At 42.4% G+C, this 72,089-nt stretch overlaps 3 protein-coding genes across 4 annotated transcripts; 2 read left to right on the top strand and 1 right to left on the bottom strand.

Moving 5' to 3' along the window:
- The first annotated feature begins 4,056 nt into the window (after positions 1–4,056).
- On the top strand, positions 4,057–13,378 carry LOC115159852 (ankyrin repeat family A protein 2). The gene is made up of 9 exons (XM_029709916.1): positions 4,057–4,186; positions 4,866–5,272; positions 5,419–5,577; positions 5,710–5,775; positions 5,985–6,082; positions 8,780–8,905; positions 9,032–9,098; positions 9,374–9,454; positions 11,858–13,378. The coding sequence occupies exons 2-9, from the start codon at positions 4,990–4,992 to the stop codon at positions 11,911–11,913; spliced, it is 936 nt and encodes a 311-aa protein (XP_029565776.1). The 5' UTR covers positions 4,057–4,186; positions 4,866–4,989; the 3' UTR covers positions 11,914–13,378.
- A 5,693-nt stretch (positions 13,379–19,071) lies between these two features.
- Positions 19,072–26,919, bottom strand: LOC115159853 (transcription factor BTF3). 2 transcript variants are annotated; one of them, XM_029709918.1, is made up of 6 exons: positions 26,832–26,919; positions 22,598–22,666; positions 22,357–22,470; positions 21,899–22,100; positions 21,164–21,220; positions 19,072–19,406 (listed from the first exon to the last, which is right to left on the bottom strand). In XM_029709918.1, the coding sequence occupies exons 2-6, from the start codon at positions 22,664–22,666 to the stop codon at positions 19,360–19,362; spliced, it is 489 nt and encodes a 162-aa protein (XP_029565778.1). In that variant the 5' UTR covers positions 26,832–26,919; the 3' UTR covers positions 19,072–19,359. The 2 variants fall into 2 exon arrangements, with proteins under 2 accessions (XP_029565778.1, XP_029565777.1); XM_029709917.1 differs by having other exon boundaries at positions 26,767–26,900.
- Positions 26,920–33,907: 6,988 nt separating this feature from the next.
- LOC115159855 (forkhead box protein D1-like) lies at positions 33,908–36,397 on the top strand. Its single transcript, XM_029709919.1, has one exon. It carries the CDS (start codon positions 34,829–34,831, stop codon positions 35,846–35,848), a length of 1,020 nt encoding a protein of 339 aa, XP_029565779.1. The 5' UTR covers positions 33,908–34,828; the 3' UTR covers positions 35,849–36,397.
- Positions 36,398–72,089: the final 35,692 nt, after the last annotated feature.

Genomic DNA, 72,089 nt, shown 5'->3' on the forward strand with positions numbered 1-72,089 from the left:
AACAACCAATTAAAATACAAACTATTCACCATGACCATACAAAACAATCTGTATTACTCAGACATAAACAACCAATTAAAATACAAACTATTCACCATGACCAGACAAAACAATCTGTATTACTCAGACATAAACAACCAATTAAAATACAAACTATTCACCATGACCAGACAAAACAATCTGTATTACTCAGACATAAACAACCAATTAAAATACAAACTATTCACCATGACCAGACAAAACAATCTGTATTACTCAGACATAAACAACCAATTAAAATACAAACTATTCACCATGACCAGAAAAAACAATCTGTATTACTCAGACATAAACAACCAATTAAAATACAAACTATTCACCATGACCATACAAAACAATCTGTATTACTCAGACGTAAACAACCAATTAAAATACAAACTATTCACCATGACCATACAAAACAATCTGTATTACTCAGACATAAACAACCAATTAAAATACAAACTATTCACCATGACCATACAAAACAATCTGTATTACTCAGACATAAACAACCAATTAAAATACAAACTATTCACCATGACCAGACAAAACAATCTGTATTACTCAGACATAAACAACCAATTAAAATACAAACTATTCACCATGACCATACAAAACAATCTGTATTACTCAGACATAAACAACCAATTAAAATACAAACTATTCACCATGACCATACAAAACAATCTGTATTACTCAGACATAAACAACCAATTAAAATACAAACTATTCACCATGACCAGACAAAACAATCTGTATTACTCAGACATAAACAACCAATTAAAATACAAACTATTCACCATGACCAGACAAAACAATCTGTATTACTCAGACATAAACAACCCAGAGAAAGAAAGCTGTGATAAGATATATGTTGATAGTTGCTTGATTTAGCTTTTGATCCTTTGTATCAAATCAGATTTCCACAGACAGAGAAATCCAATAATACCTATTGTCTATAGGCCTATTGATCCCTGACCAAAACTAATAACCATGTCCTGCTAAAATTTTATTCAATTATTCATACATTTTATGAGCTAAATGAGCTGTATTGTAAGTGCCCTAGCCATATCAAATCAAGCTTTATTTGTCACATGCGCCGAATACAACAAGTGTAGACCTTACCGTGAAATGCTTACTTACAAGCCCTAACCAACAGTGCAGTTCAAGAAGAGTTCAGAAAATATTTACCAAATAAATGAAAGTAAAAAATTATAAAAAGTAACACAATAAAATAACAATAACAGGGCTATATACAGGGGGTACCGGTACCGAGTCAATGTGCGGGGTACAGGTTAGTTGAGGTAATTTGTATATGTAGGTAGGGGTGAAGTGACTATGCATAGATAACAAACAGCGAGTAGCAGCAGAGTACAAAACAAATGGAAGGGGGAGGGGGGGTCAATGTAAATAGTCCGGTGGCCATTTAGTAAATTGTTCAGCAAAGTTGTTCGGAAAGTATTCTGACCCCTTGACTTTTTCCACAATTTCTTTACGTTAAATCCTTATTTAAAAATGTATTACTTTTTTTCTACATCAATCTACACATAATAGCCCATAATGACAAAGGGAAAACAGTTTTTTAGATATTTTTGCAAATGTATTAAAAACTGAAATATCACATTTACATAAGTATTCAGACCCTTTGCTATGAGACTCTAAATTGAGCTCAGGTGCATCCTGTTTCCATTGATCATCCTTGATATGTTTCAACTTGGTTAAAGCCCACCTGTGGTAAATTCTAATGATTGGACATGATTTGGAAAGGCACACACCTGTCTATATAAGGTCCCACAGTTGACAGTGCAAGTCAGAGCCAAAACCAAGCCATAATGTCGAAGGAATTGGCCGTATAGCTCCAAGACTGCAGCAGATATGGGGAAGGGAACCAACCAATGTCTGCAGCATTGAAGGTCCCCAAGAACACAGTGGCATCCATCATTCTTAAATGGAAGAAGTTTGGAACCACCAAGACTCTTCCTAGAGCTGGCCATCCAGCCAAACTGAGCAATCGGGTGAGAAGGGCCTTGGTAAGGGAGGTGACCAAGAACCTGATGGTCCCACTGACAGAGCTCTAGAGTTGCTCTGTGGAGATGGGAGAACCTTCCAGAAGAACAACCATCTCTGCAGCACTCCACCAATCAGGCCTTTATGGTAGAGTGACCAGATGGTAGTGGCCAGATGGAAGCCACTCCTCGGTAAAAGGCACACAACAGCCTACTCGGAGTTTGCCAAAAGGCACCTAAAGACTCTCAGACCATGAGAAACAAGATTATCTTGTCTGATTAAACCAAGATTTAACTCTTTGGCCTGAATGCCAAGCGTCATGTCTGGAGGAAACCTGGCACCATCCCTAAGGTGAAGCATGGTGGTGGCAGCACCATGCTGTGGGGATGTTTTTCAGGGACTGGGAGATTAGTCAGGATAGAGGCAAAGATGAACGGCGCAAAGTGTAGAGAGATCTTTGATGACAACCTGCTTGAGAGCGTTCAGGACCTCAGACTGGGACGAAGGTTCACCTTCCAACAGGACAAAGACCCTAAACACACAGCCAAGACAACACAGGCGTGGCTTCGGGACAAGTCTCAATGTCTTTGAGTGGCCCAGCCAGAGCCTGGACTTGAACACTGATCGAACATCTCTGGAGAGACCTGAAAATAGCTGTGCAGCAACGCTCCCCATCCAACCTGACAGGGCTTGAGAGGATCTGCAGAAAGAATGGGAGAAACTCTCCAAATACAGGTATGCCAAGCTTCTAGCGCCATACCCAAGAAGACTCAAGGCTGTTATCGCTGCCGAATGCACAGTAAATATTAGCGGTTGGGATAGAGAGGTGTGCCCCAAATTCCCTGATCCGGACAGGGGTCAAGCTGTAAAAACACCTACACAAAAACAAAAGTGAACAGTGCTTAATTTAAGCATACACTCTAAGGCAGGACTTGAAAGATTAGAGATAAATATTTAGTAATGAAATCTATGCAGCCTACTCAATCACTTTTTATAGCTACTGTTTACAGGCCTCCTGGGCCATATACAGCGTTCCTCACTGAGTTTCCTGAATTCCTATCGGACATTGTAGTCATAGCAGATAATATTCACATTTTTGGTGACTTTAATATTCACATGGAAAAGTCCACAGACCCACTCCAAAAGGCTTTCGGAGCCATCATCGACTAAGTGGGTTTTGTCCAACATGTATCCGGACCTACTCACTGCCACAGTCATACTCTGGACCTAGTTTTGTCCCATGGAATAAATGTTGTGGATCTTAATGTTTTTCCTCATAATCCTGGACTATCGGAACACCATTTTATTACGTTTGCAATCGCAACAAATAATCTGCTCAGACCCCAACCAAGGAGCATTAAAAGTCGTGCTATAAATTCTCAGACAACCCAAAGATTCCTTGATGCCCTTCCAGACTCCCTCTGCCTACCCAAGAACATCAGAGGACAGAAATCAGTTAGCCACCTGAGGAACTCAATTTAACCTTGCGCAATACCCTAGATGCAGTTGCACCCCTAAAAACAAAGAACATTTGTCATAAGAAATTAGCTCCCTGGTATACAGAAAATACACGAGCTCTGGAGCAAGTTTCCAGAAAATTGGAACGGAAATGGGGCCACACCAAACTGGAAGTCTTCTGAATAGCTTAGAAAGACAGTACCGTGCAGTATCGAAGAGCCCTCACTGCTGCTCGATCATCCTATTTTTCCAACTTAATTGAGGAAAATAAGAACAATCCGAAATTTATTTTTGATACTGTCGCAAAGCTAACTAAAAAGCAGCATTCCCCAAGAGAGGATGCATAGGCCTACATGGGGCCTTTTAGAAATTTCAATATTCTACATACACAACCAGACTACTGACTTAAAATCGAATTTAGAGGTGTGGTTATTTTAGCGTAATTCATTTAACCAATTCATCCATTAATTACCTTTAATTTAAAATACCAAAATCTGTTTAATAGGTCTTTCACTAGAAAAATATATTTTTTCTGAATCGTATCATTCACTGATACCTTTACGATTAAATCTGTCACATGTGGAGAAAAAAAACATTGATCTGAAGAAACTGCTCATGCGCGAGAAACATCAAAACAAGCACAAAGCCAGCTGTCAAATCGTTGCAACAGCGGTGAACATTACACAAAATGTGTTACTAGGTAAGAAATCATTCTGTATTATTGTGACTCACCTTACTACGGTTTTATTTGTGCTTGTAATCAGTACGTTAGTTTGCTTGTAAGGGATTCTGCTGGGTCTGTTAGCTAGCTAACAATGCTAACTAGCTAACACTAAGCCAGAAAGACTGACGTATTTCTGACTTGGTTAGCTAGTTAGCTCTCGTTCACCCAAGAGGGCATATCTTGGGCTAGTTAACAATAACGTTAGCTAGACAGTTGGGTTTCTTAAGATGGACAGAATTTTGTTGAAGGTCCAAGAATTAGCTAGCTAGCTCTTTTAAAACTAGCAAGTTGCATAGACAATGCTAGTCTCAACTGACGCGGAATACAAGCCTTCGAACTTGTTTTTCCACGCATGTTGTTATTTAGGAATGATCATTGTCTGTTCACTTACAACCCCACTCTCTCCTGTTGGATTTATGCATAGCATCACTAACGTTACCCAGTTTTTTTTTATTTTTTATTGTTGACACTTATTGTTTAAAAGGTGTATATACACAGCACATAGACAGTAGTAATTCATGATTGGTGTAGTATTAAATATATATATATTTTTTACAAAAGACATCAGCTTTGCATTCTTAAATTGATGACATTGGCACACACTAACTTGAACTAACGTTACCACATTCTGATGTTGCTTTTGTATCCATTCTAGGCTTTTAGACTATCTTCTATTGGAGACCGGATGTGGTGATCAAAGCGTTTATTTATTTACCAGATAGATCACATCCACCCGGCGCAGAGTTGACCCTCTGACTCACTGTGTCACTGTCTCGGTCATGGACACAGGTTCAGTAGCAGGTAGGACCAGTTCGGTCTCCAAAGAGATGGAGGGGATATGTGTCATGCCAGATATGAGCAACATCAAGTCGGAACACCCGGGTGGGAGTGTGGACGACACAGGTGCACAGAACGTGGCCATGGGGATCAAGTTCATCCTGCCCAACCGCTTTGATATGAACGTGTGCTCAAGGTTCGTCAAGTCGCTCAACGAGGAGGACAGCAAAAACATCCAGGACCAGGTCAATTCCGACTTGGAGGTGGCGTCTGTTTTATTTAAAGGTACCAACTGACTACCAAGTGTTGATGCACTCCTTATTAGTATTACAATGTGATTTCCATATTCGACCCCAGAAAATCAGGAGATATTTTGCTCCTCAATTGAGCTGAGCTGATGGTTGATGCTATATCTCTTTTGCCTCTTTCAGCCGAGTGTAATATTCAGACGTCGCCCTCACCAGGGATACAAGTGCGTCATGTTTACACCCCATCCACCACCAAACACTTCTCCCCCATCAAACAGTCGACAACACTCACCAACAAGCACCGTGGAAACGAGGTGTCCTCCACTCCTCTTCTGGTCCACTGTAAGTACCTGAGCTCATCCTAAACTAAAAAAGTTTGTCACATGTCACTTACCCTCTTAAACATAGACTACAACCTAAAACGTACTTGACTCTAACATTGAATGATACATGTGACTTATGCCTTCTTTCCAGCCCTGTCCATTCACCAGCTGGCAGCACAGGGAGAAATGGTGTTCTTGGCCAGCAGGATTGAACAAGGTGGCAATGTCCCTCAGGGTGGAGTTGTATTCATGTCTGTTTGTTAATGGTATATTGATGTTGGGCTCGTTACAACCATGAACAGTCACATAATTAACCGTTGGTAAGATAAGAATAACATTAACTCAAATGTCTATAAAGGGCTTCACGGGTTGACCAGAAATATGTGAAACATGTTACTGACCCCTTTGATGTTTGTATCGCTGTAGAGACAGTGATTAACCTGCAGGATGAGGAAGGCTTCACCCCCTTGATGTGGGCCGCAGCACACGGACAGATAGCTGTCGTAGAGTTCCTGCTCCAGAACGTAAGAACAACATGTTGAGACATGCACTATACACTACCGTTCAAAGGTTTGGGGTCACTTAGAAATGTCCTTGTTTTTGAAAGAAAAGCACCTTTTTTTTTCTCTCTCTTTCCATTAAAATAACATCAAATTGATCAGAAATACTGTGTAGACATTGTTACTGTTGTAAATGACTATTGTAGCTGGAAATTGCTTTTTTTAATGGAATATCTACATCGGCGTACAGGGGCCCATTATCAGCAATCATCACTCCTGTGTTCCAATGGCATGTTATGTTAACTAATCAAATTTTATCATTTTAAAAGGCTAATTGATCATTACAAAACCAAAGAGGACAAGTACATTAGTGTCTAGTTTGAGAAACGGACGCCTCACAAGTCCTCAACTGGCAGCTTCATTAAATTGTACCCGTAAAACACCAGTCTCAATGTCAACAGTGAAGAGGCGACTCCGGGATGCTGGCCTTCTAGGCAGAGTTGCAAAGAACAGCTCTAGTTCACCCAAGAGCGGGCCCATCTTGGGCTAGCTAACAATAACATTAACGTTAGCTAGACAGTTGCGTTTCATCTTTATTATTTCCTTAGACGTATTAGCTAACTATCAGTAAACAGAAGTCAGACAGGGATGCTGGCCTTCTAGGCAGAGCTGCAAAGAAAAAGCCATATCTAACTGGCCAATAAAAAGAGAAGATTAAGATGGGCAAAAGAACAGACACAGGACAGAGGAACTCTGCCTAGAAGGCCAGCATCCCGGAGTCGCCTCTTCACTGACGTTGAGACTGATGTTTTGCGGCTACTATTTAATGAAGCTACTCCGTTCACAGTACAGCGCAAATTGGCTCTAACCAGAATAGAAAGAGGAGTCGGGGAGGCTCTGGTGCACAACTGAGCAAGAGGACAAGTACATTAGTGTCTAGTTTGAGAAACAGATGCCTCACAAGTCGTCAACTGGCAGCTTCATTAAATGGTACCCGCAAAACACCAGTCTCTTTGTTTCTGGCCATTTTGAGCCTGTAATCGAACCCACAAATGCAGATGCTCCAGGTACTCAAGTAGTCTAAAGAAGGCCAGTTTTATTGCTTCTTTAATCAGGACAACAGTTTTTAGCTGTGCTAACATAATTGCAAAAGGGTTTTCTAAATATCAATTAGCCTTTTAAAATGATGAACTTGGATTAGCTAACACAACGTGCCATTGGAACACAGGAGTGATGGTTGCTGATAATGGGCCTCTGTACGCCTATGTAGATATTCCATAAAAATATCTGCTGTTTCCAGCTACAATAGTCATTTACAACATTAACAATGTCTACACGGTATTTATGATCAATTTTATATTATTTTAATGGACAAAAAATGTGCTTTTCTTTCAAAAACAAGGACATTTCTAAGTGACCTCCAACTTTTGAACGGTGGTGTATATACAAAAGTATGTGGACACCCCTTCAAATTAGTGGATTCGGCTATTTCAGCCACACCCGTCTTTGATAGGTGTATAAAATGGAGCACACAGCCATGCAATCTCTATTGACAAACATTGGCAGTAGAATGACCTTACTGAACAGCTCAGTGACTTTCACCGTGGCACTGCCATAGGATGCCACCTATACAATAAGTCAGTTCGTAAAATTTCTGCCCTGCTAGATTTGCCCCGGTCAACTAAGTGCTGTTATTGTGAAGTGGAAAGTCTAGGAGTAACAGCTGATAAGCTGCGAAGTGGTAGACCACACAAGCTCACAGAACGGGACCGCCAAGTGCTGAAGCATGTAAAAATTGTCTATCCTCATTTGCAACACTCACTACCGAGTTCCAAACTGCCTCTGGAAGCAACGTCAGCACAAGAACTGTTCGTCGGGAGCTTCATGAAATGGGTTTCCATGGCCGAGCAGCTATACACAAGCCTAAGATCACCATGCGCAATGCCAAGTGTCGGATGGAGTGGTGTAAAGCTTGCCACAATTGGCCTCTGGCGCGGTCATCTGGCAGTCCGGTGGACGAATCTTGTTTTGGCGAATGCTACCTGCCTGAATGCATAGTGCCAACTGTAAAGTTTGGTGGAGGAGGACTAATGGTCTGGGGCTGTTTTTCATGGTTCAGGCTAGGCCCCTTAGTTCCAGTGAAGGGAAATCGTAACGCTACAGCATACAATGACATTCTAGACAATTCTGTGCTTCCAACTTTGTGGCAACAGTTTGTCAAGATTGGTGTGGAAGAACTTGACTGGCATAACCAGAGTCATAACCTCAACCCCATCAAACACCTTTGGGATGAATTGGAACGTCGACTGCGAGCCAGACCTAGTACCCCAACATAAGTGCCTGACCTCACCAATGCTTGTGGTGAATGGAAGCAAGTCTCTGCTGCAATGTTCCAACATCTAGTGGAAAGCCTTCCCAGAAGAGTGGAGGCTGTTATAGCTGCGAAGAGGGGACCAACTCCATATTAATGCCCACGATTTTGGAATGAAATGTTGGGCAAGCAGGTGTCCACATACTTTTGGTGATGTAGTGTAACAACCCAGCAAATGACTATTTCAGAGATATGCAGCATACAGTCAGATACTGTTACCTAAAATGTACATAAGACAGGAAAACACCACAAATAACATTAACATACTGTATACAGTACATGTATTGTTGAATCCATTTAGCCCAGATGCTTTTCTCACCAATGGTCTCTTCCATGTCCTCTTCTTTTAGGGAGCGGACCCCAACCTGTTGGCGAAAGGCAGAGAGAGTGCTCTGTCTCTGGCCTGCAGCAAGGGATACACAGACATCGTGAAGATGCTCATCGACTGTGGGGTGGATGTCAATGAATATGACTGGGTAGGAATGTTACATCAGGATTTTCATCTGTATTCTTGTGTATGGCTTAATTTTAATGTACAGTATGTGAAACCAATCATAGAGCAACATTTGTTCCTGTTGAAGATTTCACTCTTACGGTTTCAGAACGGAGGGGTTCCCGTTCTCTACGCCGTCCATGGAAACCATTTGCGTTGTGTGGAAATTCTCCTAGGTAAGAACTGACTGACTGAGGGGCTGGAGCATGTACAGGAAGAAATGAAGCCCTGACTGACCTTCCATTCAGCAGACTTACTGTACTAACAAACCACATTGGTGGCAACTGTCACTTTCTAGATGAATGATTCTCTGACTTTTATTAACTGAGACAATATGTTGTGTTAAAAGCTTGGTCTGCACTGATGATTTTGATGATATGTTGCTTATATTTAGGCTGTGTTGATCCAGGCAGGTCTGTAATCTGACATTTTCCATCCTTTCCTGTCACAGAAAGTGGCGCCGACCCCACCATTGAGTCTGACTCTGGCTTCAACGCTATGGATATGGCTGTGGCAATGGGCCATAGGAATGGTATACAAATATGCATCTCATACAGATCATATTTAGGCTATATACTTCTCATCAGGAAGAACAAGTTCAAATATCATGACTAAAGAGGTCTTGTAGTCTAGGCATACATACATAAAGCGGAAATATAGCATTTCTTTATTTGTGTTATGCACGGTCTACTTACATAAAGATATTGTGCAGCGATATTATCTTGGACTACAGTGGGGGGAAAAAAGTATTTGATCCCCTGCTGATTTTGTACGTTTGAAATGATCAGTCTATAATTTTAATAGGTTTATTTGAACAGTGTGAGACAGAATAACAACAAAAAAATCCAGAAAAACGCATGTCAAAAAGGTTATAAAATTATTTGCATTTTAATGAGGGAAATAAGTATTTGACCCCTCTGCAAAACATGACTTAGTACTTGGTGGCAAAACCCTTGTTGGCAATCACAGAGGTCAGATGTTTCTTGTAGTTGGCCACCAGGTTTGCACACATCTCAGGAGGGATTTTGTCCCACTCCTCTTTGCAGATCTTCTCCAAGTCATTAAGGTTGAGGCTGACGTTTGGCAGCTCGAACCTTCAGCTCCCTCCACAGATTTTCTATGGGATTAAGGTCTGGAGACTGGCTAGGCCACTCCAGGACCTTAATGTGCTTCTTCTTGAGCCACTCCTTTGTTGCCTTGGCCGTGTGTTTTGGGTCATTGTCATGCTGGAATACCCATCCACGACCCATTTTCAATGCCCTGGCTGAGGGAAGAAGGTTCTCACCCAAGATTTGACGGTACATGGCCCTGTCCATCGTCCCTTTGATGCGGTGAAGTTGTCCTGTCCCCTTAGCAGAAAAACACCCCCAAAGCATAATGCTTCCACCTCCATGTTTGACGGTGGAGATGGTGTTCTTGGGGTCATAGGCAGCATTCCTCCTCCTCCTCCAAACACGGCGAGGTGAGTTGATGTCAAAGAGCTCCATTTTGGTCTCATCTGATCACAACACTTTCACCAGTTGTCCTCTGAATCATTCAGATGTTCATTGGCAAACTTCAGACGGGCATGTATATGTATTCTTAAGCAGGGGGACCTTGCGGGCGCTGCAGGATTTCAGTCCTTTACGGCGTAGTGTGTTACCAATTGTTTTCTTGGTGACTATGGTCCCAGCTGCCTTGAGATCATTGACAAGATCCTCCCATGTAGTTCTAGGCTGATTTCTCACCGTTCTCATTATCATTGCAACTCCACGAGGTGAGATCTTGCATGGAGCCCCAGGCCGAGGGATATTGACAGTTCTTTTGTGTTTCTTCCAATTGCGAATAATCACACCAAATGTTGTCACCTTCTCACCAAGCTGCTTGGCGATGGTCTTGTAGCCCATTCCAGCCTTGTGTAGGTCTACAATCTTGTCCCTGACATCCTTGGAGAACTCTTTGGTCTTGGCCGTGGTGGAGAGCTTGGAATCTGATTGATTGCTTCTGTGTACAGGTGTCTTTTTTACAGGTAACAAGCTACGGTTAGGAGCACTACCTTTTAAGAGTGTGCTCCTAATCTCAGCTCGTTACCTGTATAAAAGACACCTGGGAGACAGAAATCTTTCTGATTGAGAGGGGGTCAAATACTTATTTCCCTCATTAAAATGCAAATCAATTTATAACATTTTTAACATGTGTTTTTCTGGATATCTTTGTTGTTATTCTGTCTCTCACTGTTCAAATAAACCTACTATTAAAATTATAGACTGATCATTTCTTTGTAAGTGGGCAAATGTACAAAATCAGCAGGGGATCAAATACTTTTTTCCCCCCACTGTATGTTTAAAGAAATACAAGGGTATTTGGTGAGTTCCTTCTTGTCCGTGTATAACAGTAATCCCTGCCCTCCCCCCACATCCCCTCTTCTGCAATCAGATTTCTGGGTTTTTATACAATTATGCAAATGAGGCCATCTTAGCGGGATCTCCTCTGATTCTAACAGTCTGGTCCATGGGTTTCACTAGGCCTGACTAGGATCAGAATAAACTTTTTTTTTTTATAGTGCTGTGTATGCCAAGGATAAACATGTCATCTGTTATGGCATCAGATCCCACTTTACAAACCATGCTCAAAATAAGCCCAGTAGCTGTTAAGATTTCATGACTTGGATGTTAGTCCCATGGTATGAACAGGGATTTAACGTTTAAAATGCTGGCATTTTGGAGCTGTGATTCAATTATCTTTTCTCAGTTTGAGGATAGCTTTAACTAACTAGCATTCCTATTTACATTTAATGAACCCTACCAGATACTTGCCTTTTTTGTTTGCTCAATACTCACCAAACTTTCAGACATTTGCTTTTCATTTCTTCTAACTTCTAAAACCTCAAATTTTTGCATATTATCTCTGTGCAGTAGTAGGCTATGGCTGAAACATGTCTCTCTTCTCTGAACAGTTCAACAGGTGATGGAGGCCCACCTACTGAAGCTGCTGATGGGGATCAGAGAGTAACCCACTAACCTGAGGCACAAGAGGAAGGACTGCCTGTGAATGGAAATACAGTGGACACCATAAAGAAAAGAGAAATAAGGCTGAGGACAATTGTGGATCATGTTTGAGACTGTTATCTGTTAGGGTGAAGCACAGGTGGGAATGGTTTTGATGAAGCATGTGAGTGTTTATGGAGACATGCAACTCAAATGTGTCAGTTTCAGGCCACTGTTTTGGGTAGATGCCCTTTTCTTTGAGTTTAGTTTGTTACAATGTAAATAAGTTTCGAGCCAAATGCTAATGTAACAAAGTAGTGCTTAAACCCAAACGTCTGCTCTGATCATGCATTGATATCAATGGAAGATTTTTGTGAAAGTTTAAGTGCACACTTTTCATTTGAGAATTTTGCTCAAGTAACGGGTAAACACTATAAAGTTGGGATGAAATTAAGTAGATCAAATGGATTGCTTTGGGGAAAATGTGTGGATGCTTCTAGTAGGTAGGATGTTTTAATTTGTTTTTGTTTATGACTGACTTACATTGGAGGAAATGGGTTGTTTTCAATCAAAATTGTAAAAAAGAAACAGCTTAACAAGAGCACTTTCTCAAGCAAAAATGTTGCTAAGACTGTCTGGGAGTGGTCTAAGTGGGGAGGGGAAACTAGCTGTTATTGGCAGAGGTTTGGAACGACTTCTTATTGCTCCATTAATGGATTTACCGCCTGGTGATGTCATAGGCAGGCAAAAACTCCATCCCACCAAAACAGGCTGAAGTTTCAGGTAGTCTTTTCAAAGAACTCTTACACTACAATTGCATAATTTTCACAGTATTATTCCAACCTCAATGTGGAAAGACACATTAAACACAGGAAAATCATGTTTTTGCCTGCACTGGGCCTTTAAGCCTTTAACATACCATCCAAGGGTAAATAAGTGTTCAAAATATTGCTGGTGCTGCTTTTTTGGTATTGTAAATAAACGTTTTTTTTTTAATCACTTTTCATTAACATTGTAAACCATCATGAGAGGGATAATCCACCCCTGTCAATTTGGTGAAATCCTATGTTCTATCAATGGATGAAATTACTTTCCCCGTGATTTAATTTCTAACAGGTTTGTGTGAAATCAGGAAATAGTGTGGTAATGCATCATAGCTACAATAAAGACAGTACAGTAAGAAGATGGGCAGAAACTGGTTCTCCGATAAAATCCTTGATACCACTTGGCTAGCTAAGGTCATGCGCAGAAACACGTTATTGGGTTGTGCCTCGCGCAAGTGCATGCCGTCAAGTCAAAGGCACTCAAATAAATTTGTATTGGGTCACATGCACATAATGCTTGTGTTCATAGCTCCAGTGCAGTAGTATCTAACAAAACAAAGTTGCTTAGGAGCTAGAAGCAGAGCTGCCATGTCTGTCGTGATCTCCATCGATATAAAGTTTTTTAAGAAAATGAAAACATGTCAGGTAATAAAATGTTCAAATACTTTGTCTCGATTCTAGGTTGTGCCTTTAAATTGGAAAATGAACTAAGGAAGAATTTGTGATTATCTCATTGACTTCTCAAACCCCGGCCTGGTCTGCTTGTCAAGGGTTCCCGGAAGTCTCGTGATCTTGCGCTCGGTTTATAAACTCGTACTAAATAGGGGATAACACGATTACATGTCATAACATTTAAACTATTACCTGCACTCCAGATCGTCAAATCAGTCAATATATGGTATGGGCATATTTGTCTAGAACACATTCATCCGTTTATATCATGACAAATTATACTGCTCAAAAAACTAAAGGGAACACTAAAATAACACATCCTAGATCTGAATGAATGAAATAATCTTATTAAATACTTTTTTCTTTACATAGTTGAATGTGCTGACAACAAAATCACACAAAAAGAATCAATGGAAATCCAATTTATCAACCCATGGAGGTCTGGATTTGGAGTCACAATCAAAATTAAAGTGGAAAACCACACTACAGGCTGATCCAACTTTGATGTAATGTCCTTAAAACAAGTCAAAATGAGGCTCAGTAGTGTGTGTGGCCTCCACGTGCCTGTATGACCTCCCTACAACGCCTGGGCATGCTCCTGATGAGGTGGCGGATGGTCTCCTGAGGGATCTCCTCCCAGACCTGGACTAAAGCATCCGCCAACTCCTGGACAGTCTGTGGTGCAACGTGGCGTTGGTGGATGGAGCGAGACATGATGTCCCAGATGTGCTCAATTGGATTCAGGTCTGGGGAACGGGCGGGCCAGTCCATAGCATCAATGCCTTCCTCTTGCAGGAACTGCTGACACACTCCAGCCACATGAGGTCTAGCATTGTCTTGCATTAGGAGGAACCCAGGGCCAACCGCACCAGCATATGGTCTCACAAGGGGTCTGAGGATCTCATCTCGGTACCTAATGGCAGTCAGGCTACCTCTGGCGAGCACATGGATGGCTGTGCGGCCCCCCAAAGAAATGCCTCCCCACACCATGACTGACCCACCGCCAAACCGGTCATGCTGGCGGATGTTGCAGGCAGCAGAACGTTCTCCACGGCGTCTCCAGACTCTGTCACGTCTGTCACATGTGCTCAGTGTGAACCTGCTTTCATCTGTGAAGAGCACAGGGCGCCAGTGGCGAATTTGCCAATCTTGGTGTTCTCTGGCAAATGCCAAACGTCCTGCACGGTGTTGGGCTGTAAGCACAACCCCCACCTGTGGACGTCGGGCCCTCATACCACCCTCATGGAGTCTGTTTCTGACCGTTTGAGCAGACACATGCACATTTGTGGCCTGCTGGAGGTCATTTTGCAGGGCTCTGGCAGTGCTCCTCCTACTCCTCCTTGCACAAAGGTGGAGGTAGCGGTCCTGCTGCTGGGTTGTTGCCCTCCTACGGCCTCCTCCACGTCTCCTGATGTACTGGCCTGTCTCCTGGTAGCGCCTCCATGCTCTGGACACTACGCTGACAGACACAGCAAACCTTCTTGCCACAGCTCGCATTGATGTGCCATCCTGGATGAGCTGCACTACCTGAGCCACTTGTGTGGGTTGTAGACTCCGTCTCATGCTACCACTAGAGTGAAAGCACCGCCAGCATTCAAAAGTGACCAAAACATCAGCCAGGAAGCATAGGAACTGAGAAGTGGTCTGTGGTCCCCACCTGCAGAACCACTCCTTTATTGGGGGTGTCTTGCTAATTGCCTATAATTTCCACCTGTTGTCTATTCCATTTGCACAACAACATGTGAAATTTATTGTCAATCAGTGTTGCTTCCTAAGTGGACAGTTTGATTTCACAGAAGTGTGATTGACTTGGAGTTACATTGTGTTGTTTAAGTGTTCCCTTTATTTTTTGAGCAGTGTATATATTACACTTAGATGTGCTCAATCTAAACTGCACCAAATTATTCAATTTAGTTTTTCCTTCAAATACAATCTCAGGTCGTTGTTGCCATACCAACGTACTCTGCACTCACTCGGCAGAGACGAACTGTAAACTGAACTCTTGAGATACTCTTAAAAGTGTTTATGCGATTATACAGCAAGCAAGTTACATAACATAACATAACATAATGATATTGACATACAGTTGAAGTCTGAAGTTTACATACACTTAGGTTGGAGTCATTAAAACTCCTTTTTCAACCATTCCACAAATTTTTTGTAAACAAACTATAGTTTTGGCAAGTCGTTTAGGATATCTACTTTGCGCATGACACAAGTAATTTTTCCAACAATTGTTTACAGACAGATTATTTCACTATATAATAATTCACTGTATCACAATTCCAGTGGGTCAGAAGTTTACATACACTAAGTTGACTGTGCCTTTAAACAGCTTGAAAAATTCCAGAAAATTATGTCATGGCTTTAGAAGCTTCTGATAGGCTAATTGACATCATTTGAGTCAATTGGAGGTGTACCTGTGGATGTATTTCAAGGCCTACCTTCAAACTCAGTGCCTCTTTGCTTGACATAATGGGAAAATCAAAAGAAATCAGTCAAGGTCTCAGAAAAAAATTGTAGACTTCACAAGTCTGGTTCATCCTTGGGAGCAATTTCCAAACACCTGTAGGTACCACGTTCATCTGTACAAACAATAAGTGCGCAAGTATAAACCCCATGAGACCACGCAGCTGTCATGCCGCTCAGGAAGGAGACACGTTCTGTCTCCTAGAGATGAACGTACTTTGGTGCGAAAAGTCCAAATCAATCCCAGAACAACAGCAAAGGACCTTGTGAAGATGCTGGAGGAAACAGGTACAAAAGTAGCTATATCCACAGTAAAACGAGTCCCATCTCGACATAACCTGAAAGGCCGCTAAGCAAGGAAGAAGCCACTGCGCCAAAACCGCCATAAAAAAAGCCAGACTACGGTTTGCAACTGTATATGGGGACAAAGATCATACTTTTTGGAGAAATGTCCTCTGGTCTGATGAAACAAAAATAGAACTTTGGCCATAATGACCATCGTTATGTTTGGAGGAAAAAGGGGGAGGCTTGCAAGCCGAAGAACACCATCCCAAACGTGAAGCACGGGGGTGGCAGCATCAGGTTGTGGGGGTGCTTTGCTGCAGGAGGGCCTGGTGCACTTCACAAAATAGATAGCATCATGAGAAAGGAAAATTATGTGGATATATTGAAGCAACATCTCAAGACATCAGTCAGAAAGTTAAAGCTTGGTCGCAAATGGGTCTTCCAAATGCACAATGACCCCAAGCATACTTCTAAAGTTGTGGCAAAATGGCTTAAGGCCAACAAAGTCAAGGTATTGGAGTGGCCATCACAAAGCCCTGACCTCAATCGTATAGAAAATTTGTGGGCAGAACTGAAAAAGTGTGTGCGAGCAAGGAGGCCTACAAACCTGATTCAGTTACACCAGCTCTGTCAGGAGGAATGGGCCAAAATTCACCCAACTTATTGTGGGAAGCTTGTGGAAGGCTACCTGAAACATTTTACCCAAGTTAAACAATTTAAAGGCAATGCTAACAAATACTAATTGAGTGTATGTAAACTTCTGACCCACTGGGAATGTGATGAAAGAAATAAAAGCTGAAATAAATCATTCTCTCTACTATTATTCTGACATTTCACATTCTTAAAATAAAGTGGTGATGCTAACTGACCTAAAACAATTTTTACTAGGATTAAATGTCAAGAATTGTGAAAAACTGAGTTTAAATGTATTTGGCTAAGGTGTATGTAAACTTCTGACTTCAACTGTAGGTATTATAGTGTGTAGATACATTAGCTAGCCACCCCAGAGAGCAGTGCATTATAGGTTTTGTAGTCGAGTTGAACTGCAATGGATTTCCACAACGACTTTGTTGCTACCAATATTATAACGACAAATTGAAACATTTCACAAAAATTATTGTTTTCACAGTGGTATCTAACACTATTATAGGAATTAGTGGCTTGGTTTATCCCTTCTACCAAGTGTAATGCACAGATGCAAGTAATTTGGACAGTTGACAAAGGGCCTTTTGAAGGTACACTACATGGCCAAATGTGGACACCTGCTTGTCGAACATCTCATTGAAAAGCATGGGCATTAATATGGAGTTGGTCCTCCCTTTGCTGGTCGAAAAGCCTTCAACAATTTCAACAATACATGTACTGTATACAGTATGTTAATGTTATTTGTGGTGTTTTCCTGTCTTATGTACTATGTGCATTTTAGGTAACAGTATCTGACTGTATGTTGCTGCATATCTCTGAAATAAAGTCATTTGCTGGGTTGTTACACTTCATGGCCAAAAGTATGTGGACACCTGCTAGCTGAACATCTCATTTCAAAATCATGGGCATTAATATGGAGTTGGTCCCCCTTTGCTGCTACAACAGCCTCCACTATTCTGGGAAGGCTTTCCACTAGATGTTGGAACATTGCTGCTGCGAAGACTTGCTTCCATTGAGCCACGAACATCAGTGAGGTCAGGCACTGATGTCGGGTGATTAGGCCTGGCTCGCAGTTGACGTTCCAATTCATCCCAAAAGGTGTTTGATGGGGTTGAGGTCAGGGCTCTGTGCAGGCCAGTCAAGTTCTTCCACACCAATCTTGACAAACCATTACTGTATGGACCTCGCTTTGTGCAACGGGGGATTGACATGCTGAAACAGGAAAGGGCCTTCCCCAAACTGTTGCCACAAGGTTGGAAGCACAGAATCATCTATAATGTATTTGTATGCTGTAGCGATAAGATTTCTCTTCAATGGAACTAAGGAGCCCAAACCATGAAAAACTGCCCCAGACCATTATTCCTCCTCAAACTACACAGTTGGCACTAAGCATTCAGGCAGGTAGCATTCTCCTGTCATCCCCCAAATCCAGATTTGTCCGTCGGACTGCCAGTTGGTGAAGCTCAATTCATCATTCCAGAGAACGCGTTTCCACTGCTCGAGTCAATGACGGCGAGCTTTACACCACTCCAGCTGACGCTTGGCATTGCACATGGTGATCTTAGGTTTATGTGTGGCTGCTCGGCCATGGAAACCCATTTCATGAAGCTCCCAACAAACGGTTCTTGTGCTAATTTTGTTTCTATAAGAAGTTTGGAATGCTGTAGTGTTGCAACAGACGGTTTTTGCGTGTTTCAGCACTCAGCGGTCCCGTTCTGTGAACTTGTGTGGTCTATCACTTCGCGGCTGAGCCATTGTTGCTCCTAGACGTTTCCACTTCACAGTAACACCACTTATAGTTGACGGGGGCAGCTCTAGCAGGCCAGGAATTTGACAAACTGACTTGTTGGAAAGGTGGCATCTTATGACAGTGCCACATTTAAAGTCACTGAGCTCTTCAGTACGGGCTATTCTACTGCCAATGTTTGTCTATGGATATTGCATAGCTGTGTGCTTGAGTTTATACACCTGTTTGTAACGGGTGTGGCTGAAATACCCAAATCCACTAATTTGAAGGTGTCCAAATAATTTTTGGTCATACTTACCAACATTAGTCAAGATAGCAGTCACGGTCAACGCTACCACATGTCAGCTCGAGCATAAATGACCTTTAAAACTTCACATCGTCGTCTGTCCAGTGTGCTGCTCTATAGCTTTAGATCAAATCCTGGCTTTAGGGTGCAACTAAGAAGGTAAACAGGCAGATGTTCATTTAAAATACACAACCGATAAGAGGAATCACCTCTGTCCCCTTATTTCAAGTAATCAGATAAAACATCACAATTCTCTTAGTTGACAATAGCAAAATGTTTATTCCAGATATTGTTTCAGCCAGACTGCAAAGAAATAAGGTTCAGTAACATGGAGGAAACTGCTGAAGAGACCTCGAACCTCAGAGAGACAACATACAGTAACGTACATACAATCTCTCACTGACTCTCAAACTGGACACGAACAGCAGTGCACAAAATAGCATTTGGAGAATCGGTTGGCAAGAAAAATAACGCCTTGTGCCCACCCCACCCCACGGCCTAGTCAAGTCCTGTTGAGACTCTCCTGAAGGTCTGTTGTTTCCTTTAGTTTGCCTCATCCTTGGAAGCCTCGTCAAAATTCTCCACCAGATCTGAAACAACAAGCCAACGGTAAGTTACATGTCAATCAGGGAAAGAAACAAGCAGTACTCTCTCCAAACATACATGCCTCCATCAGTCTTTCCACTGGTCTCAGTCCACTTAAGAAAAAATGTGTGTTTTACCTGAAACATGATCCCAGGTATAATTTCTACCCCCCCAAATAATCTGATAAATCTGTCGGGTGCATATTTGGCTCGGTGGGGTCGAGGGTTATAATCGAAACAATTCTAAAGGTCTGAATATAATTTGGGGGTGGGAAACTAAACTCTGGTAATGACATGATGGCATAGACCGCTAACCCCGTGTCATCGGGCTTCAACCGCTCCTCACGCTGAATGAGAGTTATTGTTTGTTACATTTGTGAAAACGTTGGGTTACGAGAAGAGGAGAGCCTTGGGAAAAGCCGTGGGTAACTAATGGCAACCTCATGTGTATGGACCATTTTTCTCCACAAAGAAAAGCAAACGGTGCTTTCAGAACTCATAAACAACATTTCAAACACTAAACCCACCACCCCGACTCCAATCACCATCAAGTGTTCAGTCATTGTTAGATCCCCTTAGCATGACCCCCTTCACTTCCCAAAAGTAAGCAAACCTGCCACGCTTCTATTATCTGCAGGAAAATACAAGTCACACAGACATAGGAGAAAGTATAAATTACCACAATGTGAAATAACACTACATGTGGTTGTTGTGGAGACCCACAGGAGCACGTCACAGAGCAAAAACTCTGATGTGTCTAGAACAAAAAGCCATTGTTGAAGATACCTACACAATCTCTATGGTCACGTTCAAATAAGGAAGGAGGAAAAATAATCAATAACTGGAGATGTGTCTATCCATACCAAGTGGGTGGGAGTGGGATGGCATCAAATCAACTGCAAGAGGCTGGTGTGACATTCTCACACACAATGATGCCACAATTACTGCACTTCCACCTAAGACTAAAGACGCCCGCATGATTCCCAGACAAAACAGTTTGGAAAAGTTTGTGCGTATATTATGACAACATTGTGTGACGTTTTCGTTCATTTTGGACTTAGGTGACTGTTTTTCAGATGTTTGGGCACACTACATTTTTTTCTGGAGGTAAACCGAAATTGGTAGCCGAAGTCTATGCCCCTTCGTCGGTGATTGGTCAACAGTAGGGCTTCTTCTATAAGTCTTGTCATTCAGCGAGAGACAACTCATTTTCATGTAAATTTGTTTGAGAAATACTGCAAACATCTTAGTTACATGTAAAATTCCTGACTAAGATCTTGTCAAAAATGTCCCAAAAAATTACAGATTTATTGAGTTATCTTAGATTGATTCAAGACTATTTTGAGGCCTTTTAAAACGAACAAGTAGTACTATTGCCATTTTTTTCTCATTTTTCAAGCTGAGGTCTTTTCAGGGAGTACGCGAGTACCCTCGTTTGGGCCGCCAGCCGAACTGAAGCATGCCGACGCCTTTACCCCAAACCAGTGTGTCGTCTGTGTTTTATGTTAATGAAAGCTCCAGGGTAATTGTGTTTCCATCAGGAGTGTGACAAGACTTGTGACAAGACTTGTGGTGAGCAGAATCAACAACCTCTGCATCATCAAGACAGTTGCTTTGTGAGAAGGTGTTCCAAGTTCACAGTTGACTATTGTTTTGTAAATTACAAATGAAAAGTACCAGTCAGCATTTTGGGTAACACCAGGGATGTAAACTCGATGAACAATCATGACCTCTTAACTGTGAGACGGCTGTTCATGACCCACCTGGAACATCATCATCTTCCTCCTCTATGGGGGCGATTGGTGCTTTTCCATCTCCAGCTGTGAGGAAGAAATAAGAGATGTTACGAACCTGTTGCAGAGCTATGTACAAATGCCTCTGGTCTTCAGTAAGTTGTATACAATACATGATCATGACCTATATAAAATAGTCTGTTTAAACAAATGGTATTTCTATTTCAATGTCAGTGCCTGCCCAGTGCTCAAAATCAATCCAAGACCCTTCAGCCCTACCTCAAATCACCGCCATCCCAAAACTTTGAGATTGCTACTGTGCATGCCTATCTGTTTTTGTATTACCAATCTGCCTCCTCACACACTTATGCTAAAGAAATGTCTTTACTACTTGTGGCCAAGTCAAACAGATGAGGTAAAGCCTATGTTGAAATGTCAATAAAATGCATGGCCTTGAAACAAAAACAGCCTCCCTCTCAAAGATATCAAAACAAAGTGACAACAAAAGTGCTGTCCTTCAAAAACCAAAACATAGGCCATATTTCCCCTAAAACAGAATCTCCTGAGCCATTAGAACCAATGGTGTATTCATTAGTCTGTTTCCTAAGCAAAAAGTGTAAAAAATAAACAATTATTACTCCTAACAGAAAACCTTTTGCAATGAAAACCGACACTGTTTGGGCAGACCCTCCGCCAGTACTCCTGAACCATTCGAACCAGCCCTCCCCATCTCCCTCCCTCCCTCCCTCCCTCAGCCCCACGTACCCTGTTTGGGCAGAGCCTCAGCCAGTCTCCGGAGGCTAGTCAGACTGTCTGCTCCCAGCTGGTTGAGGATGCTGGGGAGCATCTCTGTCAGCTGCTTGGTCTCAGCGTGGCCAGTGATGGTGAAGGTGTTGGCTGCCAGGGAGGCCTGCACTTTGGGGTTGTTGAAGTGGATCACTGTCCCCTGGTTCGTGAACATGTTCACCTGCAAGGAACAGAGGAGAAATGAGAATGTGATGTTACTCGCAGTTATAGACATACACTCTGAAAGACTAGACACTTCCCTTTCTGAAGACTCAAATACAACTAAAGTGGGCCTTGAAATGAACCCTCCTTTGCTCTCAAAGAAATCAGTGTGTTCCAATTTAATTTTCATACCAATTAAAGTACTCCAACATCCATTTAAAAATTGATGGTTACAGAGGGAGAAAGGACCAGTCTAACCCTGGACCAGACCTTACCTCTTCAATGCCAGAGATGTTGTTGACTCCTAGTTTCTTTAGGGAGAACTGAAGTTTCTTGTCATCTGCAGTTGCAGTTCTGTGCACAACCTTCTTCTTTCTGCGAGCAGTGCCCTGTAAAAGAGAACAGAGATTCAAGTACCTGATATTTTAACACGTGTGAGACATGAGCTCCATATTGATAGATTTTTCTAAACATTCACTCTGAAGAAACAATTGATTGGTGTGAACAGCTTCTTACCTTGCCGCCGATGCGGACTTGTGCCTGAAGTTTGGCAAGTTTTTCTTGATTCATTATTATTTCTTTCATCTGAAATAGACACAGTACGTGTTGAGTTATTATATCACCGCATCTATAACTGTCCTTTTGTTTCTGGTTATGTAACATTACATTTTGAAAAACATTTGCAAACCCTGCCTCACTTAACTCGCTAGGTCATACACATATATATATATATATATATAAGGGACGCACAATATAATTGGTGAACATATCGGAATCGGCCAATACTAGCTAGAAATGCCAACATCGGTATCGGCCGATGTCTAGTTTAAAGCCAATGTGCAAAACTGATGACAAAGCTGACGTACATACCTATATAACTTAGGTACATGATGTAATGATGCCATGTAAACTTTTGCGCTATACGTGCAACACAGCATTCCTAAACTAGCCCACAATGTCTGCTGTGTGGATCGAGCAGTCAACAAGTTGAGCAGTCATTTGGAAGACTAACACCATTTAAGCGAGACAACTCAAAGGTGAAATCCATTAAAGCCAAGGTAATGGAATTCATTGCCCTTGACAATCAACTGTTCTCCGTCGTGGGTGATGTTGGCTTTCGCCGACTGGTTGAGCACCGGTACACACTACCAAGTGCGCTATTGTTCAGATGTTGCCCTACCGGGGTTGCACAGTAATAGCACTGCTATTAGCTTCACGACATACATACTATGGAACGCCGTTTGGGTCTTTGCCTGTCAAAAAATATACAATAGCACTGTCAAAGCTGTACAAAAAAAGTCTGCAAACAAGCAAACACTGGCCACGAACGATGTGTTTACAATGGCGCACTGGTAATGAAGCATAATTTTTTCAACCAAAACTACTGGGGTACCTAGCTAGCACCAATACAACCAGCCTGAAAACAATAACCAGTAGAAACTGCAGTCATTTTCATTATTCTTAGCAATGATTTAGTAATCCTGTAAGTGTTAGCTAGGTTGTCACTTGTTGTTCGCCTATTGAAATTGAACTTCAGTTCATGAAAATAAATAGCTAGCCAGCTACTTAACCCCGTTGTCCAAAGCTAACTTTATAAGCAGCAGCTAGCTTCATCTTTTTATTTTATTTCACCTTTATTTAACCAGGTAGGCAAGTTGAGAACAAGTTCTCATTTACAACTGCGACCTGGCCAAGATAAAGCAAAGCAGTGTGACACAGACAACAACACAGAGTTACACATGGAGTAAACAATAAACAAGCCAATAACACAATAAACAAGTCAATGATACAGTAGAAAAAATAAAGTCTATATACAGTGTGTGCAAAAGGCATGAGGTAGGCAATAAATAGGCCATAGGAGCAAATAATTACAATTTAGCAGATTAACACTGGAGTGATAAATGAGCATATGATTATGTGCATGTAGAGATACAGGTGTGCAAAAGAGCAGAAAAGTAAATCAAATAAAAACAGTAAGGGGATGAGGTAGGTAGATAGGGTGGGCAATGCACAGATGGGCTATGTACAGCTGCAGCGATCGGTTAGCTGCTCAGATAGCTGATGTTTAAAGTTGGTGAGGGGGAAAAAAGTGGCTAGTGGGGCTCAACCACGGGGGACCAGTACGGAAAAAAAATGTATGAAATGTATGCATTCACTACTGTAAGTCGCTCTGGATAAGAGCGTCTGCTTAATGACTAAAATGTAAATATAAAATGTTGTGTTGTGAAGCTAGCCACAATAAGGATTAGGCACAACAGTAGAATTTGCAGTTTGCCTTCAAAATAAAAGTGTGTCATTGACAGTGATGCAAATGAATACAAATAGTAGAATTATGTCATGCTTTTATTTTGAAGGTTAACCGCAAAGTCCACTATTGTGGCTAGTCCTTATTGTGGCTAGCTTCACATAGATGGGTCCGACCATTAATCAAATAAGAACTGTTTTATAAATGAGGGTTATTTTAGATGATGACGCCTAGCTATAGAGTTAGCTAGCTAACTATAGCTACTGAAACCGATAATGTCGTTTTTCTATGTTTTTGGGGAAGAACATTGTTTGCATCCATGAGCTAGCTAGCTTTTTTTTATGACCAGCACTGTAGGTGCGCGAGACGACTTTACCAGCGTGATAACATACCCATCGATGAATCGTTGTGACATATGAAATACGAGTGATAGTTATTACACATTGATTACACTATGTAAAAAATGTATGAACGGGTAAAATTATGTGACGTGCAGTCATATTCAGGTCGTCATTGGTCAACAAGGTTATTTTTTTACGCGCAAAGACTCAAACGGCATTCCATAGCAAAGACCCAAACGGCGTTCCATAGAAATCCTGGTTGAGAATGAAACGACTGAATAAATGAACAACGAAACAGCACAACAAGTAAGTGAAATAAATAGGTTTTGATTATGTTTTACTGGTAATGGGGACATAGTAAATGCCTGCAAAATAACTTTTTGGTCAGTGTGGTGTGTGTGTGTCTGTAACCTTTATTTAACTAGGCAGTTAAGAACAAATTCTTATTTACAATGACGGCCTACCCCAGCCAACGCTGGGCTAATTGTGCGCCGCCCTATTGGACTCCCAATCACGGCTGGATGTGATACAGCCTGGATTCGAACCAGCAACTGTAGTGACGCCTCTTGCACTGAGATGCAGTGACGCCTCTTGCACTGAGATGCAGTGACGCCTCTTGCACTGAGATGCAGTGACGCCTCTTGCACTGAGATGCAGTGACGCCTCTTGCACTGAGATGCAGTGACGCCTCTTGCACTGAGATGCAGTGACGCCTCTTGCACTGAGATGCAGTGACGCCTCTTGCACTGAGATGCAGTGACGCCTCTTGCACTGAGATGCAGTGACGCCTCTTGCACTGAGATGCAGTGCATGAGTCCGCTGCATCAATGTGTGTTAACTATTTAACTTTACTAGAATGCTTAAAAAAAATTGTAAATATCGGTTATCGGTATCCTTTTGGCAAAGACAATAATCGGCCAAAAATGTAATATCGGTGTGTGTGTGTGTGTGTGTGTGTGTGTATGTATGTATATATATATATATATATATATGTATGTATATATATATATATATATATATATATATATTACACACACACACACATACATATACACACACATTTATATTTATTAACTACAAACATCACACATAAGTACATGTAGCCTGGCTATCTTAATTGCGTCATAAAATACAAGTTGAAGGCTCACGCCTAGGCAAGTGAGTACTAGTACTCTGTTCATGTAAATTAGCAAATACCCCAAAAGCAGCTAATCAAGATTATGGTTGGAAGTTAAGGCAAAGCTGCGGTATGTCTTCTAAACTACCTGTTGAGCAGTACAGTATCGTCTAGCAACTGCCATTAACTAGCTAGCTAGATAATTACAGTAGAGGTAGAATGTGAAAAAGTTAAGACGCTTCCTACAGACCTGCAAACAAAACAAACGATTCGAGGTTTCCTAGTAAGTTAATGACAGACGGCTTACAAATTAATTAACTGTACCTAATGTTACCTAGTTGTCGTTTGTCTGCTAGACTGAGACTATCAACCAACTTACCAGTAACGTTAGTTAGCAAGTTAGGGCGGCAGGTATCCTAGTGGTTAGAGCGTTGGACTAGTAACCGAAAGGTTGTAAGATTGAATCCCCGAGCTGACAAGGTACAAATCTGTCGTTCTGAACAAGGCAGTTAACTGTTCCTAGACCGTCATTGAAAATAAGAATTTGTTCTTAACTGACTTGCCTAGCTAAATAAAGGTAAAATACAAATGTCTGTCCGGATATGGGTGCTAGCCAGTTGGTTAATAATAGGTCATTATAACGGTTATCTAATGCTAACGTTCGCAAACTAGCTACCTACAGAAGTTAAGAGCGGAATATGGAGAGAAAATTGAAAACCTTGACCATCGACACGCCTGCTAAATATCTACAAGCATTTCAGAGATTGACGATTACCACTGATAAGTATAAGCCAGATTTTAAACGATTTAGTTAACGGGCCTTGTGCCGCTGCTGGCTAGATATCAGGCTAACAGGTTAGCCAACCTTAGAAAGGGGCCTGTGAGTTGGACTCCACCTCTCAAGTCTACACTCGTTTACGAGGTCCCCGTGAGAACAAACTCCAAGATTTTCACCGGTCTGATAACCAAGGATATTGTTTACCTTGTGTCGTTGAAGAATGGCAGAAACACTGCAGGAAAGAAGGTATTTTAGAGCTCCTAACTGACCTGCACACTAGCAGCGCGCACACGCGGGGAGCAAGATGGAAGCGAAAGAGGCTGGAGGAAGTGACGTGCGGGCAGAGGTGCAACCGTGAGAAGGGCGGATGAGCCAGTAAAATGGCCCTATCTCTAACTAATATAAAACTTATTTCAGTGAAATTACATTATTAATTTGACTAGATTGAATAGCAAGCCTTTATATATATATATATATATATATATATATATATATATATATATATATATATATATGAATAGATTGTAATTACTCATCAGTGAAAGAGTAGAATAGAACTGTAGCTAACTATTCTCCGGTGTAGGCCGTCATTGTAAATACGAATTTGTTCTTAAACTGACTTGCCTAGTTAAATAAAGGTTCAATTCTGTTCAGTAGGCCTAGCCCTACCTTTCACTTGTTCACCTTAGTTATGTTTTAGAAGGAATGTCTATGGTGTGATCAGCTACACATTACACCCTGCATTCTCAGTCATATTGTAAGATTGGCCTTCTCATTCTGTGGCTGAGAACAAAGTGGAAAGTGCTACCATAGCCCAGACCAAGCCTAGCCTACACGTGGAATGAAATTATCTTTATTAATTCAGCCTAAAACTTGGATCCCATATCTAAAGCCTGTCACAATGTAATTACAGTAGGGCTATATGTACTCACACCGGTATACAACTGGTGTACCTGTTAATGGAATTTTCAAAGATTTTCAAGAAAATATACAATAAAAAATGTGAACACAAAAATTTAGCTCTCAACCTTTGCCTATAGCATTTCATAGTCACCACTACATTACCAGATCGAAGTCAGCAATGTTCATTTTGTCCCAACAGACACAATCTCAAGTATTTTCACAAGTATTTGCCTATTTATGAATTCTGATTATTTGCAGGGATAAACAACATCTGGAAATATATGTACAGTGCCTTTAGAAAGTATTCATACCCCTTGATTTATTCAACATTTTGTTGTGCTACAGCCTGAATTCAAAATTGAAACCTGTTGCATCTAGGGCCTAGCCAATATCCAATGGAACAGCGTGGCGCGAAATACAAAACCTCAAAAATGCAATAATTTCAATTTTTCAAACATACGACTATTTTACACCATTTTAAAGATAAGACTCTCGTTAATCTAACCACATTGTTCGATTTCAAAAAGGCTTTACAGCGAAAGCAAAACATTAGATTATGTTAGGAGAGTACATAGACCAAAATAATCACAGCCATTTTCCAAGCAAGCATATACGTCACAAAAACCCAAAACACAGCTAAATGAAGCACTAACCTTTGATGATCTTCATCAGATGACACTCCTAGGACATTATGTTATACAATACATGTATGTTTTGTTCAATCAAGTTCATATTTATATCCAAAAACAGCTTTTTACATTGGCGTGTGATGTTCAGAACATGTATTCCCACCAAAAACTTCCGGTGAATTTACCAAATTACTCATCATAAACGTTGACAAAATAGATAACAATTATTTTAAGAATTATAGATACAGAACTCCTTTATGCAATCGCTATGTCAGATTTTAAAATAGCTTTTCGGCGAAAGCACATTTTTCAATATTCTGAGTACATAGCTCAGCCATCACGGCTAGCTATTTTGACACCCGCCAAGTTCAGGGCTCACTAAACTCAGAATTAGTATTAGAAATATTGTATTACCTTTGCTGATCTTCGTCAGAATGCACTCCCAGGACTGCTACTTCCACAACAAATGTTGTTTTTGTTCCAAATAATCCATAGTTATGTCCAAATACCTCCGTTTTGTTCGCGCGTTCAGGTCACTTTCCAAAGGGTAACGTGCGAGCGCATTTTGAGACAAAACAAGTCTAAATGTTCCATTACCGTACTTAGAAGCATGTCAAACGCTGTTTAAAATCAATTTTATGGTATTTTTCTCGTAAAATAGCGATAATATTCCAACCGGACAATAGTGTATTCATTCAAAGAGGAAAAGAAAAAACAGTGTGCACGCGGGAACGCGCATATCCAATCTCTTTGTCCCCAGGCAGACCACTGAGAAACTGAGCTACTATACTCTGCCCAGAGACAGGAGACGGCTCAATCCGCTTTCTGAAGGCTTTAGACAGCCAATGGAAGCCTTAGAAAGTGCAACGTAACCCCACAGATACTGTAGTTTCGATAGAGAATCAAAAGAAGAACTACAATTCTCAGACAGGCCACTTCCTGCTTGGAATTTTCTCAGGTTTTTGCCTGCCATATGAATTCTGTTATACTCATAGACACCATTCAAACAGTTTTAGAAACTTCAGAGTGTTTTCTATCCAAATCTACTAATAATATGCATATTCTCGTTTCTGGGCAAGAGTAGTTACCAGTTTAAATCGGGTACGTTTTTTATCCGGCCGTGAAAATACTGCCCCCTATCCTAAACAGGTTATTAAATATATTTTCTTCTCACCCATCTACACACAATACCCCATAATGACAAAGTGAAAACATGGTTTTAGAAATTTTACCAAATTTATTGAAAATTAAATACAGAATGTATTCACACCTCTGTTAGAATCCCCTTTGGAAGCCATTACAGCTGTGAGTCTTTCTAGGTAAGTCTCTAAGAGCCTGGATTGTACAATATTTGCACATTATTCTTTTAAAAATTCTTCAAGCTCTGTCAAGTTGGTTGTTGGTCATTACTAGAAAGCCATTTCAAGTCTTACCATAGATTTTCAAGTCAATTTAATTCAAAACTGTAACTAGGCAACTCAGGAATATTCAATGTCATCTTGGTAAGCATATTATATATATTTGGCCTTGTGTTTTAGGTTATTGTCCTGCTGATTTCTCTACCAGTGTCTGTTGGAAAGCAGCCTGAACAAGGTTTTCCTTTAGGATTTTTCCTGTGCTTAGCTCTATTCCATTTCTTTTTATCCTAAAAAACTCCCTAGTCCTTGCCGATGACAAGAATACCCATAACATGATGCAGCCACCACCATGCTTGAAAATATGAAAAGTGGTACTCAGTAATGTATTGTGTTGGATTTGCCCCAAACATAACACTTTGTATTCAGGACATAAAGTTTGTTTCTTTGCCACATTTTTTGCAGTTTTACTTTAGTGCATTATTGCAAACAGGATGCATGTTTTGAAATATGTTTTATTGTGTACAGGCTTTTTTCTTTTCACTGTCATTTATGTTAGTATTGTGGAGTAACTACAATGTTGTTGATAATCCGTTTTCTCCTATCACAGCCATGAAACTCTGTAACTGTTTTGAAGTCACCACTGACATCATGGTGAAATGCCTGAGCGGTTTCCTTCCTCTCCGGGAACTGAGTTAGGATGGACGCCTGTATCTTTGTAGTGACTGGGAGTATTGATACACCATCCAAAGTGTAATTAATGACTTCACCATGCTCAAATGGATTTTTATCCATCTACCAATAGGTGCCCTTCTTTCCAAGGCATTGGATAACCTCCCTGGTCTTTCTGGTTGAATTCACTGCTCGACTGAGGGACCTTACAGACAATTGCATGTGTGGGGTACAGAGATGAGGCAGTCATTCAAAAATCATGTTAAACACTATTATTGCACACAGTGTGAGTCCATATAACTTATTATGAGACTTGTTAAGCACATGTTTACTCCTGAACTTACCTAGGCTTGCCATAACAAAGGGGTTGGATACTTATTTACTCAAGACATTTTCGGTTTTATATTTTTTATTAATTTGTAGACATTTCTTAAAACATAATTCCACTTTGACATTATGGGGTATTGTGTTTAGGCCAGTGACACAAAATCTCACAAAATGTGGAAAAAGACAAGTGGTGTGAATACTTTCTGAAGGCACTATAGATATCTTTATTATAAATAATACTATATCACCCTTGACAGTGTGATGCTGAAGTGTTAAAAATGTCTCAACTTCAACGTGCCCCATTCTCCCCTATACTCTCTCTCACATACACACACACACACTTTCTCTATCTTTCTCTCTCTCTCTCTCTCTCTCTCTCTCTCTCTCTCTCTCTCTCTCACACACACACACACACTTTCTCTCTCTCTCTCTCTCTCTCTCTCTCTCTCTCTCTCTCTCTCTCTCTCTCTCTCTCACACACACACACACACACACGACACACGACACATCATGCCTGATCACGGACATGTTCCCGCACGCACGCACAGGTATTGTCTTGTATTTTATGCATGTGATACATATTAATCACATGCTAGCAAGTACCCAGAGAGACTGACTCTTTTGGTGACATTTATAGGATTTGTCAGCGCGAGAAGCAGGGATTGCGTTCAGTAGTAAGTGCTTTCTTCGTACCCCGTGGCACTGAAACACCATCCGATCGTAGAGGGGAATTTATAAACACTTTAGAAGTGGTTTACCACAAATGCGAACCCTGCTTTAAAGACGGACTCCAGCGTCAGCTCACGAATGAATTTAACTATAGCCCAGACCATGCCTATACTACTAACTAGCTCAAATAAATAATTTCGAATGAGGATTTACAGAATACATGATGCAAACAGGCTAAATGTTTTTCCCACAGCCAATGTAGGTGACAATCGTGACATATCAGTCCATAAATCTATACATCAAAACCCATTTGATTCATCTTCAGAAAGCGTCAGTGTCGAGCACAAAAATAATTCATTAAAATAAATGATTACAGTTGTTATCAACTTTCGCCTATCATTCACTTTTAATTTCGCTAACCAGGTCCCGGTCTATCAAATTTATTGAATTAATTTGTAATTATTATTCGGTGTACGTGACTGGTCATTTAATCTCAAAGTGACTGGTCATTTGGTCTCCGGGTCTTTCCGTAGCCCTCTCCAAGACTAGGTTATTACATGTCTAAAATAGTATTTCAAAAAAGGCATAGGCCTATTAAACGAATTAAGTTCAACAAGGCTTTGTTTTCAAAAATAGCAATTAATTTGCCATGCACGGTCAGCATCACCCGAGATTCTTTAATAGCCAAATATTTTCTTACAGAAATAAAACATGTAATATTCAATTCACTTAGGCTTACCTTACTCTTTTACTACCTTAACATTATATATATATATATATATATATATATATATATATATATATATATATATATATATATATATATATATATATATATATAATGTAGTGCATGTGGAAATAAGTAGGCCTACTTGTGGTCACTTTTACTTATTTTCCCCTGAATGATTGTAAAAAAAAGACTGCATAATGTCCGTCATAGTCAAAGGGCCAATAGCTATTAACAGCGCATACATTTGCCATTTACTGCACTAGCACAAATAAACTAATAAACAAACACTGATAACCAGTGTCACATGCGTGACTTTTGCTCCAAATAATTCAAACAGGTTTTTACGCACGACTTTTTTACGCACGAAAAAACTATTCTATACCAATGGTGTGTTAATTCTGAAGAGTTAAATCAAAAGACCATTAGTTCAATAGTCATTAAAAATACTATTAAGACCTGTCTGAGAGAGATGTGTATTTGAGAGAGTTCTAGTTCTAATGGTCCGTTGGCGACGTGCAGGCTTGAGGCAATTGTCAGCCAATTGGTAATTTGTGAGAGTGAAAGGGCTTGCATGTAACTGATAAACTGTTACTGTAATATAAATAGTATGCAGATTTAATTCAAAAGAACGAAAGGGAAAACAAAAGTGCTGTCATTGTCAAACATTTGAAAGCTGAAGTTGTCAAAGTAGACATCGTGTTGAGAGTGTGGACTATTTCTCCGCTAGATGGTGCTGCATGGTCCAACATAAACGCTACAGTAGTTGTTGATAGGCCAGAGTAAAATAAACATAAGTCATCATACAACTCTGAATCAACCATGGGTTAGCTACTATATGGTCATCATCAAGCACCAGACATTTTCTTATTGACATAAAGATCACCTAAACCCATTCATCCTCATCTCTACAATACAACAGATGCATTTAGTCGTTCTATACAGGCTCTATTGTTGTAGTCTAGGCTACTTTTGTAGTCTATAGGTTTTCTGAACTTACTAACATAACTAAGTGGGGGACATAGGAGACATTGTGATAACAACAGTAATTAATAATCTATTTGGATTCAAATATACTTTTACCTATAGTCCTACTTTATTGTTGCAAACAGTCACGTTCTTTATCAACGAATGGTGATGTTTGATAGGTTTTCAGCACTTTTAAAACGTATTTTATGTAATGAAAAGTTTTATTCCCTACCGATTTGTTGTTTCATGCACCCAGAATTGGTATATGAGAGATATGATCAAGTGTCACTCACTCCAAGCTGAGGTCAAGAGATGTCTTACATCTAGTTTTGTGGAAAATATGCATGATTTAGCCTATACGTGACTGACATCCATAATATTTGATTTTAGTGCACTAACAAAGCGAGTCCCAGTTTAAATTGTAAGTGTCACATTTTGAACCAAAATGTGACACTTAAAAATGTAGATTCTTCACAGTCGACCAACTTCATGAAAGTAACTGTCTCCTGGGTATTAAAAGGGGTTCTGTAGAATGAAATATTGAACCATAGCCTATAGATTGGTGAGAAGGAAAATATTAGCAATCATAAGGTGTAGCTGCTCGTGCGTACTTCTCGTGCAAAGGCAATGAAATGGAAAATCACAACCGGGAAGTTGTTTCGAAACATCATTTCAGATCATGAAAAGTTCCGTTTTACAACATAGTTATAAAGCCTACATTTCATACTCTTTATATATTTCAAATGAATTACTTAATTTGAAAGCATCCTATAGGCCTATGTTGGTGTAGTTTTAAAGTAGGCTTCTATGAATAAGGAATAGGAAAGGTTGCTGTGCGTTAAGCTGTTACGCACGTGTAGACCTACAGAAATGTCTGCAAACTCTTTTGCGGGCGTCGTATCACGTAAGGATGCTTTAGCCTACACTGTTACATGGATACAATTATAGTATTGTACACTAGATAACAGGATCCAGATAACCCAAATAAATAATTTTATACTGTATGCGTAAACATCACAATCATTTATCAAAAATCATATCAACTCATCAAAACAGCATATTTATTTGATGTTTTCCCCCTTTATTTAGAAAAACATCAATCAGAGCTATAAAGTCATTGCATGGCAGAGGCCCTTATTTCTCGAGCTGCTCGCATGCTCTGCGTGACCCGTGACTGATGCGAGTTAACAGCTCACTCTTTTCTATTACAAATGGCTCGCGGATAATCTAGATAACTACTGGATCACGCAAACTATGAAGCGTGGAGAGTGGGTCATGAAACTCCGACTGTAAACATTTTGGATTTATTTTATGAATCATGAATTATCTGAACTATTACATTGTTTCTTAAAATCCATAACTTTATAAATACTTATCGTTTATGTCAATTATTTAAAACATAACATTCCACTATCACGTTACAGCTTTTTATCACATTAGATGATGATCTATAAGGGATAGTCCTACCAGCATGGGCTTTGTTTTGCATGCAGCCTTCTTCTATCTTCTATGTTCAGTGATATAGCCCTATTTCTTTGCCAAACATTTAGCTGAAATGAAAGGTTTAGATTAATTATATTTGTATTCCAAGATGACCACCAAAAAGAGAACCAAACTTTTTTAAATCGTCCATAGTTACACAATTGTTGCTATTTTTTTATTTTTTTAATCTCTTCTTTTGCCTTGGTGACGTTCCTTCGCCATGTGATCAGAGCTCTGGTATAAAGCGTGAGGGAAGATCCGCCCTCTTCAGGATTCAGGTTTGGCCTTTTTCAGGTCTTTCCACAGACTAGCATCCGGATGTGCGATATTGAACAACAACAAAAAGCCCTAAAACATATGGTAGTGGCTGGAAAAAAGGGACATCTATTACCGCCGGCGTGCTCCTCTAATTCCATCATATGAGTTGTCTTGGAAGAGGGCAGAGTAGCACGGGCAGTATATCCTCTTCCTATCCGCCGTAGCTTCTGGGAGCGCACAGCACAGTGCAGCCTCTACACAGCCAGCGGTGAGCCATGACTCTGAGCTCCGAGATGTCGGATGCCTCCATCCTTTCGGAAGAGACAGACATCGACGTGGTCGGCGAGGGGGAGGATGGGGACAGCCAAACGCGCTCTTACGTAGACGAGGTGGCGCAGATGCACGATGACCTGCTGTCTGGCTCCCCGCCATGCCTGGACAGCTCCTCGTCCCGGGATCCTTACAAACCAGCCAGTAAGAACACCCTGGTGAAGCCCCCTTACTCCTACATCGCCTTGATCACTATGTCAATTCTTCAGAGCCCCAAGAAGCGGCTCACCCTCAGCGAAATTTGCGATTTCATCAGCAACCGTTTCCCGTACTACCGGGAAAAGTTCCCCGCGTGGCAGAACTCGATCCGACACAACTTGTCCCTGAATGACTGTTTCGTCAAGATACCGAGGGAACCGGGGAACCCCGGGAAGGGAAACTACTGGACCCTAGACCCGGAGTCCGCCGATATGTTCGATAACGGCAGCTTTCTGAGACGACGGAAACGCTTTAAACGGCAGCAGCAGCAGGACTTTCTGCGGGAGCACAACAGTTTTATCCCCGCCGCTGCGTACGGCTATGGACCTTACGGCTGCGGCTACGGTATCCAGCTGCAGTCCTACCACACACACTCTGCGATTTTCGCGTTTCAGCAGCAACAGTCCAGGCATTCACACACGGGGACCATTATTCCGGCTCCGTCCTTAATGCCCACCTCCACTGACTTGGCCAGGAGCCGGTTCTATCCCCAGCTCAGCCCCAGCCTGGCTTCACCCATACAGACTGCAGCCAAGTCCAGCTCGCCTGTCCAGCGCTCTCCCTTCTCCATTGAGAGTATCATTGGTGGGTCGCTGAGCCCTGCGCACTCTCAATGTGCCTCGCGGACTTCTCCTCTTGTTCCAATGTTATCGTCCTCCCTCGCGCCACAGTCGCCCAACCAGTCGCAGAGCGTGCACCCAGGAACTGTTTTACACACGGTCGAGAACTTTCCCAACAGAATTGTGAACGGTACTAGTGGCTGTTAATTTCTATAAACTAACTTCAAAGTTTTCAAGAAATATGAACAAAAACGCCCATCTTTGAAGGTAGGATTATTTTCGTATGTTTTTGTTGTGGTTGGGGTAACACGAAGCTGAATGATGGATATTAACACTAGGGCTTATTCATGCCTATTCATGCTGTATAAAGAATATTATATTTATGTTAATAACATTTTAGTGTCAATCTAATTTTCTCTCCACGAAATGTTTCGTTGTTTATGAAGTGATTCGTTTAAGTCACTGTCTAGGGCGACTCAGGATCGACATAATGAAACAGCTTATAAATGATCACGTCTAAAACAATGTATATTGTGTCACACACACCAATGTTTTTGTAGTTTGGCAAATTGAAACATTTTTACTGTTTTGATTTGTGCTTTGTATTGAAAAGACACAAAGATGAAAGTAATTCATTTATATGCAGTGTGTGCTTATTTCAGTAATAAAACATTGTACATTCTTTGGCAAGTATTGTATAATTTTTTTACACGGTTTGTTTTTCAACAAGAATAAATATTGTTTTACAAAAAAAAACTCTTTGCCTGGAAAGTAACTTATTAATAATAAGTAAGTAATAATCTCAGTCTAGAAATTAGTCTAATGTAGGCCCACACTTGACCACGTGAATGAAGTAGCCTATAGTGTTGTTTAATGTTTTTGAAAGACCTATCCTTTTCATTTTTGTTAAGAAACATATTTCCAAAAAGTAATAGACAATGTAGGCTAGAACCTATTGAGTGGGTACATAATAATAATAATAATAATATAAATATGGCTACTGCCCTTATAATAATGAACTACTAACACTACAACTACTAGTCCGCAGCTGCTGTTAATACATTCCCAAAAATACAAATAAAGAATAACAATGCATCTAAATTGCTGTTACAATGACTCATGGACATGTTTTATTTGGTTCACATATAGCCTACAGATCAACAACAGAGTGTATTATTTTACTTATGTTCCATATTTTACTGCTCAAACTGAAAGAGAGAGTGAGAATCAGGTGTTGTAACATTATTATTATATAAATAATCATTCACTTTCAGTGTTATATTACCAAAACTGGCACCATTACTTTCAACAGGCCAAGGGGTCCAAGATAAACTTCATATTCGCTACCCATAGACCTTTAAGAAACATGGCGTGCGTGTGTGTGCGTGTGCGGGAATGCGTGAGTGTGTGACTTTTAGAACATATAGGCCTACAACTCTATACCATTAACATTCTGAATAAATATTTTGTTCAGGCTTTTCAACATGTATCTTTACACACACAAACACCCTCAATGTAGGCCTCGTGTGTGTGTGGCCTAGCTGTGTCTGAATGTAATTACATTTTCCATGCACGGGATGGATGACAAACCTTGGACCTACAGGTCCATTTGCCCTCTCCCACATGTATCCTTGTAATTACGCTTGGTGGACAGGCCGGTGTCACTGGGGTGACAGAGACTGTATTTTGCTACCTTCAGGACCGACGCTGATTATCACGCGGGTGATCCGAGGCAGCTGGCTCGGACTCTTGAGAAAACACTGCTCCTCGACCAATTCATTATCTCCTCATACTTGTCACAGTTGCCACGAGAGAGAGAGATGTATTGGTCAGCGAGGCTATACTCCTTAACATCCATAGCCCAGGGCAGTAGGCTACAGACATGCGCCGTGGCGAGGGTTTTTACAGGAAAGTAAGACGAGTTGATGCACATTAGGAAACATATGGATATGTGAATAAAAAAAGACTAGCCTATATATTAAAACGCGCGTCAGGGGCATAACGTAATTATCATGCAATTATGCATCATTAGATATTAGTAGACATATAGCCCACATGTCATTAGTAGAAGCCATAACATTAGATCTATCCGCCACTGTCCTCAATGATGCACCTATGGATAATAATAGGATCATGATGTGTATAGGCTTTGGCTATATTATGTTATTTTGGATGATGCTAAAACAATAGACCTCCATCTCTTTACTAAATATACCATTCAATATTCAAAGCAGGTGTTTGTAAGAAAAGGCTGGAAAGTTGATTTTCAGAAGGCCTCATCCTCACAACATCAAGGCTGTGGCGTGATGCGTGGGCCACAAGCCAAGAGAAAGACCTCCTCTCTCCGAGGGAAGGACCACTGTTTGGCGTGTGTTATCCATCCGTGACTACAAATGCGCATCCCCGTCGCCCGGCCGCGTGTTAATGGCGCCACTGCGTGCTTCCCAGTTGCAGAGGAAATGCGTGTAGCAATAGCTAGATCCACTCAGCGCCGTGCGCCGCTCAGAAACAGTTCACTAGGCCACCGGAGGACAGCAGCATGCGTGATGATGTAACACGCAAGCCAGGCAGCCAGAGCAGTGCGAGAGAGAGCGTCCCTGGCTGTGCCATGGCCCTACACTCACACCACGCCGGGTCGCAACCTGCTTATTGGAGACTGAGGTCACATATTTGTTCGTGCTAAATGATAAATATAACTCGTAAAAAAGGGTCAAGCGGGAGCAAGACATAACTAAAGACGACTATTAGCATTTCACAGGCAATGCATGTATGCAGGGAGCCGCCCGTAGCTGACAGATTGAGAGATGGCATAAAAGGAGTCAATTTGCTTTATGGATATGCAAATATGGATATGTAATGCCATACAAACTCGGGAGTGCTGAAATCTAGGAAATGTACCATATAGGACTGCAAAAATGTGAATATTTTCAACGCGTGGGCCACATGCAATCCTACGATGTTGTTAATAATTAATCTTGTTTGAAATAGCCTAATAATTTGTAAATGTTGAATGTTTTCATCACACACACACACACACACACACGCACACACGCACACACACACTATAGGCCCATGCACAGGAAAAATATGTTGTCTTTCTTGTAAATCTCTATAAAATGTAAGGCCTATTGCTACATAAACTGCCCTCATAATATAATTTGTATTAGTAGCCTTTAATCAGTGTATGTTTATGTTAACTTTTATAAATATGGGCTACTCAAATGCACAAATATAAATGTATTAGATTTCAGAAAATATGTAACTTTTTGTTGGATCTTTTATGATTGGAGAAACAGGATTGTATGATTAAAATCATTTGTGTGGTCGGCCTACAAGTTCTGAAATAAGAGGGAAACGACCTGACCAGCGTACTCTTCACCATCGCTGGATTGTAAGGAAGTGAGACTAAAATGGTTTGGTTATGAGTGTGACTGAACGAAAGTAGTAACTAGAATAGAATAGAACAGAATAGAACAGAATAGAATAGAATAGAACAGAATAGAATAGAACAGAATAGAACAGAATAGAATAGAACAGAATAGAATAGAATAGAACAGAACAGAACAGAATAGAATAGAATAGAACAGAACAGAATAGAACAGAATAGAATAGAATAGAATAGAACAGAATAGAATAGAATAGAATAGAACAGAACAGAACAGAACAGAACAGAACAGAATAGAACAGAACAGAACAGAACAGAACAGAACAGAACAGAACAGAACAGAACAGAACAGAACAGAACAGAACAGAACAGAACAGAACAGAACAGAACAGAACAGAACAGAACAGAACAGAATAGAATAGAACAGAACAGAACAGAACAGAACAGAACAGAACAGAATAGAATAGAACAGAACAGAATAGAATAGAATAGAATAGAATAGAATAGAACAGAATAGAATAGAATAGAATAGAACAGAATATAATAGAACAGAATATAATAGAATAGAACAGAATAGAATAGAATAGAACAGAATATAATAGAATAGAATAGAACAGAATATAATAGAATAGAACAGAATAGAATAGAATAGAACAGAATAGAATAGAAAGCGAAAAACACGATACGTCTGAGGAAAGTCTTCACGCAATGACACTGCAGAATATTAGACACATTTAAAGCAAATCAATTCAACAGTGTAACATGGTGTACAACATTCAAAAAGCCCCATAGGACAATAAAATGCACACATTTATAAATGAATGGATACATATTTATCCATATTGAATCCGTTGGAATATAGACTACATTCTTTCCTAAAATGTATTTTTTTGTGACTGGCATTCTATTGGTCTTGTAAGGCCTAGCTTCTGCAGTGTTCCCATAGAATTAGAAATTAGAATACGTAATTTATTAGGATCTCTATGAGTGTTCCAATGTCAATCTATGTAACCAAATTAAACAATTTTCAAAAGTTGTGTGTCATGCAATAGGCTATTTATCTTTCCAGCAAACCTAATATAGAAGAGCAAGCTGCCCACGAAAGGGTGAAGTACAGCCTACCCACAAATACAAAATAAGATCAAATAAATGTTTTCAACGAACACAAACAAGTTCCCTTCAGAATACCATAGAGGCGTTAGGCGTACATATACCACCATATCATAAATCATTTGATGGTCTGCTTGCGCATGGAAACCCACTAGCCTACTTTTTTCTTTATCCGTCAGAGTGATTTGAATAAATACGTGTACAAGTTGATTGATTCACACGTTCTCCCTTTTTTCCCTTTAAAAACAGAAAATGCGTTAATTTATTTTATGAGTCCCTTTTTACAGTTGTCACAAAGTGCTTTACAGATACCAAGCCTAACATTAGTAACTTGCTAAGTTGATATTAATAACATGTTAACAACAGTTAAATGTCTTCATACCGAAGGTCTGCCTGATCTTCATAACTTGCTTTGTTTCTGCTATTGATATGGGAGAGCATTTTGGGCGCATTGTTAGGTTTGACATATATGTCTATAGGCTGGTTGTTCCGTGTTATTAGTCTACACCTACACCGCAGCCCGGCATATCAGATCACAAAATTGTTATCAATAGCCATGTTTCGATAATCCCTTGTTGGCTTTATTATGTATTTGACCCTTTCTTGAAAGTTTAGCCTAACAGGCCCTAAGCCTACATTCACTTAGTAAAAGTGTAACCTTTGACCCATTATATTCTCACCCCTATTTATATTGGATGTTGATTGGATAAGCTGTAGCCTATTCGAGATGTTAACCAAAACAAATGTAAGCTAACTTGATATCAGTAGGACTAAAAGGACTTCATATTAAATCATTTGGCCAGTTTAATTTGCAATTTTTCAAATAAAATAAATAAATACCATTTTATGAAATAGTACCACATCGATATAAATCCAAACCGATGGTTCAACTTCGAGTATCGAGTTTGAGTCGTTTAACCCAAAGGCTATTGAATAATAGACTGCTATATGCTACTATCTATATATGACAAATGTTTGAGTGTGTTCGATGACGGATGAATCAAATGTAGCCTATACAATAAAATAAGGAAAAGTCCGGAAAAATAAGGAAAAGTTATAGTTATATTATAGTTATAGGTGATTTTTAGCAAAATTTCACGGATCATGTGGGCATCAGCCTCCTTGAGAGCGTGACTGAAGCTCTGCAGTTAGCAGTTTATCATTGGCGGGTCACACAGGTCACGAAAAACGGGGCTAAAACCAAAACACTCAGCTCACAAAGCAAACCGAAGGCGCGGATAAGCCAACGTAGACCAGAGAAGGAGCAGAATTATAGCCTATTTGGAGAGTTTTTGCTAAGATTAGATCCAAACGAATTCAGGAACAGAGGCATTTATTCAAAGTTGTTATTTTAGTCACTTAATTTAAAATAAATGTTGCTGTAAAATAGGTTGCCTAAACCTCACATTTAGCAAGTGCCTTCGAAAACAAAAGTTAGGCATTATGGACTTATGCTGTCCAGCTGAAAATACAACAAATATGTTTACAAAGACATGGTTGATGAACAACCAGTAGGCCTAGCCGCCTAGACAAAGGAAATAATTAAGAATTTCAAAAATTAAATCCACCTTACTGACTCAGTGTGGGACAAAGCTTTGTGCTGGAGCTCAGTGGACTACTTGGGGGGTGAATCCACACAGTACTCTGGTCTTACTATTGCGTGAGAAGTCAACCTATATCTTTCAGATGAGAAGAGTGGTACACAATACTAGAATGGGTGGTAGAGCTAGCTTTATGGAACATTTAGGGCCTAGGGGCACACCTTCAGATCCTCAGACAGTCTCTTTGCACCATCACCACCATCACAGACAACACTATCAACAACTTTCAATTCAACAGGACTGAGAAAAAGCAATGTTTTTTTTTTGTATTGTCAATGGGTGTACTTAGCTCATGACCTTTCAGTTTAATGTTTAGGATTATTGTTCCAAATTCATCCTTGTGTGTATGGATAGAAAATATATTTTAATATAATATATGCCAATTAGCAGACACTTTTATCCAAAGCAACGTAGTCATATGTGGATACTATTTATGTATGAGTTGCCCTGGGAATCGAACCCACAACCCAGGCATGCTCTACAAACTCAGCCAAACAGGACCACGAACTGTATCCATCCGTATTGAAAAGCTTTGAAAAGTTTGTCTTTTACATTACATGTGTTGCTCCATAATCTTGACTTGTATAGGCTACTAACTTAGTTTTTTGAGACAAAAACCTACAATGTCATTTCAGGACTATACATTTGCTATAATGTACACCAAAACTACATAAACTATTTACATAATCTATAAAGAATTCATAACACATCATAAATAATTAATATACATGACATAAACTCACTAAATCTGTTTACCAAAGTTTTATGACTTTTATATAATATAATATATTATATTGCGTAGTATTCAATAAATATGACATCAAATTGTATTTTCTATCCATAGTTCCATCTGACTGACATAATGTATATTAGATGCATTGTAAAATACCTTGTCAATTTTGAACAGTGCTCTGCAGTGTATAACTGTGATGAATGCTTTACATAGATACATGTAAATAATGTAAATCATTTGAATCAGTGTGGAAGCCTGTGTCCTTTCCTCCACCTTCCTCGTAAAGTTAATCAATCATTCATGAATTATATATTTTAAGAGAAAGTCCTTGGTTGGTCTGTGGTCTGAAACTTGAACTGCAAAAATGATCTTATTTTATGGACATGGTTTGAATCAATGGTTTCTTTTACTTTCCATTCTACTAATTTCCATGGTACTCTCTCTAACTCTCTCTCCCATATATAATAAGCACAAAGCCTCATCAGTGCCTATTGCAATAGTAAGTAAACTTTCCTCCATAGATATACACTTCTGTCACATTCATACAGGTGTCCCCAGATTATTAATACACTAAACTCAAATTCAACTCTTTCATATATGGTCACTCCAACGACTGGAATCCAAAACTTACTGAGTTAGGTTGACAAATATGTAAATATGGGTAAGTTGTTGCTTAGTTTGAAATGGAATGGAATATCGTCTGACGGCATGTCTCTTCTCAGTGCAGCGCAATTCTTCTTATAATGAGTCTAATAAGATTAACATGTAGAGATGTGTACTCTGTTTGGCATGTTCTGTTGCATTGTGTTTATTTCATTGGAGTGAAGAAAAAGCATTGTGTGCGTGTGCATGTGTGCTTGCATGCCTCCGTGAGTGTGTGTGTGTGTAAAATCTAAAATACACAGGGAAAAGAGAGAGGAGGGGGGCAAAGAGAGAAATTAGAAAATAGAGAGAAAGGGAGAAAAGAGGAGAAAAAAGGAGTGAATACCTCCCAGGGAGGCGGAGAATCCCTTCATCTGCTTTTCAGTGTGTGGAACACTGGCTACACTTATCCCCTCTCTCTAAAAGGAGCTCCGCTTTCCGCCCCATTAAAAAGTTTGGGAACTAATGCCACCCCTGAATACTAGTCTAATTAGAGTACTACCCAGAGCTGCAAGGGCCCAGCTACACAAGAGGAGCCGGAGGCTAAGGGAAAGCATTCTGTCATTTCCCTTTTGTAGAACCCATCTTTTTTGTGTTCTTTTTTTTGTCTTTCTTTTTCTTTCACGTTCCGACTCTCTCTCCCTTTCTGGGTATTCTCTCTCTTCAACTTGTGTATAGAGAGCAGGAATGAGGAATCCTATTACAGCTGAACCGATCTTTAATCACGGAGACACTTTTGATCTGGGAGACAGGCCCAGGTGGATTATGACAACGTGAATGGTGTCAATCTCAATGAGGCAATACAGGATACTGTCACTGGCCTTTTGGGGGATCAGTGAAGAGTAAGGCATTTATTTAGAATTAAACGGAATGACTACAAAAACAAGGAACTGTGATATTGTTGCTTTTCTAGGTAACGATAACTATAAAACAGAGTAAAATAGATTTTACTGTATACAAATTCATTGCAAGACATGCTTTCTGTATAACTCAATAGAATTTTATGAATCACACAAACTCACAAAGTATGTGTTGTGCATGCAAATTTGGGCGTGCCTGACACTACTGTAAATTATATAAATTGCTAAATAAACGTTGACAACTTCCTCCCACTAGACTTCTATAGGCTATTGTCTATATTTCACTAATGAGTGAGTGTGTTTGATGACGGATGTCCACATATGTAGCCTATACAATAAAATAAGGAAAAGTCTGAAAAAATAAGGAAAAGTTAGAGTTAGAGTTATATTGTAGTTGTGCGGTTAACTGTGCGGTTAACTGTGCGGTTAACTGTGCGGTTAGCTGTGCGGTTAACTGTGCGGTTAACTGTGCGGTTAGCTGTGCGGTTAGCTGTGCGGTTAGCTGTGCGGTTAACTGTGCGGTTAACTGTGCGGTTAACTGTGCGGTTAGCTGTGCGGTTAGCTGTGCGGTTAGCTGTGCGGTTAAATGTGCGGTTAACTGTGCGGTTAACTGTGTGGTTAACACGTGCTCTCCCAGGACCCCTTTTTGATGCTATCTGAGTCATGGTTTGACTCTGGAAGGGCTGTGGTCTTTTCTCTGAAGGCTCCCTCCTTAGAGTGTGAGTCAGCATGCTTGGACCACAGAGCTGTGATTCTGAGGCTGTGTCCCAAATGGCACCCTATTCCCTATGGGTCCTGGTCATTAGTGAGCTACAGTACATAGGGAATAGGTCTGAATGCTCTGTTATGTAAAGTCAGACTGCTGAGGTCAGGTCAATTTGACTTTGGCATTATAGGATCTGCTCAATAAATCTGGCTTAATCATCTTAATCACAAGCCCTAATACACTGTACACAGGGGTGGCCTTTATTTAGACTAACTCAAACAGTGTTGATTTAAGAAAATGTTTATCCTAAAAAACAAATCTCACCAGATTTCGCAGGATGGAGCATTTTCATGGGGAGAGAGAGAAAGACGTTCACTTATATCAATAACTCATCAGGACAGAGAGAGTACAACATAGATAGATACAGTAGATAGACAGAGAGAGAGAGAGAGAGAGAGAGAGAGAGAGAAAAAAAGAGAGTGAGTGGGTGATGGCAGGAGAGAGAAATCAGGGAAGCTGAGAGAGAAAGAGAGAGAGAATCGGGGAAGCTGAGAGAAAGGGAGAGAGAATCAGGGAAGCTGAGAGAGAAAGAAAGAGAGAATCGGGGAAGCTGAGAGAGAAAGAAAGAGAGAATCGGGGAAGCTGAGAGAGAAAGATCTACTCAATACTGCTCAGTTCTACACCTGCAGTATCGAGAGCATCTTGACTGGCTGTATCACAGCTTGGCATGGCAACTGCTTGGCAATCGGTCCGCAAGGCGCTACAGAGGGTAGTGCGTACGGCCCAGTACCAGGGCCCCCATGTAGTGCCCTATGTAACCTGCTCAAATGAAGTGCTCTTCATAGGGAATAGGGTGCCATTTTCATTGACAGCCTTCACTAACCAACTTAATTCACGCCACCACCTCCATTGTATCTTCCACAATGTCCTCTGCCCTACATCATTTATTCAGATGAAGAGTTTTGAGTTTGCTGTGTTTTTATTTGCCCAACATCTTGGCTTTCTCACCTCGCAATGACCTCGTTCTGTCTGAGATTTCCGCTGCGGAATGATGTCGCTGCGTCTCACCGACCCCTAGCGCTTTCTTTGTTTCACTCTATTTTTAGTTTTTATTTTCCCCCTCTCCATGCTTATTTTCTTTGGCATGATTGGTGCTCCTACAAACAACCCAGAGCCCATAGCCTTATCCGTCAGGCTTGCTCAGATTGTGATGATAAAATAACAGGCGGACTGAAACAAACCATTTGTTACAACTCACAGATATATTATTCTGTCGACTTGATATGAAGCTCAGAGGTTAGCGAGGCATCTCCTACTGAAACTACACCAATAAATAGAACAAACATTGTTGCCGCCATTGACGTCATTTGGGCCACTTGCCACTTGAAAGTCTTGGGTCATCCTAAAGAGTCCTGAAACAACGCCAACTGCCAGTAGCTGTCTGAGGTCACAGCTAGCAGCGAACAGCTTTTCCTGGCGGTTTGCATCCAATACATCATTTAGCATACTGCACTCTCCCCAGCGTGCTGCTATTCAGAGGGGTTCTGGCAGAACATGCAGCCGTTGTATCTGGTGGACTGTCTCGGCTGGCTGGGTACCAATCCGGGACCTGGTTAGTAACATGCAACAACGCCATTGGGCTGTAAACACTTCATCGACGTCAAGCAGCCCGTTCATCATAGTGACACCTGCAGGTAATGCACACCGCCTAGCTACAGTTTGGCTAACAGCCCAGCTAACAGCCCAGCTCCAGCCCAACTACAGCCCAGCTAACAGCCCAGCTCCAGCCCAGCTAACGGCCAAGCTAACGGCCCAGCTAACAGCCCAGATCCAGCCCAACTACAGCCCAGCTAACAGCCCAGTTCCAGCCCAACTACAGCCCGGCTCCAGCCTAGCTAACAGCCCAGTTAACAGCCCAACTACAGCCCAGCTCCAGCCTAGCTAACAGTCCAGCTAACAGCACAACTACAGCCCAGTTCCAGCCTAGCTAACAGCCCAGCTCCAACCCAGCAAACAGCCCAGCTCCAACCCAGCAAACAGCCCAGCTCCAACCCAGCAAACAGCCCAGCTCCAACCCAGCAAACAGCCCAGCTACAGCCTAGCTAACAGCCCAGCTAACAGCTCAGCTACAGCCTAGCTAACAGCCCAGCTAACAGCCCAGCGAACAGCCCAACTTCAGCCCAGCTAACAGCCCAGCTCCAGCCCAACTACAGCCCAGCTCCAGCCTAGCTAACAGCCCAGCTACAGCCTAGCTAACAGCCCAGCTCCAGCCCAGCAAACAGCCCAGCTCCAGCCTAGCTAACAGCCCAGCTAACAGCCCAGCTAACAGCCCAACTCCAGCCCAGCTCCAGCCTAGCTAACAGCCCAGTTAACAGCCCAACTACAGCCCAGCTCCAGCCTAGCTAACAGCCCAGCCCAGCAAACAGCCCAGCTCCAGCCTAGCTAACAGCCCAGTTAACAGCCCAACTACAGCCCAGCTCCAGCCTAGCTAACAGTCCAGCTAACAGCCCAGCTCCAGCCTAGCTAACAGCCCAGCTAACAGCCCAACTACAGCCCAGCTCCAGCCTAGCTAACAGCCCAGCTAACAGCCCAGCTCCAACCCAGCAAACAGCCCAGCTCAGCTACAGCCTAGCTAACAGCCCAGCTAACAGTCCAGTTCCAGCCCAACTACAGCCCGGCTCCAGCCTAGCTAACAGCCCAGTTAACAGCCCAACTACAGCCCAGCTCCAGCCTAGCTAACAGTCCAGCTAACAGCACAACTACAGCCCAGTTCCAGCCTAGCTAACAGCCCAGCTCCAACCCAGCAAACAGCCCAGCTACAGCCTAGCTAACAGCCCAGCTAACAGCTCAGCTACAGCCTAGCTAACAGCCCAGCGAACAGCCCAGCGAACAGCCCAACTTCAGCCCAGCTCCAGCCTAGCTAACAGCCCAGCTAACAGCCCAGCTAACAGCCCAGCTAACAGCCCAGCTCCAGCCCAACTACAGCCCAGCTCCAGCCTAGCTAACAGCCCAGCTACAGCCTAGCTAACAGCCCAGCTCCAGCCCAGCAAACAGCCCAGCTCCAGCCTAGCTAACAGCCCAGCTAACAGCCCAGCTAACAGCCCAACTCCAGCCCAGCTCCAGCCTAGCTAACAGCCCAGTTAACAGCCCAACTACAGCCCAGCTCCAGCCTAGCTAACAGCCCAGCCCAGCAAACAGCCCAGCTCCAGCCTAGCTAACAGCCCAGTTAACAGCCCAGTTAACAGCCCAACTACAGCCCAGCTCCAGCCTAGCTAACAGTCCAGCTAACAGCCCAGCTCCAGCCTAGCTAACAGCCCAGCTAACAGCCCAGCTAACAGCCCAACTACAGCCCAGCTCCAGCCTAGCTAACAGCCCAGCTAACAGCCCAGCTCCAACCCAGCAAACAGCCCAGCTCAGCTACAGCCTAGCTAACAGCCCAGCTAACAGTCCAGTTAACAGCCCAACTACAGCCCAGCTCCAGCCTAGCTAACAGCCCAGCTAACAGCTCAGCTACAGCCTAGCTAACAGCCCAGCGAACAGCCCAGCGAACAGCCCAGCGAACAGCCCAACTTCAGCCCAGCTCCAGCCTAGCTAACAGCCCAGCTAACAGCCCAGCTAACAGCCCAGCTAACAGCCCAGCTCCAGCCCAACTACAGCCCAGTTAACAGCCCAGCTCCAGCCTAGCTAACAGCCCAGCTACAGCCTAGCTAACAGCCCAGCAAACAGCCCAGCTCCAGCCCAGCAAACAGCCCAGCTCCAGCCTAGCTAACAGCCCAGTTAACAGCCCAACTACAGCCCAGCTCCAGGCTAGCTAATAGTCCAGCTAACAGTCCAACTACAGCCCAGCTCCAGCCTAGCTAACAGCCCAGCTAACAGCCCAGCTCCAACCCAGCAAACAGCCCAGCTCAGCTACAGCCTAGCTAACAGCCCAGCTAACAGTCCAGTTAACAGCCCAACTACAGCCCAGCTCCAGCCTAGCTAACAGCCCAGCTAACAGCTCAGCTACAGCCTAGCTAACAGCCCAGCTAACAGCCCAGCTTCAGCCCAACTACATTCCAGCTCCAGCCTAGCTAACAGCCCAGTTAACAGCCCAACTACAGCCCAGCTCCAGCCTAGCTAACAGCCCAGCTAACAGCCCAGCTCCAGCCCAGCAAACAGCCCAGCTCCAGCTCAGCTCCAGCTTAGCTAACAGCCCAGCGAACAGCCCAGCGAACAGCCCAACTTCAGCCCAGCTCCAGCCTAGCTAACAGCCCAGCTAACAGCCCAGCTAATAGCCCAGCTACAGCCCAGCTCCAGCCCAGCTACAGCCTAGCTAACAGCCCAGCTAACAGCCCAGCTCCAGCCCAACTACAGCCCAGCTCCAGCCCATCTCCAGCCTAGCTAACAGACCAGTTCCAGCCCAACTCCAGCCTAGCTAACAGCCCAGCTAACAGCCCAGCTCCAGCCCATCTCCAGCCTAGCTAACAGATCAGCTCCAGCCCAGTTCCAGCCTAGCTAACAGCCCAGCTAACAGCCCAGCTCCAGCCCAACTACAGCCCAGCTCCAGCCTAGCTAACAGCCCAGCTTCAGCCCAACTACAGCCCAGCTCCAGCCCAGCTCCAGCCTAGCTAACAGCCCAGCTAACAGCCCAGCTCCAGGCCAGCACCAGTCTAGCTAATAGCCAAGCTCCAACCTAGCTAACAGCCCAGCTCCAGCCTAGCTAACAGCCCAGTTAACAGCCCAGTTAACAGCCCAACTACAGCCCAGCTCCAGCCTAGCTAACAGTCCAGCTAACAGCCCAGCTCCAGCCTAGCTAACAGCCCAGCTAACAGCCCAGCTAACAGCCCAACTACAGCCCAGCTCCAGCCTAGCTAACAGCCCAGCTAACAGCCCAGCTCCAACCCAGCAAACAGCCCAGCTCAGCTACAGCCTAGCTAACAGCCCAGCTAACAGTCCAGTTAACAGCCCAACTACAGCCCAGCTCCAGCCTAGCTAACAGCCCAGCTAACAGCCCAGCTAACAGCTCAGCTACAGCCTAGCTAACAGCCCAGCGAACAGCCCAGCGAACAGCCCAACTTCAGCCCAACTTCAGCCCAGCTCCAGCCTAGCTAACAGCCCAGCTAACAGCCCAGCTAACAGCCCAGCTAACAGCCCAGCTAACAGCCCAGCTCCAGCCCAACTACAGCCCAGTTAACAGCCCAGCTCCAGCCTAGCTAACAGCCCAGCTACAGCCTAGCTAACAGCCCAGCAAACAGCCCAGCTCCAGCCCAGCAAACAGCCCAGCTCCAGCCTAGCTAACAGCCCAGTTAACAGCCCAACTACAGCCCAGCTCCAGGCTAGCTAATAGTCCAGCTAACAGTCCAACTACAGCCCAGCTCCAGCCTAGCTAACAGCCCAGCTAACAGCCCAGCTCCAACCCAGCAAACAGCCCAGCTCAGCTACAGCCTAGCTAACAGCCCAGCTAACAGTCCAGTTAACAGCCCAACTACAGCCCAGCTCCAGCCTAGCTAACAGCCCAGCTAACAGCTCAGCTACAGCCTAGCTAACAGCCCAGCTAACAGCCCAGCTTCAGCCCAACTACATTCCAGCTCCAGCCTAGCTAACAGCCCAGTTAACAGCCCAACTACAGCCCAGCTCCAGCCTAGCTAACAGCCTAGCTAACAGCCCAGCTAACAGCCCAGCTCCAGCCCAGCAAACAGCCCAGCTCCAGCTTAGCTAACAGCCCAGCGAACAGCCCAGCGAACAGCCCAACTTCAGCCCAGCTCCAGCCTAGCTAACAGCCCAGCTAACAGCCCAGCTAATAGCCCAGCTACAGCCCAGCTCCAGCCCAGCTACAGCCTAGCTAACAGCCCAGCTAACAGCCCAGCTCCAGCCCAACTACAGCCCAGCTCCAGCCCATCTCCAGCCTAGCTAACAGACCAGTTCCAGCCCAACTCCAGCCTAGCTAACAGCCCAGCTAACAGCCCAGCTCCAGCCCATCTCCAGCCTAGCTAACAGATCAGCTCCAGCCCAGTTCCAGCCTAGCTAACAGCCCAGCTAACAGCCCAGCTCCAGCCCAACTACAGCCCAGCTCCAGCCTAGCTAACAGCCCAGCTTCAGCCCAACTACAGCCCAGCTCCAGCCCAGCTCCAGCCTAGCTAACAGCCCAGCTAACAGCCCAGCTCCAGGCCAGCACCAGTCTAGCTAATAGCCAAGCTCCAACCTAGCTAACAGCCCAGCGAACAGCCCAGCGAACAGCCCAACTACAGCCCAGCTCCAGCCCAGCTCCAGCCTAGCTAACAACCCAGCGAACAGCCCAGCGAACAGCCCAACTACAGCCTAGCTAACAGTCCAGCTCCAGCCCAACTACAGCCTAGCTAACAGCCCAGCTAACAGCCCAGTTCCAGCCCAGTTAATAGCTGAGCTCCAGCCCAACTACAGCCCAGCTCCAGCCCAGCTAACAGACAAGCTAACAGCCCAGCTTCAGCCCAGCTAAGAGCCCAGCTAAGAGCCCAGCTCTAGCCTAGCTAACAACCCACTTATCAAAATAATTTATTTTCAGAATATGGTGCCAGGTTAATTAAATGTACTATACCGTATATGAAATCATATTTACTAGATCAATACATCTTAATAGGAAAATATATACATTCATTGCGTGCATATATGTGTGTGTGAGTGTGTGTTTGTGTGTGCATACACCCAGTGGGGAAATTTAACATTAGAAGTTTCTGCCTGTATCTTCTGTACTATGTCATCCGTTCCCTCTCGCCCTCCATAACGACGCCCCTGTCACTCAAAAGGTAAAAAAACATCAACAGTGGAAGCCACCCATGAAGACGCACTCCCACTCTCCTCTCCCCTCTCTCTCATGTTTTTCCCCTAACTAGCTTTCAATCCCTCTATCGCACTCTCTCCCTGACTCCTACTCTCGACTCTCTCTCTCCCTGACTCCTACTCTCAACTCTCTTCTCCCTACCTCATTTTTCTCTTTCTCTTTCTTTTTCTCTCTCTCTCTCTATCTCTCTTTTCCCCATCTATCACTATATGACTCCCTCTCCCCCCCTTTCTTTCTCTCTCAGCCTCATTGACTCAACCACAAAGTGTCTGCTGCAGATGCCCACAGCTTCTAAAAGGACTAGCGAAACACCAGAGCTAAGCATTTAAATGGATAGATTCTGCTGCGTACCCCCCTCTATGTGTGTGTGTGTGTGTGTGTGTGTGTGTGTGTGTGTGTGTGTGTGTGTGTGTGTGCGTGTGCGCGTGCGTTTGTGTGTCTGTGTGTGCAATTGTGTGTGTGTGTGTGTGTGTGTGTGTCTTCCTAGCCTGTTCCCAGTCTCTTGGAGGCATGCCCAAAAGTCTCCCGACACGGACATCAGTATTTGACAGACGTGGTGTTCTCATAGCAGTAGATCAACACCACAATTAAATCCAGAGGCCTTGTGATACACACAAGACCTCTGTCCCAGGGCCCACCCCCCTGCCAAAAAGTGAGCCACATCAGAGGCAGCACCAGATTTTATATTTACATCATTTAGCAGACACTCTGGCTTAAAGTAGTGAGTGCATACCTTTTTTTCCTACTGGTCCCCCAATGGGAATCAAACCCACAACCCTGGCGTTACAAGCACCATGCTTTACCAACTGAGTCAAACAGGACCCCTGAGCCACATAGGACCCCACGACCCTCTGTAACACATTAGAAGGGCTCAGGGCTTTGATATTCTGCAAGATACTGATCCCAGACCACAGGCTATGTGTGGAATTTTCGAGGTGAGGGACATCCCTCAGAACTATGTGTGCTTCAATGTTATGGCGGTTTATGCTGTATGACGGACTAAAACCCACTGATCACAGACATCAGCTCAACTTCTAGTTTTGATTTATATTTGGTTGTCAACTAACGTGAATTCAACGTGAAATCAACAAAATATTTAATGTAATTGGATTTATGTTGATTACTTTTTGCACATCCAATCAGTTTTCCACGTTGATTCAGCGTCCTCACATATAATTTTTTGTTGTTGAAATGGCATGGAAACAACGTTGATTCAAACAGTTTTTGCCCAGTGGGGAGCTGCTATGTGTACAGGGTGACGTGCTCTAAAGCCCAGTAAAAAAAACACTTGATCTACAATAAAGATTACCCAACAACTTGACAGTTCTATGCACTGTGAAAGCCCTATACAATTGCAAGTGATAATTTCCTGATCCACTGATCCATTGTCTTGATAAATGATTGTAACACCTTTTTGCTGTGTGTGCCTGTGTGTGTGTGTGCATGTGTGCGCATTCACGCTTTTGATGTCTCTTTGATTGACAGATTCAATTAGCCCTGAAATAGAGAAAGCAAAGATGGATGACATGTTGACAGTGATTATGCCCTCCATAATTCTGTCTTTTCACCGAAAATATGCAGTTTTATGTTTCATAAGTAAGTATGGTTTGGCTGTATTTCACTAGGCAAATCATGGCATTTCTTTTAATTATGGCACTTTCATTTTATTAGTCCTTTCAACTTTCCATCCATCCATCCATTCATTCATTCATTCATTCATTCATTTATTTATTCATGTTTGCTTGATGTTGAGTAAGGTTTGGATTCAATCCAAAGCGCGGAAGATCCTCGCTATGGCGCGATTGAAATGTAAAGCAAATTTCTAAATGAGTTGACATATGCAGCGTTAACCGTGAATGCAGTCTCTGCGAACGCGGGAACATTGCCTTAGAAATTCTATCCTGCTATAGCACGGATCTTCCACGCGCGGATCTTCCACGAGCGGATCTTCCACGAGCGGATCTTCCCACGAGCGGATCTTCCCACGAGCGGATCTTCCCACGAGCGGATCTTCCACGAGCGGATCTTCCCACGAGCGGATCTTCCCACGAGCGGATCTTCCCACGAGCGGATCTTCCCACGAGCGGATCTTCCATGAGCAGATCTTCTTTAATCTATGTCTAACCAGGCAGATCACTCAAAATATACTTCAAAAATGGTCCTGAAAAAATCCTCAGGCCGTCTGGAAATGCCTTCAATATTGACCAATTGGGGCAACAACGAGCACTATTACTATCCTGTAGACTTGGGTTTTGCTAGGGCATTGCCGATGGACGTAATTCCATGGATCTGAATCTGAAGGTTGCGTGTCCAGTCCCAGTGGTAGACAGTTATTTTGTATTGTTTTTCTTTTAACCCTTTCCCAAACCTTAACCCTTAACTTAACCCGTCAGAATGAATGCCTAAACTTAATGTTTCAACCCTATCCAAAACCTTAAGCCTGTACTTCAAAATTTGGAGCAACTTCGATTTTTGATGTTTGGAGAAATGTGGATCGGAATCTGAAGTCAAAATTGGTAAAAAAAGAAGAAAAAAAATGTCTTAAAAGCTGACATACTAACCACAATCTAAGCAATTTTGTGTATGTGTGCTTGCGTATGTGTGCATGTGTGTGTGTGTGTGTGCATGTGTGCGTGTGTGCGTGTGTGTGTGTGTGTGTGTGTGTGTGTGTGTGTGTGTGCAGGACAGAAGTTCCACTCCACATGGTGTGTGGCTGCATCCAGCCAGGGAGTCTCATCACCAGCAACTCTGCAGTATTATGGAGATTGACTGAAATCAAGGAAGTTCTCTTTCCTTCTCCCCATCCCCTCTTCCATCCCTCTCTCTTCCCCTCCTGAAGTCGGATGAAATAATACCAAAATATCATATACCTAGTGTGCAACATCAACATTGACTCTCTCAAAGGTCGGAAAAAAGACCTTAAAACAACATTGTGTTTCCTATAGAAGGAGGCAGGCTGAAAGAACCCTTTTGTTTTGTAGCAGAGAACACACACACACACACACACACACAGCTCATCTCCTTCTCTAGTGTTCACAAAGCCCAGGCAGAAAGCGTTTAACCAGAAAATCTCACAGAAGGGGAAAAAGATGCCGTTTGATTTGATACTTCCTCCCTTGGCAGTAGGAACTTCCTTTGCCCCATCACAACTGTTTCTAGAGCCCCTGTCGGAGTTTGGCTTCGGCTGGGGGGGTGGTAGGAATGGGTGTAAGGAGGGCCCCTGTGCTCCGAGGTGGTCAGGGCAGCAGATTCTGAGCGGATCCCTGTTGGAGATGTGAGGTGGCTCCATGGTAACTGGATATATAAAGCACACAGAACACATGCAGGGCACACTGGGGTGTAGCTAGCCACCTGCTGGATGTCCACTTGATGTGTGCGCGTGTGTTTGTGTGTGTGTGTGTGTGTGTTTGTGTGTGTGTTTGTGTGTGTGGAGGGTCTGTGTGTGTATATGTGTGTCTGCGTGTGTGTGTGTGTGTCTGTGTGTAGCGAGTTCCACACTAACAGTCTCCACTGTTAGCACAAAGCTACATTTACCTCTGCTCTGCTCTGCTTTATGGAGCCAAAAAACTGCAGTGAGCACTTACACTCACCTCATGCAGATAGCGAGTATTAGCGACCGTTCAGAGAGTGGTGGAGAGGTAGCCTGTCCATCGTATGTATGTACCAACACCGCCACCATTATTTGACCCCTATTCCACTCATGCCCATTGATCAGTGTGTTTCTGCTCCCAACTATTAGTGGTTCACTTACAGGTTTCATTATGCACCTCTCGTGCACGGCAAGCCTGGAGAAGAGGCTTTTATACACCCACACTCACTCACTCACTCACTCACTCACCCACCCACCCACTCACTCACTCACTCACTCACTCACTCACTCACTCACTCACTCACTCACTCACTCACTCACTCAAACACATGCATGCAGAGTCAAATGAGCACACTACCCAATTGGTGGTTTAGCCACTAGCCAGACCTTTGCAAATGGCTGAGCGATCTTCATCCTCACAGAGCTTGCATGATGAGTGTTGGTTTTCCTATATGTTGCTGATGCTCTGAAGTGTGAACTCTTTTTATTTGACAACATTTTTAGAATGTGCTCTAGCTCAAATCTCCTCCTATTAGGCATAACATGGCAAAGCAACGCTGTAGGCTGTGCCAATGATTTTGATGTATTTATTTAATTTAACCTTTTCTTTTCTAAATTAGTCTTTTGAGATATAATCTGTTGTTTGAAGAGATAGAAGCCTGGTCCAGACCTGGTCAGTATTAGAGGTGAAAGAGAAAAGTCTTTAAAAAGACTAAAGGTTCAGAGGTCATCTCCCATCATCCTCTCTGTCCAGTGTTTGGTCAGGTGTTTACCCATAGTCCTTAGGGGCACGTACTGTACTGTCTGTTGTGTCTCTTCCTGTTTGTTTTCTAGCGATTTACTAGTAAACCTCTGAGAGTTTTGCAGGCTGGAATAGATGTCTTTAACACAAGCAATACATGTTTTCAAATTCATAAAATTGAAACTAGGATAATATTTGGTTTCTGTATCTGACAGGTTTTGCTAAACATACTGTATGCTGTGCTTCTCCTAATTGTGGTCTGTAGTATCCGAAACCTAAGACGACATTCCCTACATTTGTTTTAACTTTGTGCTTGTTGGTTTAGCCAGGGAATCAGTCCAGGGGTGGACGTTGGTGACTCTTTCTTCATCCTTTACAGATTCATGTACTCCAATTCATGCTGCCAAGTTAAACAAGGGACAATAATACATTTGGAAACTTTAAACAAAGTTCTACAGCAATTACATTATGAGTTTAGTTTTCAGTAAAAATGTATTTGATTAACTGAGTTGAGGTTTCTGTTTTTAACAGATTTATTTTAGATGACTACATAAAAACATACACACGTAGACAAACATACACACCTAGACAAACAAACAAACAGACACAGGCCTCAATGCCCATGCAGGGGTACACACATACACACACACGTGCACACACACGCACGCACACACGCACGCACGCACACACACAATCAAATATATATGGTAATAAATACAATACATGTTCAAGTAGAACAGGCAGACCAGACATAGGAAGCACAACTCGACAACAGAGGAAAAGGCTTATTAAACAATTACCCTGGAAAGAAGTGAAACGTGTGTCCCAGTACTTAGCAAGTGCACTCAGAGGAGCATGGAAGACAGGTAATAAGAATCCAAGTGCACTCAGAGGAGCATGGAAGACAGGTAATAAGAATCCAGGTACTTGTGGTTAGCCATACCTTATGTGAGTCAACAGTGCCTTGAACAGATTTGGATGCCATATGTACTATAGCGACAAGCCAGTTAGCTAAAAACTCCCAGGCTTATTTTCTAGTATTCCAGTGGAAGTCACAGATACTTACGATATATTTGAGGTATTAGTTGGGTATTTTTGGTTGGCTTATGTAGTAATAATGTTTGTACGGTAGTATTTAGCTTTTGTGCTGCAGTAGTGGCAGACAGTGACACATATGTTTGTGTTTTGGCGAAATGTAACAAAGTATGAAATTTGAATATAATCTCACTTCTTTCACTTACTTATTCTTCTCTCTGTATTATTGGAAACATCCACCGCCAAATTTGGTTTCAGTCATTAAAATGAGAGGAAAGTTGTGTGTAGTCCATGTGGGGATTTAGCACTTTGACATTATGAAGTTTTACAAGTTTTAATTTCCTGTTGTGTAGCAGTAAAGATGCATTGTTTGAATGTGAGAACTTCCATGACTTGGTGATGGAAGCCACAATTGATATACAGTTATTTGGTCATAGAACAGTGTGAAATTGATATTTCTATTTATTTTAGATATGAATAAGAATGAAACAGTGAAATAACCCCCCACCTCTGGTGACATGGTTTAGTTGGTGTAAATAGGGTAGCAGTGTACATTCTAATTACACTGATACTGCTGTTAACTTCTCTGCCAGTATGTCTGTGCAAGCTCGTCGTTGTTACAGTGTGTAATTGATTCCTACAGTCTTCTTCCTCTCCTTTTGATCCCTCCATCCTCTCCTGTCATGTCTCTCTCAGGTGGAACCGGCTAGCAGGAGGTCCAGCCTTGCTCTGCGTCCTCTCCTCTCTCTCGGCACGGGCCACATATGTTACACAGATCAGCATGTTTCCGTCCTAAACCCCCTCCTCACCCTCCACAGCGCGTATGGATAGAGTTTCTGTGAGTCGACTAGGGAAGTGAAATGTAGCGCTGGTCGGACGGCGCTAGGATGTCACAAAACAAACACAGAAATCTGGACATTGTTAGCTTTGGAGTTTTTTCCTCCCCTGGTTGCGTGAGCCCAGAGTGACCTCTGGCCTCTCTCTCTCTTTCCCCATATTTAGATACCGTTGGTTGGAGCTGAGCTTCATATTTGGGTTTGGATTCACGGGTTGAGGAGAATGCTCACTGGAAAAACTCAACTTAAAGATATGCTCTGGAACTTTGGCGACTACCAAGTATTTTTTAAACCTCCCGCTTTGGGCTGGATGTGCTAATGTAGTTCATACATGCATAATCCATGAGCAGAATTACTGTTTTACCTCAATTAGCCATGAAATCCCTAGTTTGAAAGCGACTGTTTTTCTGGAAGCTGTGCTACACTATTTTCCCTACATTTTCCCCATGTGGGCCAGCCCCCTAGCAATTTAATTTTAGCCAATGTGCTTCAGACGTTTGAGTGAGAGCTAGCAAGATGCACACAAACAGCAGAGTGAGAGAGAAATGACGTGTTGCACATATCTGCACAGACATGATGTATTACACAATTTTCAAGGACCACTTTTGGCTCATGAGCTACTTTCAGAACTACCGATTAAAAACTATACTAAAGTCCCAGAGAATCTCTTTAATGAGGATTATAGAGAAATAAATGTGGTAATTTACATAAATATAGAAACAACACCACTGGCAATTTTTTTTCTAACAGACTATTTTCTACTTCTGTTCAGTTGATCCTTTGTGTTTCCTAGAAAAACCTTTCATGTACTTAACTAGTTTTGTCTTGTACGATTGGCACCCACCAATCGTACAAGAGTTCTATGGATGTGTATCAAAGGACCTTCACACCCAGACAGTTGTTCCTTCTCCTCTCATCGAAGCAGAGGAGTAGTAGGATTGCATCCCAAATGGCACCCTATTACCTACAAAATGCACTACTTTTGAACAGGGCCCGCTGTAGTACACAATACAGGGAAGAGGGTGCCATTTGGGACATAGCCCAGAAGTCGGTCGGCCTGGGGCGGGCTGGTCTGGGTCTGACAGTGTAACAGCATGTCAGATTGATGCTTCATCATTAATGCTTAATGACTTTACCAGTCTAAACAAATAATCAGTCTCACAGAAGCCGAGCACGGGGATTCATAGGGCTATCAATTCACAGTCTTTAGGGGTAGAGGACAGGGAGGGATAAGGAGAGGGAGGGGTCAGGGAGGGGAGGAAAGAGAGGGATGAAGGGAGTGATTTAAGGAGAGACAGAGGGAGTGCAGAGGTGGAAAAGGGAGAGAGGGAGGGAGGAGAGTGGAGGATGGGAGGGATGGAGGAGAGTGGAGGGTGGGAGGGAAGAGAATGGAGTGTGGGAGGGTGGCAGGGAGGGTGTGAGGGAGAGAGGAGAGTGGAGGGTGGAAACTGAAGAGAAGAAGGGATAGCAGAGAATTTATCTGAAGAGAAGAAGTGATAGCAGAGAATTTATCTCTCTTGTCTTGGACTTTCTCCAGGTTGCTCCTGGGAGGCTGTTCCGTGGGGTGACCTTTCCCCAGAAGGAGGAGCCTGCTGGTGACCCTTGTATTCTCCCCTGTACACCCCACCTCAGCCTCTCCAGTCCTCCAACCCCGGCTCAATGCAGGCCATTCATAGCTGTGTGTTTTTCCTGGGGATGCTCTGCAGGGACGCACGGCTATCCACTGCCATTTTATGGAGCCGGAAAGAGAGAGAGAGAGAGCGAAAGAAAGAGACAGAGAAAGAGAGAGAGAGAGAGAGAAAGAGAGGGGGGAAGCTGTTAGCAGAGGCCAGCAGTCTGGGGACCAGGAAGTCAGAAAGGTTTAGCTACCCTGGACACACAGCATCCTCTAACACTCCTGTCTTCCCCTTAACGGACTACTTCATTTCATTTGCTTTTTTAGTTCTTGCTCCTACAAATACTGTTATATAGAACATACAATTTCTGACACTGTTGCCAATAGGCTTTTTTCTAAGTAGTCGTGTGGATGATGAAAAATGAAAGGAAGGTATGATATGTATGAAAGAATAACACACACCTCTCTCATACACTGTCCTAAATAAACACACACACACACACACACACACACACACACACACACACACACACACACACACACACACAGTGAGAAGCGTTCAAGTGTGTCCTATGACATTTAACCATCTGAACAATGGAGGTATTTGGCTTCATTCAACCCAAACACCCACATCCCCATCCTCAAACATCCAGGAAAGGTGCACCTCGCTCCCCCATCGACCCCACCCCAGTGACCCATGCTTAGAGAGCATTAGACACACAGACATTGAGTAACATATCAGTATTGGGAAAGGGGTGGAGTGGAGTGGGGGTTCAAGTTTTGGTTAAACTTGTTTTGTTTTCGCCAATGCATAGTGTGTTGGGAATTGTTATACTTTTCAAAGTTATAATGAATGACTTTAAAATTCTTTAACTGTGTTTCTAATCTCATGTGCTCAAGTGAGTGTGCTGACAGAATCTCAGAAAAACCCCTTCCAACATTTGACTGTATATGACGAGTGAATTATGACCATTACAGAGGAAATCTGCCAAGGGAGACCAAGTGGAATGTAACATTTTAACACCTCTACACTGTATAAAGTTATTTCAATGCTGTGTGCATTCCTCTCTGACATGTTGTAGCTATAAATCCAGCCGACTGAAGGCTCCCATTTTTCTTAGTGTAGCTGGCGCACACACACACACACACACACACAAATAGTGCACTGTATAGGGAATATATAGGGGGCCATTCCTCACACGGTCCAGTGTGGAGAGAAGTGGGGCTCTCAGTAGGTCTGGTCTGGCCCATATCCATCTCTTCCTCTGTTCTACTGAAGAAAGAGAAAGAGAGAGAGAGTTTGTGCATTCATTCTTATTCCATGTGTTTGTGTGTGCACCATACATATATAAAATGCCTTCAGAAAGTATTCATACCCTTTGACTTATTCCACATTTTGTTGTGTTACAGCCTAAATTCAAAATGGATTACTTTTATTTTTCTCACAATACCCCATAATGACAAAGAGAAAACGTTGAAAATGTTTTCAAATGTTTTGAAAATGAAATACTGAAACATCTAATTTACATAAGTATTCACATCCCTGACATGTGAGAAGCACCTTTGGCAGTGACTACAGCTGTGAGTCTTTCTAAGAGCTTTGCACACAAGGATTGTACAATATTTGCACAGTCAAGTTGGTTTTTGATCATTCTTAGACAGACATGTTCAAGTCTTGTCGTAGATTCTCAAGCTGATTTAAGTCAAAACTGTAACTAGGCCACTCAGGTACATTCAATGTCGTCTTGGTAAGCAACTCTGATGTATATTTGGCCTTGTGTTTTTGTCCTGCTGAAAGGTGAATTTGTCTCCCAGTGTCTGGTGGAAAGCCGACTGAACCAGGTTTTCCTCTAGGATTTTGCCTGTGCTTAGCTCTATTCCGTTTATTTTTATCCCAGAAAACTCCCTAGTCCTTACCGATGACAAGCATACCCATAACATGATGCAGCCACCACCATGCTTGAAAATATGAAGAGTGGTACTTAGTGATGTGTTGTGTTGGATTTTCCCCAAACAGAACACCTTGTATTCAGGACATAAAGTTCATTTATTGCCACATGTTTTACAGTTTTACTTTAGTGCCTTATTGCAAACAGGATGCATGTTTTGGAATATTTTTATTATATACAGGCTTCCTTCTTTTCACTCTGTCATTTAGGCTAGTTTTGGGGAGTAACTACAATGTTGTTGATCCATCCTCAGTTTTCTCCTATAACCGCCATTAAACTCTGTAACAGTTTTAAAATCACCATTGGCCTGATGGTGAAATCCCTGAGTGGTTTCCTTCCTCTCCAGCAACTGAGTTAGGAAGGACGTCTGTATCTTTGTAGTGACTGGGTGTATCATCCAATGTATAATTATTAACTTCACCATGCTCAAAGGGATATTAAATGTCTCCTTTTAATATTTTTTCACCTACCAATAGGTGCCCTTCTTTGCAAAGCATTGGAAAACCTCCCAAGTCTGTGTTCAATCTGTGTTTGAAATTCACTGCTCGACTGAGGGACCTTACAGATTTACAGATAATTGTATGTGTGGGGTACAGAGATATTAAAAATCATGTTTAACACTATTATTGCAACTTATGTGACTTGTTAAGCAAATATTTACTCCTGATCTTATGTAGGCTTGCCATAACAAAGGGGTGGAATACTTATTGACTCAAGACATTTCAGCTTTTCATTAATTTGTTAAAAAAAATCGAAAATCATTCCATAATGTGTAGGCCAGTGACACTAAATCTCAATTTAACCAATTTTAAATTCAAGCTGTAACACAACAAAATGTGGAAAAAGTCAAGGGTTGTGAATGCTTTCTGAAGGCACGGTATGTGTTGCATGTGAGCATTTGTGCGTGCCTGGGTATGTAATGTATGTAAATGTGCATGTATGTAGCGTGTGTGTGTGTTATAGTTTTTGGTATAGATATCTCCCCTGCCACACAGTTGGTTGAGCAGACCAATGGACCAATAGCAGCAGCGATAGAGGTGAGAGATGTCATGAAACTACTGGCACAGATACAATTAACATACCATACAGATAGATAGACATCCTCAGGATCTCATTGAAAACCAAATGTAACCATTCTTTACACCCCAAGTAAATACCATATCAGTACATTGACAACTTCGTTAGCAACAATGTGACATTGTGATGTGACTACAGAGCTAAAGTACAATGGTGAACAATTAAGTGATAATGCAAGAGAAGCTTGGAGGATATATTGGCACAGGTGTTGTTAGGCCCGAGATGAAGTTGATGCCTGGCAAACCGTGCCAATATATCCTCCAAACACCGGCTTCGACGGCATTATCACTTTTATACACTGCTCAAAAAAATAAAGGGAACACTAAAATAACACATCCTAGATCTGAATGAATGAAATAATCTTATTAAATACTTTTTTCTTTACATAGTTGAATGTGCTGACAACAAAATCACACAAAAATAATCAATGGAAATCCAATTTATCAACCCATGGAGGTCTGGATTTGGAGTCACACACAATTAAAGTGGAAAACCACACTACAGGCTGATCCAACTTTGATGTAATGTCCTTAAAACAAGTCAAAATGAGGCTCAGTAGTGTGTGTGGCCTCCACGTGCCTGTATGACCTCCCTACAATGCCTGGGCATGCTCCTGATGAGGTGGCGGATGGTCTCCTGAGGGATCTCCTCCCAGACCTGGACTAAAGCATCCGCCAACTCCTGGACAATCTATGGTGCAACGTGGCGTTGGTGGATGGAGCGAGACATGATGTCCCAGATGTGCTCAATTGGATTCAGGTCTGGGGAACGGGCGGGCCAGTCCATAGCATCAATACCTTCCTCTTGCAGGAACTGCTGACACACTCCAGCCACATGAGGTCTAGCATTGTCTTGCATTAGGAGGAACCCAGGGCCAACCGCACCAGCATATGGTCTCACAAGGGGTCTAGGATCTCATCTCGGTACCTAATGGCAGTCAGGCTACCTCTGGCGAGCACATGGATGGCTGTGCGGCCCCCCAAAGAAATGCCACCCCACACCATGACTGACCCACCGCCAAACCGGTCATGCTGGAGGATGTTGCAGGCAGCAGAACGTTCTCCACGGCATCTCCAGACTCTGTCACGTCTGTCACGTGCTCAGTGTGAACCTGCTTTCATCTGTGAAGAGCACAGGGCGCCAGTGGCGAATTTGCCAATCTTGGTGTTCTCTGGCAAATGCCAAACGTCCTGCATGGTGTTGGGCTGTAAGCACAACCCCCACCTGTGGACGTCGGGCCCTCATACCACCCTCATGGAGTCTGTTTCTGACCGTTTGAGCAGACACATGCACATTTGTGGTCTGCTGGATGTCATTTTGCAGGGCTCTGGCAGTGCTCCTCCTGCTCCTCCTTGCACAAAGGCGGAGGTAGCGGTCCTGCTCCTGGGTTGTTGCCCTCCTACGGCCTCCTCCACGTCTCCTGATGTACTGGCCTGTCTCCTGGTAGCGCCTCCATGCTCTGGACACTACGCTGACAGACACAGCAAATCTTCTTGCCACAGCTCGCATTGATGTGCCATCCTGGATGAGCTGCACTACCTGAGCCACTTGTGTGGGTTGTAGACTCCGTCTCATGCTACCACTAGAGTGAAAGCACCGCCAGCATTCAAAAGTGACCAAAACATCAGCCAGGAAGCATAGGAACTGAGAAGTGGTCTATGGTCACCACCTGCAGAACCACTCCTTTATTGGGGGTGTCTTGCTAATTGCCTATAATTTCCACAACAGCATGTGAAATTTATTGCCAATCAGTGTTGCTTCCTAAGTGGACAGTTTGATTTCACAGAAGTGTGATTGACTTGGAGTTACATTGTGTTGTTTAAGTGTTCCCTTTATTTTTTTGAGCAGTGTACAACGGGTTACCAACATATTCAAATAATGATTGACATATTTTCATTAAAAATGTTATTTTGATTAATTTATTCATACTATTTCATCCTTCCACAGGATATAGTCCCGACACAAATCTAGGGTTGTGAGAGACGCGACCCAGTTGTTCAGTCTTTTTGTTCTGTATCTATGGACACGACCCAGTCGTTCATTCTAAATGTTCCATTGCCATACTGGCTGGCAACGTTCTTATCCCTTGCTTGCTAGCTAGCCAACTACAACTAACTTACAGTCACGTCAACAACAACAAAAAAAGCCAGAATAACAGCAAAGTAGCTGCATTTGCATTTGTTTAAGCTGTTTTCTAGTGACATTTATTTGGATACATCCATAACAATAAGCTGATGAGGCACGACTTCGCCTGGCATAGAAAATGTGCTCCCTCGTCAGGACACTGTTGTTCAGAGGAGCAAGCCAACAACACAGTAACACAATCACTTCAAGCTGAAGCTGGAAAGACTGCAAATTAGCTGCATTTTGTTCTACCTTTTTCATTCGACATTCTTTTGTATATATCGATCTAAATTATGCCAATTGAATCACGATTTCGACTGGCTGAGAAATGCTGCCTGCCTGTCTGTCTCGTTCTGACTCCTGACACGTTCATTACTATGGGACAGCAGGAGATTGAATTTGAATATTGAAACAATGTTGCAAATGTCGGAGAGACAGACAGCAAAGGTTATACAAATCTCTGCTGTTGAAAACGAAATGTTAGTCTAAAAGATGTTGCAAATGTCGGAGCGACAGACAGCAAAGGTTATACAAATCTCTGCTGTTGAAAACGAAATGTTAGTCTAAAAGAAATGTGAGATAATGTCTAGATGCTTTTTATAGTGGAGATCAAGTTTATAAATTGCCTGGCTGGGCTGATGAGACAGTGGATTGCACAGTCAGATGGAACAGAGTAAATAGGCATTTTAACGTCATAGATTTAGCCGGTGGCCACTTGTGGAATAGACACCAATCAGCATTCAGGATTAGACCCACCCGTTGTATAATCATGTACAATCGTGTCAAAATGTGACATCATTTGGTCATTTTTGACCTTTAAATTCACTGTAAAAAGAGCCAGCTCTCGTCTGCTTCTACTCATTATGTAAACGTCATATAATACAATTAATTAAGTTGACTTTTGAAACTGCCTGGGCAGTCAATTTTTTTTATTGAACCTTTATTAAATAAATAAGTCATCATATTGAGACTAGGTAATTTTTACAAATTCGCCCTGTATATATAACATAAATAAACACATACCAAAACTATATATACACTGAGTGTACAAAACATTAAGGACACCTGTTCTTTCCATGACAGACTGACCAGGTGAATCCAGGTGAAAGCTATGATCCCTTATTGATGCCACTTGTTAAATGCACTTCAATCAGTGTAGATGAAGAGGAAAAAACAGGTTAAAGAAGAATTTTTAAGCCTTGAGACATTTGAGACATGGATTGTGTATGTGTGCCATTCAGAGGGTGAATGGGAAAAACAAAAGGTTCATATGGGAAAAACAAAAGATATAAGTGCATTTAAACGGGGTACGGTAGTAGATGTCAGGCACACCTGTTTGTGTCAAGAACTGCAATGCTGCTGGATCTTTCATGCTCAACAGTTTCCCGTGTGTATCAAGAATGTTAACCAGCTCATCTATATGTTTTCTAAATGTCAAATCCACATCAATCCAAATGCCTAAGTATTTATATGCAGGAACACGTTATATTGGAGAACCATATAATGAGTGAACATGTAGTTCATCTGAAACATTCTATCAAGAGTTTGAAAACACAGATCAGTCTGGGAAATAGCATACATCTGCATATCATATCATCTGCATATAAATTAAGTTTACAATTTTTAACAGATTGACCAATAGTGTTTATATAAATAGTGAAGAGAACCGATCCTGAAATCAACCCCTGTGGTACACCTTTATCTACTTCAAGAAATTCAGACTTAACCCATCAATCACGATGGCCTGAGTTCTGTCACTAAGATAATCATGAGACCATGAAAAGACATCAGAGCTCAGGCTTATCAAGGACAACTTATTCAGTAAAATAGCATGATCAACAGATCCACAAACAAAGCCGCACATTTCATTTGACTGTCTAAAGCATTGACAGGATCATTAACAACTAAAGTGGTTGCTGTAATAGTACTACGGCCAGGCCTAAACCCGGATTGGTTTACATTCAAAATATATTTCTCAGATAAATAAAGAGCAAATGTATACATTTACCAAGGATTCAAGAATCTTCGCTAGAAAAGGAAGCCTTGAAATGGGGCGATGATGATTAAGATCACTACTGTCCCCGTCCTTATGAAGTGGCAGCACAAGATGATTTCCATACTTTTGGAATATTTCCTGATAACAAAGTTAAATAAAAAATGTGAGTTATTGAGCCAGCAATGATGGCCGCTGCACACTTAACCAGACCAGGATCGAATTGGTCGGCCCCTGTGGATTTCTTGTCTATTGCTAGCAAAGCATCCAGGACTATTTTTCTGTAAATAGCCTAAAAGAAAAGCTTTGACTATCATTTCTCTGATCATTCAGTAAGTTTCCCCAATCAGCATCCAGACCAATATCATTGTGAATAGGCTTAGAAGTTCTTTCAAAGAGATAGCCTGCTGAAATGAAATGGTGATTAAACGCATCAACGATGGCATTTTGTTCTGTAATGAGGCCAGTGTCGGAATTAATTTGTTGTGGCAGAGAGGAGGAAGTAGAACCCTTCAGGGATTTGACAGTTTTCCAGAATTTAGCCGGGTTCCCATTACAATCCTAAAGAGCGGTTACATAATAATCCGATTTAGCCTTTCAGATATGTTTTACACAATGATTCCTCAGTTAAAAGCTCGCCAGTCCGGGCCTAAGCCTATGTTCCTGGCCTTGACCCAAGCATCTCTTTTATGAATGACTTCTGATCATTTTGGAGTGCACCAGTCATTCGATCTAAGGTTGGGGTTTGGGATAGGCTTAAAACAAAAATATCAAAAACAACTTTCTATTTCTGGATGCAAACTTGCAACCTTTGGAATCAGAGGCAAATGCTTACACCCATCCACCACATCCTAGCAAAAGTGAAACCTACTTGAAGGTAACCGCGCTCACTGTTGCCCCTAGTGGCCGGTTTCAAATCAACTCAAACTTTATTTGTCACATGCGCCGAATACAAGTGTAGACTTTACCGTGAAATGCTTACTTACAAGCCCTTAACCAACAGCACAGTTCAGAGTTAAGAAAATATTTATCAATTAGAATAAAATAAAAAGTAATAATAAAAAGTAACACAAAAAGAATAACAATACTGAGGCTATATACAGGGGGCACCGGTACCGAGTCAGTGTGCGGGGGTACAGGCTAGTTGAGGTAATCTGTACATGTAGGTAGGGGCGAAGTGGCTATACATAGATAACAAACAAATAGCAAGTAGCAGCAGTGTACAGGGGGGGAGGGGGGGGGGGGGGGTCAATGTCAATTGTCCGGTGCCGATTTTATGAATTGTTCAGCAGTCTTATGGCTTGGGGGTAGAATCTGTTGAGGAGCATTTTGGTCATAGACTTGGCATTCCAGTACCGCTTGCCGAGCGGTAGCAGAGAAAACAGTCTATAACTTGGGTGACTGGAGTCTTTGACAATTTTATGGGCTTTCCTCTGACACTGTCTATTATTTAGGTCCTGGATGGCAGGAAGCTTGGCCCCAGTGATGTACTGGGTTGTTCGCATTACCCTCTGTAGTGCCTTATGGTCAGATGCCGAGCAGTTGCCATACCAGGTGGTGATGCAACCGGTCAGGATGCTCTCGATGGTGCAGCTGTAGAACCTTTTGAGGATCTGGGGACCCATGACAAATCTTTTCAGTCTCCTGAGGGAGAAAAAGTTTTGACGTGCCATCTTCACGACTGTTTTGGTATGTTTGGACCATGATAGTTAATTGGTGATGTGGACACCAAGGAACTTGAAACTCTCGACCCGCTCCACTACAGCCCCGTCGATGTTAATGAGGGCCTGTTCGGCCCGCCTTTTCCTGTAGTCCACGATCAGCTGCTTTGTCTTGCGCACATTGAGGGAGATGTTGTTGTCCTGGCACCACACTGCCAGTTCTCTGACCTCCTGTCGGTGATCAGGCCTACCACTGTTATGTTGTCAACAAACTTAATGATGCAGTTGGAGTCGTGTTTAGCCACGCAGTCGTGGGTGAACAGGGAATAGTTTACATACACCTTAGCCAAATACATTTAAACTCAGATTTTCACAATTCCTGACATTTAATCCTTGTAAAAATTCCCTGTCTTAGGTCATTTAGGATCACCACTATATTTTAAGAATGTGAAATGTCAGAAAAATAATAGAGAGAATGATTTCTTTTCAGCTTTTATTTCTTTCATCACATTCCCAGTGGGTCAGAAGTTTACATACACTCAATTAGTATTTGGTAGCATTGCCTTTAAATTGTTCAACTTAGGTCAAACATTTTGGGTAGCCTTCCACAAGCTTCCCACAGTAAGTTGGGTGAATTGTGGCCCATTCCTCCTGACAGAGCTGGTGTAACTGAGTCAGGTTTGTAGGCTTCCTTGCTTGCACACGCTTTTTCAGTTCTGCCCATACATTTTCTATGGGATTGAGGTCAGGGCTTTGTGATGGCCACTCCAATACCTTGACTTTGTTGTCCTTAAGCCATTTTACCACAACTTTGGAAGTATGCTTGGGGTCATTGTCCATTTGGAGACCCATTTGCGTCCAAGCTTTAACTTCCTGACTGATGTCTTGAGATGTTGCTTCAATATATCCACATAATTTTCCTTCTCATGAAGCCATCTATTTTGTGAAGTGCACCAGCCCCTCCTGCAGCAAAGCACCCACACAACATGATGCTGCCACCACCGTGCTTCACGTTTGGGTTCGTGTTCTTTGGCTTGCAAGCCTCCCCCTTTTCCCTCCAAACATAACGATGGACATTATGGTCAAACAGTTCTATTTTTGTTTCATCAAACCAGAGGATATTTCTCCAAAAAGTACGATCTTTGACCCCATGTGCAGTTGCAAACCGTAGCCTGGCTTTTTTATGGCGGTTTTTGAGCAGTGGCTTCTTCTGTCACGACTTCCTCCGAAGTCGGCTCCTCTCCATGTTCGGGCGACGTTCGGCGATCGACGTCACCGGCTTTCTAGCCATCGCCGCTCCATTTCTCATATTCCATTGGGTTTTGTCTTGTTCCATTACACACCTGTTTTTCATTCCATAATTACTGCATGTATTTAGTCCTCTGTTCCCCTCCATTGTCTTTGTGTGTAATTGTTTGTTGTTATGTGGATCATTGTCAGGCGCTTTACTTTTGCTATGTTCCGTGTTTTTATGTGTTGTCATTTTTGGAAGGGAATTAAAGTGCGCCTGTTCACTACACTCTGCTCTCCTGCACCTGACTTCGCCTCCCGTACACACCCTTGACATCTTCCTTGCTGAGCAGCCTTTCAGGTTATGTCGATATAGGACTCGTTTTCCTGTGGATATAGATACCTTTGTACCTGTTTCCTACAGCATCTTCACAAGGTCCTTTGCTGTTGTTCTGGGATTGATTTGCACTTTTCGCACCAAAGTACATTCATCTCTAGGAGACAGAATGCGTCTCCTTCCTGAGCGCTATGACGGCTACATGGTCCCATGGTGTTTATACTTGCGTACTATTGTTTGTACAGATGAACGTGGTACCTTCAGGCGTTTGGAAATTGCTCCCAAGGATGAACCAGACTTGTGGTGGTCTCCATTTATTTCTATGGTCTTGGCTGATTTATTTTGATTTTCCCATTATGTCAAGCAAATAGGCACTGAATTTGAAGGTAGGCCTTGAAATACATCCACAGGTACACCTCTAATTGACTCAAATGATGTCAATTAGCCTATCAGAAGCTTCTAAAGCCATGACATAATTTTCTGGAATTTTCCAAGCTGTTTAAAGGCACAGTCAACTTAGTGTATGTAAACTTCTGACCCACTGGAATTGTGATACAGTGAATTATAAGTGAAATAATCCAACAATTGTTGGAAAAACTACTTGTGTCATGCACAAAGTTGATGTTCTAACCGACTTGCCAAAATTATAGTTTGTTAACAAGAAATTTGTGGAGTGGTTGAAAAAGGAGTTTTAATTACTCCAACCTAAGTGTATGTAAACTTCCGACTTCAACTGTAGGTGTTCCTTTTGTCCAGGTGAGAAAGAACAGTGTGGAGTGCGACTGGGATTGTGTCATCTGTGGATCTGTTGGGGCGGTATGCGAATTGGAGTGGATCTAGGGTGTCTGGGAGGATGCTGTTGATGTGAGCCATAACCAGCCTTTCAAAGTACTTCATGGCTACCGACGTGAATGCCACGGGCGGTAATCATTTAAGCAGGTTACATCCGCTTCCTTGGGCATAGGGACTATGGTGGTCTGCTTGAAACATGTAGGTATTGCAGAGGTTGAAAATGTCAGTGAAGACACTTGACAGTTGGTCCACGCATGCTTTGAGTACACGTTCTGGTAATCCGTCTGGCCCAGCGACTTTGTGAATGTTGACCTGTTTAAAGGTTTTGTTCACATCGGCTACCGAAAGCGTTATCACACAGTCATCCAGAACAGCTGGTGCTCTCGTGTATGCTTCAGTGTTGCTTGCCTCGAAGCGAGCATAAAAGGCATTTAGCTCGTCTGGTAGGCTCGCGTCACTGGGCAGCTCGTGTCTGGGTTTCACTTTGTAGTCCGCAATAGTTTTCAAGCCCTGCCACATCCGACAAGCGTCAGAGCCGGTGTAGTAGGATTCAATCTTAATCTTGTATTGACGCTTTGCTTGTTTGATGGTTTGTCTGAGGGAATAGCGGGATTTCTTATAAGCGTCCGGATTAGTCTCCTGCTCTTTGAAAGCGGCAGCTCTAGCCTTTAGCTCGATGCGGATGCTGCCTGTAGTCCATGGCTTCTGGTTGGGATATGTACGTACAGTCACTGTGGGGACGACATCATTGATGCACTTATTGATGAAGCAGATGACTGAGGTGGTGTACTCATCAATGCCATTGGATGAATCCCGGAACATATTCCAGTCTGTGCTAGCAAAACAGTCCTGTAGTGTAGCATCGCGTCATCTGACCACTTCCGTATTGAGCGAGTCACTGGTACTTCCTGCTTTAGTTTTTGCTGGTAAGCAGGAATCAGAAGGATAGAATTATGGTCATATTTGCCAAATTGAGGGGGGGGGGGCTTTGTATGCATCTCTGTGTGTGGAGTAAAGGTGGTCTAGGATTTTTTTTTCCCTGGTTGCACATGTGACATGCTAGTAAAAATTTGGAAAACTGATTTAAGTTTGCCTGCATTGAAGTCCCCGGCCACTAGGAGCACTGCTTCTGGGTGTGTATTTTCTTCTTTGTTTGAGAGCTGTCTTAGTGCCAGCTTCATTCTGTGGTGGTAAATAGACAGCTACGAAAAATACAGATGAGATCTCTCTTGGTAGATAGTGTGGTCTACAGCTTATCATAAGGTTACCTCAAGCGAGCAATACCTTGAGACTTCCTTATAATATTAGACATTGCGCACCAGCTGTTATTGACAAAAAGACACACACACCCACCCCTCGTCTTACCAGAGGTAGCGTCTCTGTTCTGCCGGTGCATGGAAAATCGTGTTAGCTCTATATTGTCTGTATCTTCGTTCAGCCACGTCTCGGTGAAACATAAGATGTTACAGTTTCTAATGTCCAGTTGGTAGGATAATCTTAATTGTAGGTCATCAATTTTATTTTCCAATAATTACACATTAGCAAGAAGAACGGATGGCAGTGGGATTTTACTCGCTCGCCTCCGGATTCTCAGAAGGCTGCCCGATCTGCGGCCCCTTTCCCGGCGTCTTTTCT

This window comes from Salmo trutta, chromosome 23 (genome assembly GCF_901001165.1).
Source record: "Salmo trutta chromosome 23, fSalTru1.1, whole genome shotgun sequence".
Lineage (NCBI taxonomy): Eukaryota > Metazoa > Chordata > Actinopteri > Salmoniformes > Salmonidae > Salmo > Salmo trutta.

Bases quoted from the DNA above. Each gene is read 5' to 3' on its own strand.
- LOC115159852 (XM_029709916.1), top strand. From the start codon at position 4,990: ATGGACACAGGTTCAGTAGCAGGTAGGACCAGTTCGGTCTCCAAAGAG. The intron at 6,083-8,779 runs GTAAGAACAACA...CTCTTCTTTTAG, and splicing joins TAGAGTTCCTGCTCCAGAAC to GGAGCGGACCCCAACCTGTT. The intron at 9,455-11,857 runs GTATACAAATAT...TTCTCTGAACAG, and splicing joins GGCAATGGGCCATAGGAATG to TTCAACAGGTGATGGAGGCC.
- LOC115159853 (XM_029709918.1), bottom strand. From the start codon at position 22,666: ATGAAAGAAATAATAATGAATCAAGAAAAACTTGCCAAACTTCAGGCA. The intron at 22,471-22,597 runs GTAAGAAGCTGT...TCTCTTTTACAG, and splicing joins AAGTCCGCATCGGCGGCAAG to GGCACTGCTCGCAGAAAGAA. The intron at 22,101-22,356 runs GTAAGGTCTGGT...TGTTCCTTGCAG, and splicing joins ACATCTCTGGCATTGAAGAG to GTGAACATGTTCACGAACCA.
- LOC115159855 (XM_029709919.1), top strand. From the start codon at position 34,829: ATGACTCTGAGCTCCGAGATGTCGGATGCCTCCATCCTTTCGGAAGAG.